We start from the raw sequence: 72,089 nt of genomic DNA, 5'->3' as shown, positions 1-72,089 counted from the left end.
CATTTATAATGGATTTGTAAGGGCCATTGTTCAATTCTGTCAATAAACATCTAAAATATGAGACTGTATAACATTATTTTTCAAAATGACAACCATTAAACTCTAACAATAAAGGTCTAAGGTTTTGAGCTCTGCATGTGCAGTTAGACCCACATAACACTTAAATGCATTCTTTTGTCTCTGAAAGGTCAAACTATACATATATAGGGATGCATTGATGCATTGGACTGAATTATTCCACCAAAATATATGTTTTACATAGACTACCCCGTCGACTGCCTTAAATGTAAGTGAGTGTTACCTACAGTAGATAGAAAGTCTGATGATTTTCCTACAGTAAAATGTGTCAGTATACAGTGTACACTAAAGATGTGATATTTTTAAGGTTTCTTCCTTGGGAGTTTTTTCTTCCGTAGCCTCAGACTTTTGATCATTAGGGACCTAAATCTATATCCATATTTCTGTAAAGCTCATTTGTGACAGTGTTCATTGTTTAAAAGCTCTATATAAATAAAAAAAAATAATAATCGATTTGAATTAAACACCAGCCTAAATTTTCAGGGAACACCATGTCATACATATAACACAAGCCCATATCATATATACAGTACTTATTATATGGCATTTTTTAGATCAACAACTGGGGCTCAATTTGGATGAATTTATTAAATTAAAAACATATTGATAAGCCAAAATAAGCCTTCACCACCAACATTGCAGCACTGCTTAAGATTACATGAAAGCTGTCAGCCACAAACAATGCAGAGCTGATAATAGATGTTTCTGTCTTGCCTAATGTCTGTTCGTGCAGGAACGCCTCCTCTTTTGGTATGAGTGGGGAGCTGGAAGCGTAATACTTATATTTAACATGCTTAGCCGTCAGACCTGGTTTCGATGAATAGGATATGGGTTTGGAAATGGACTTCCTCCACTGGGGAATTTTCACGAGATAGAGAAAAGTGCTATAGAGTCTCAGAGACATACCATTGAAAAAGTAGCAGTAGCACTGAAACAGGCATGCATCATGCTTTCTGAAGCTTCTATAGTGTTGTTATGAGCAGTACAATAGTAAATACTGAATAAATTAGACACAGAAAGGGACACTCAGAAGACACAAGGCCACTAGGACAGAAATCTATTGAGCTGTCTCAACTAGGAGTGCATGTGTATTTATGAAGTATGTTCTAGTCCACTGAGTGCTGTCTAGGATCAGCGTGTAAGGCTTCCTAATACAGCAGTTATCAATGTCAGATATGGGCTATGGACCACTCTTATGGCTTATACAGTAGATGGCTTATTTTAAAGTTGCCCCATATATATTTGTTATATATATATATATTATTATTATCAGTTATGCGAATCAATTTATGCTGATTAGTTAGGTGTCGATTCATTTTCTGTAATAAACAGAGTACTATGATAATATTGACTGTTAACTGGTTGTAATTCAAATCCTAGGTTTAGATTAATGCACTTCTTCTAATATTTCAGTAGTAGCAGCTACTTCACAGGAAATTGTGTCAGATACCGGCATAATCACATAAAGACTTGTAATAAACAGATTAACAATGCAAGCTGTTATTTACCAAAGAAATAATAATCATAACTGTTGATATCATGTTTCTTTCAACATTTATCAGTGCTTTGTTCCAGCCAATACATTTGCATGTTTCAAGATTTAAGTAAGGGGGGCACGGTGGCTTAGTGGTTAGCACGTTCGCCTCACACCTCCAGGGTTGGGGGTTCGATTCCCGCCTCCACCTTGTGTGTGTGGAATTTGCGTGTTCTCCCTGTGCCTCCCCCGGTCCAAAGACATGCATGGTAGGTTGATTGTATAATATATTATATTGGATAATATAAAGTGCAACAGAATGTAAACATACTGAGTAATGTATGAATCACATACTGAGGTATACAGAAAATGTAAAGCTATAGGTTCTGTGTATAAAATGCTGGATCAGTTTGTTATAATCCTTCAGTTTATGTGCATGTACATGGCAAAGTCTTCAGGACAGTGCTCTCCTTTATTTCTGTAACATGACGAGCTGCGGACTATTTTTATATTAACTTCAAGAGAGGGGAAAAAAGAGACAGATTTGAAGGAACAGGTTTTTATAGCAATAGGAACTTATTTTGTTGCTGCTCTATGATGAAAGATATAACTACAAATAGATAAAAATATTTATACATTAATCATTAATTATAATTATAATCATTCATTAATCAGTTAAAAACTGTGATAGTTGGTTAAACACTATAAGAGGAATAAAACACTTTGGGATGTGTTGTTATTGTTGCTGGAAAATACTTTTGTAATAGTAACTGCTTTGTGTCAGGCTGACTCACACCACCCTGTCATTGATTACTTTTCTGTCCTGCCAAGTTTTATTGAGTCTTAAAGTAATCAAAAGCTGATTTGTCATTATGCTGTATTAAGGCGGTTGGGATTGAATGCTGTTTAGCTCAGCAGTCGACAATTTATTTTTGGAAACAAATGCACTGCAAAATAAGTAAAACCTTCAATCAGTATTTGTTGAAATGAATATATCAAACCACACATCTTTAGTTGAGAAGATGGCAGGGAACAATTTAATTCAATATTTGTGTGCAGTTTTGAGTGCAGTTTCTTTAATAGGCAAATTAGTCTGGTCTCTTATTGTTTTATGGCTGAATATTTTTCTTCATTTCCATTCATTTTCATTTCTTTCCTCCTTGAAGCAAAAATGTTAAAGCAAAGCACAAAATGCTCTGACACCATTTTTCATAAAGCGGTTGATGAAATTGTATTTAAAAGAGAAGGAAGTCCATAAAGAAAAGGAGTGAAACAATGCTGCAGCTGCCTTGTCTCAAAGCAAGAAAGTCTTCAATATTAAAAAGCGGGGAGTTTTTATGTTGGGCTACAAAAGCAGACTTGAGAGGAAATATGCTTTATACACTGTTCCTTCTAATTAAACACTTTCAATTAACGGTACTTGAAAGCTTGCAGCAACAAAATAAAACTTGAAAATGACAAACAGCTGTTCACATACATAAACAAGAAAGAGAAAAGATCCTGATAACTTAAGTTCAATGACATGCATCAAAATCTAAATTGCCAGTACGTTTTTGAACACCGTTGCTATTTAAGTATGCTATATATGAATTTAATGCATGAGGTTTATCACATGGTTGAATGTGTATATGCAGAGATGTCAATCACTCAGACCATCAGCTTATTAATTTAAATTCTTTATTACCACTGGCAAAGGCTACTAAGACAGAAATTACTATCCCATCACTGCAGGACTCCTCAACACCCTGAATAACATTAGTCTTCTTTTCAGAGGCTTGTGTGTATCTAGTTAATCTCACCCTGCACCTTTACTGCTGTGTTGATGACTAACTCTTCCTGATAGGGGCCATCACACCTCTCCATGTGGGATTTTAATCACGACCTCACTTGAAATGAAAATGTGTTCTCATTCAACAGGATTTGCACAAAACCTGTTAAGTCTTCAGAGTGAACTGAGGAGTATAGCTTATGTTTAATGTATTAAAATGCATGCTTTTGTTAAGGCACACATTTGTTCTCTGTTTATTTCTTGCTGAGGTTTTTGCTGGCACACTACTCAATTTCTAATTAGCGCCTGACAATTCATAGTTTAAAATAGACAAACTGACAATTACTTGTTCTCGTTAGACTGAAAGTTGATAACAAGGGTGTAACTTTTGCTCTGAAGGTGCTTTGTGTGTATATTCCTTTGTAGATATGAAAGGGCAATTTAATTATAGAGCTTAAACTATCAGCTACTTCCACTTCAATCAGCTACAGTCATAGCTACAGCTACACTAATATTACAAAAGAAAATAGCTAGTGAGTTACTTCATGGGAAACATAATTATCAGATAGAAACTCATTTAATGGAATGTTTAATGGTGCTATCATATTTCAGTTGATCTCAATGAAACAGGTGAAACAGAACAAGTAGGCAAATTACTAGCTTTATTATTACTCAGAATCTCTTTATTGGGGATATTAACTTGCAAAGAGAAGATAAGAATACTGAATGGGTATTACATTTTAGAACATCAACATTGTCAACATTGCAACACATACAGTCCACAGATACTATTTTGTTGTTTAGGCTTGTGGTCAAGTGCACTAGATTTAACATGACGCGGTAAATACAAACTCCAAAGCTTTAATGCAAAATGATTTTTCCCCTAATCTTCAGCTGTCCCTGAGCCCAAATATCCTCAGATTCTTGTTCTTCTCAGACAACAGTGGGACCCAATGAGATCTTCTGCTGTTGGAGCTCATCTACCTCGGCGTTTGATGTTTTGTGCATTCTGAGATGGTTGTAAAGAGTGATTATTTGCAGTGTCTAAACCACCATCTTTCAACACAAACACTTACCTCCTTAACTCCTTAAATCAAAACAAGGAAGTAGCCTTTTTTTGCTGTCAAATCTAATATCACTTTTAATACACGTTGTCAAATTAATAAAACATTGTTCATGTTTTTGTTAATTCAATCCATTCTTCTGTAATAAAAACATGCCAGTGGTTTGGAGTATAAGCTGAATGAGCACTCATCTGCTACTCTCACGCTTCTGCTTTAGGAGTGTAGTTCTTAATTTTATCCATAGAAATTTGCCCTTGAGATAAACAATGTGTCTGATTAAGATCCTCTGTGCAAAAACAAGCTTTTTTGGAATGATGCCATTAATTAATTGTCCTATTTAAGTATTTAATAGTGCCCTCAAATGGCATTGCATAATTATTTCTGAGCACAAACCATATATTCTATTGTCACATAGTGTGGTTACATCAAACTGCCAGCCAGTGCTGCTGCACTTAATACTGTAACTTGCTTGAGCTACTATCATGCAGAATAATGGGGTTAAGCACAAGGCCAGAATTGTGCATAACTGAGACACATGTCTGTTATAGTCAAACTTCAAACCATGTGGATAATTTTTTAACTCTTATCTCTTCATGGTGCTTACATCTGTATGAGGTCTGAATGAGGTGCGAATAAGTTCATTCTTATTGAATTACACACACACACACACACACACACACACACACACACACACACACACACACGCACACACACACTGAGAGAGAGAGAGAGAGAGAGAGAGAGAGAGAAAGAGAGTGATACTGTTCTACCACCTGCTTTCATATACAAATTTTCATATACTTTCTTTTCTTTCCCAACTGCACAGCAAATTCTTAATTGTATAATTGTATCAAAATTCTATTCTTGTTATTTTTTTTACTTGATGATTCTATTTTTATGACATTCTCAGCTGATAAAGCATTTCACTTCTTATTGTAATATGTACGGTCGTGCATGTGACATTGAACAGAATTTGAATTTGACAACATAAACATCAGGCACATCAGTTACATGGTATATATACAAACATATAAGAAGCCTGCCACTGTTTTCACAGCAGATGAAAAGCACATGAAGCAGAGCACAGATTGGAGGGGAATTGTGCAATTAGCCTGTCACACATCATCATGCTCCTGATGCACTGTTTGACATATAATGAGAAAAGCAAAGCAAATGGGAATACCCTCATCAGGATCACTGATATTTAACCAAATCATTTGGATGACAATTGTATTTAGAAGAAGATGCATCATTTTCTTCCTATGACTCAACCCTAATCCCTGCAGATTAGTTTTGAGTGGCAGGTAGCTAGCTGTAATGGTAGTTAGAGCCAGGAAGGACAAATAGTGTCACAACACATTGTCTTCTCAAAGTATCTGGTTGTGCATTAGCTATACCACAATCCCTATATGATTGATCTATAGCAAGCAAATTCTAAGTTAATGACACAGCTAATGGTGTTATAAATACTACTAATGGTCCATATATATGCTGCCATTATCTAAATGTCATCCATGCTCTGATGCATCCATGCATCCGATTGGCTTCCTTGTACACCTGCTTCACAATGTGAAGTCAGTAAGAAAAAAAGCCTCCTCTTGCTTGGTCTGTTCTATGGACAGATGAAATTAAGATGAATCTGTATTGGAGTGGTGGAAAGAAGAATGTAGAGAGCTGTTCATGATTCAAAGCATCCCATATGAGTGGACTGACTCACTCACCTACACCGATAATGTGAATGCCAATGGCAACAGCTTGATGATTTCTGGCGCATCTTAGCTGTTCAGTTCATAGTAAAACTCACTGAATCTTTTAGCAGTATAGTGACCTTAAACACTCCTAGAGCAGTGGAATGGTACTGACTAGACAGGTTAACAAATCCTGCTACATATGAATGTACTTATAGTATAATATGTATGTACCTATGTGGTATAAAGTCCCTGAATGTGAAAGGGCTGCATTACACACCTGCTAGATCATTATCAGAGAAAAAACAACTTTGCTAATGTTTAGCAAAGTTTAATTATTCGTCAACTCCAAAAGAATTTGTAACCAAATACAAACTGGTGAAAATTCCACATAAAAAGTGGTATCTATATACATTATAAATCATAAATACCCTTAATGCTGATTTTCTTCATTGTATTCTTAGAGTAAGAGTTTACATTTAAGTTTGAAAATCAAAACCAAAAATGGACTGTCTAAAAATTACTGTCTAATTACTCAAAGACTGCACTACATTTTCTTCAAAGAATGTCATTATTTCATCCGACTAAAACCAATAATAAACTTTTCAATTTTGACAACAAAGATAAAGTACTCTGATTAAGATTATATGCAAATGAAGTCTAATTATCATTTGGTTGCTTAAAATATTTTCTCATTACATTTAATTCTTTGCAACACCTGCTTTTTTTATTAATACAGAATTTTCCACACCAGGTGTCTCTGCCAATCATTTAAATCAGTTTCTCTGTGTGCATGTTCACCCTGCACAACTGCCTATTTCTCAGAATAGAAACCATATGCTAAGGTAATTTATCATTCTGTCTAAACAAACAGATAAGCTATAACAAAGACGAGGAGCGAAGTGGAGAGCAGAGTTCAAATAGAAAATTGAAGACGGGTGAAGCAGAGCATCATTACAGCTGGATTGTATGTTCTTGAGAAAAAGACACATTTGCTTTGTGATCTCTGATGATGCATGAAGGTAGATTATGTGAAAAATAAGAATGTAAGTACATAGACATAAATAAAGTCGCCTTCTAAGGTTGAGATCACTAGTGAAAATGCTTGTCTTTGGCACCCTTTTCTAATTAAATACAGTAGAATCATTTTCTTTACAAATGATTTTCCTGACACAGCTTGAAAGAAAAATTGGAATCTTTAAAAAAAAATTGTACATGTTTTTCATAGTTTTTTAGTGTTTAGAATGTCCCCTTTCTGCTTTAATAACTGTGCATGAACTCTACAGATTTTAGATCAAATTCAGAATGTCATCAGAAAACACGCTACCCTAGTGAATGGATATTAGGCTACAGTGGACCTGAGCTATTGTACAAAGCATGTTAACATGGTCATTATCATTAACATTTGCTTACATTTAAATAGGGACCTAGAAATAGAATCTTGAATAATAAATCTATTTGTTGTGTTAAATATTTCAAAATTCCTAAACCTTCTTTTTTTTCCAGTTTTAAATGAAAAAAATAAACACAGATTTTTTATTGTGGTCTTAGATTTTTGAACTTTACCATATATGTAAATAAGTTGAAGCAGCTAATTTCTGGTTTAAACTCCAAAGCTGTAGGAAGCTTGGTGTGGTGAATGTGAAGAGACAGACACATTTTCACCGAATTGACTCATGCTTCTCATTTCATTAGAATGCCATGGAGATGATGTTATAAATGGAATGAAGTGCCATTTCATATAAAACATGCATGCACACACCATCGCTTCCTCTCTCTTAAAAGAATACTGCATTATGTTTATGCTTGAACAAGTGTCTGTCGATATGTGCATAGAGTGTGTATAAGACATACTTTAATTATTCTAATTCTGTCCTCTTTGCGCTCCCTGCTGATTTAAACACGTTTGCAATCCTTTAAACGGGCAACACAAAAGCTAAAGTCTTATCCCACTGTGCACAAAGCGTTCCTCTTAATAAATCAAGCACCAAGCTGCATAGACATGGAAAATATGACTAACAAGATTTCCACATCCTATACATAACCGCAGAAAGTCACACACAAATTCGCATACTGGTTGATTGATATTTAGACCCCAAACCCAAAGCTAATGGCTTGTTAGGCATAAACTTAATGTTAGCTCAACATTAATTAAATGTCTTCATTTCCCTAAGAGCCCCGAGTGAAGTATACTGGATCTATCAGTCATCCGAGTTACTCTACCACTCCCTGCTTTCAGCCTCTAATCTGCTCTATCCAGCCATGCATCTCTCTGTCTCCCTGTCTTTCTCTCTCTCTCTCTCTCTCTCTCTCTCTCTCTCTGAGAGTGGTGATTTACAAGGCTTTAAAGCCTTGTTAGCGTAGGCTGGGTTTAATTGGTTTAACCTTGCTGCTGTTACAGTAGCTATTATGCAGGAGTTGGCTGTAGAGAGCACAGGCAGTGGAAATGACAACGCCTGTCACTTCTGCTTAGCTTTGTATGTATTGTCCTGGTACAATTTTAGCCTGTTAACATTTTTCAAAAATCTTGTTTAAGATTAAAAGTGCCATGTTGCTGTCATTAGAGGTCTACACTGACAGGATCAACAACATATCCTCATGGTACTGTAATTATGGTACTGTCCGTGGTGCTGATCATATCATCAACACACTTCCAAATCATGACATGACCATTATAATGTGTTAAATGCATCAGGATTTTTCAATTATGCTTTTGGATAACCCAGTTCAGTATGTGCTTGTGGTAGTTAGGTTATCTGAATGCATATCTGATAATTATATCTGTAATTTTTCACTTGATGCATTTGCTACAGAATAGTATAGCGACAATGACAAGATAGTAGACATTGTACATAGTAGATATTATACATTGACATGCAGCTATTTTAAAAACTGGTATTTTAATCAAGTTCCCTGTAAGAGGATAAATTATTGTATCAGCAGTGTTAATGAGTAGTTTTGATAAATGTTGCATTGTTTTATTCTCATATCATGCACTACAGATATTTTTAATCCGTCAAGTTATGTATTTCTTGTTGTTTGCACAACTGATTTAAGTTAACTCTCAGCTAATGAATCCATTCTCTCTTCCACTGACCAGAAATCCTACACTGATTTTTTTTTTCTTCAGTGAATTTCAAATTTTTCAGCAACCACTTTATCTTGCCAATTGACTCTCTTCTGGGAATACACTTGATGGGATGTCAAAAATCTGTAAAATATAAAATAAATATCAACAGGGCTAAGTACAATTATGGACTTTGTCTTGGATTTGAATTTGATTTCTGTCCATGATTAGATGCCCGTATATTGTCAGTAAACCACTGACATGTTTACTGACAATTTACAGACAATCCATTTTCACATCATAAAATAAAACTAATATTTATGGACATATATCAGTTCATGCCAGACTGTTAGTTCATGACTTTTAACTGATAAAATTTTTAACTGACTCCCTGCTACAGTAGACCTACAGGCTGAAATGTAGCCCATGTACTATTTAGATAAAGTATGAATATTGTATTGCAGTGATTTTGGTAGAAATCCTTGCCTGTGCCACACATGATGCGACAGGAAGATATATATGTCTTGGTGCATGTCTTACATACATGGTAGAAAAAGTCATATTAAAATAATGGTCACATTGGGGTCAAATATATACTGTATGGTAAAAAAAAAAGGCCACTTACCAGAATGGAAGAGGTCATGCTTTACGAAAAAGAAATTTGTTTCCGTCTTGCATATCTGAATTCATCTGGTTGAGCTTTAACACCACAAATCTGCAAAGCTTGTAAGAATGGACCAATAGAAACTATGTATATTGTTGTGCTAATATTTTTCTCTAAGTATTAAAAAAAGAGATGTGAATTTATTTAACAAATAGATTTTTTTTCTGCTATTTAGTCCACATGGCGCTATATTACTTGCAATCAACCAACTAACTTGCTGGCTACAAACCACTATGCTCTCTCCAGATACCTGTCACGCCATGAAATACCAATAATTGCCTACGGCCACTAGCAGCTGAGTGCAGCCTAATTTGAACATAAATGAACACTACATTTGAGTTTTCTAACTACAAAAAATTAACTTGCACCAGCAGTTTCAAGATACTGTTTATTTCCTGTTCATTTAAAACATAGAAATGAAACTACTCTGTAATTCTGTTTAAAAGTGAAGCATTTGCACCTATAAACCCATTTTGTTTTATTTGTAATTTGTTAAGGGAAATTTATCATGTGATTAGTTAAGGTCCATAAACACGTCAATTTTTTTATCAGTCAGTGTACCAAGAAGAGAGCCTAAGCAACAGAACATAACTATTGCATTCCAGCATAAAATATAACACAAATTAGTACATTAAAAAAAATTCAGTTCTCTACAATTAAATATAAGTAAATATACAGTACAGCAGTAGTTTTAAACTACTTGAGTTAAGACTGGCTTTGCACCCTGACTTATGATTATTAGGTTAATTTATATTCAGCTTACTGAATGTAGCTATTGATTTTGGTCCACTGTGGTGAAGAGATCTACCACTCATGATTATTGCTTAATATATTAAGCTATACCGCAGCACCACCTCTGCACCTAGTGGAGTTATTGACTAACTGCAAGGTCATATGTGGGAATCAAATAAAATAACACCAAGCCAAATTAAAACCAACTGTTTTTTTGTATCTGTAGTTTGTTCATGCACTTGTCTAAGCTACTTGTTAACTAGAAGTACCAAAATGTATTACAAAATAACCGATACATGTATAAATAAAACAATAACTATTCAAGCAGGATAAAATAATAGTCCTGTGCACACCTCTAGTTGTGAACTCAAGTGATATAGCTGAACTTGAGCAGTCAGAACAGTCAGAGCCCCAATTTACATACCATGCCAGTTGTGCTTACATTTTTTCCACTAGATCTTATGTGGTGTTTCTGAAGGGATATTGGTAGGGTTCAAATTTGCTTAAAACAAACAAACAAACAAATAAACAAAAAGCCCTTCAGATGTAGACCATACCCACTGTGGGCTTTAACCCAAATTCAGATACAGATTCAAATATTGGCAGCAATATGCCTAGACAAATACAGATTAAGTCTTTGCAATACACCCCAAATGTAGTGTCTCCTGGATTCTGTAAAATGAAGCAGAAATATCTGCGTGAAATTGTCAGTTTTATCTAGGTCTGGGTCAGCAGGATCCTTTCATACCCTGTATAGCTCTGCACTCTGTCATTTCTGGTAGTGTCATCATGTTGGGGAAGCTGAGGAAACATTGTGGCAGCACTTTTTTAAACAGGAGGCAATGTGTGTTTTATGGAAGATAAGTTGATACAATGGTAGATTTTATATAGATAATATAACTAGCTTAGAAAACAACATTTAGAAAGCTACACAACTTTTCAAGCCTCCAAGAAAAAACATGTTGTCAGCATCCAATGCAATAAATGTTTCTGGTCATTCAATACTGAAAGCTGTTTTTAGAAAAAACCCTCCTGAGACAACAGTGCAGATGTAGAACAAAGCAGTGTGATATAGCGTTGATGGTTTCAGTGTTGCTTCAAGCCAACAGCTCCCTCCCCACACACTAATCTCTCCCACACACAGGCTGTTTGATGTCCAATTAATGAGACTTCGAGCTGCAAAGGGTCCCATTCAAGCCTATTATCATACAGAACACTTTCCTACTTTCCTTCATCCTGGCTGTTTGCTAGGTGAGAGAGCAGCCATGTTCTCTCTGCAGGGGTAGGACATTGGTTTAAGTTTCTGTCTTGGGCATTATACAAGATGGTTGGGTGAGAAAGATGAGTGGAATTCTATCATTTTTACTACATTCTACAAACATAAAAATTTTTATGATTGGTTTACAAATAGACTGTAAAGATTATTATGTAATATTTATCACCAAAAATAAACAAAGACTACCGTTACATACAAAATTCAAGGTCAAATCGTGTTATATGGGTTCCTCTGCCATGTCAGCAAAGCCAAAAAATAACTAAGTTAACCGAGTTTTGTGCTCTCATTTGTTGGTGTTATTATTTTGTCATATGTATTATCAGAAGTTCTTCTTCTTCCTCTGCTTCTTCTTTTTCTTCTCCTTCTTCTGAAACAAATTTTGCAATAAAAAGATTGTGCTAAAGTGCAATCATTTACGTTATTGCCCATATATTCGTTCACTCAAAAAGATTTTTTCAAGATATTTCACAAATTTGGTGTCAAACTAGTGGTCAGAATGTAAGTCACATGCAATCTATGTAATCTCAATAACTGAACTGATCTGTACCAAGCACAATACACACACACACACAATCAACTGTATGGACTGCAATGACCTACACCAAATACACACACTTCCAATATACATCCTTGTCTACAGCACCACCATATCAAACTGTTTACATGCTGTTTTGCACACTGTTTTTGCTCTTTGCACATGTTGTCTTTTACATTTCAGTTTTGCGCTTTGCACAATACATTACAATACCTCATATAACTGCTACTATAATACTGTGTTCATTTCAATATTTCTGCACACGCAATATTGATTGCACAAACAATATTTACACTGGTCGCTGTTTTTGTTTATTGTCTTTTGTGCATTGTCTTTTGTGTAATGTTTTGTATTGTTTGTTTGCACTGTCTTTTGTCCTGCACTGTTTGCACCAGGTTGCACAGATGCACTTTATGTATCTAGGACTAACTTACTAAGTCCTTAGCTCTGTCTTTGTTTTATGTAGCACCATGATCCTGGAGAAACATAGTCTCATTTCACTGTGTACTGCAACAGCTATATATGGTTGAAATGACAATAAAAGCTTCTTGACTTGACTTGACTTGACTCTTGACTTGGTACATTGTTATATATATGGGGCGGGGCTAAGTGCATCTAAGTCTGGATTTTTGATGATGATTTGCCTGCTTAACTTTTGGCTGCCATCAGCCAATCGGATTCAAGCATACGTTTCACAGGGTTAACTTTGAACTATTGTCACAAAATTGAATGGTATGGAATAGTTCAGATACAGACTACCTACTATCTGATGCAATCTCTCTCATATTATCCACCGGGTGGCACTATTTGTGTTTGTGCACACACAACCTAGCATATCTCCTGGAAAATAAGGAGTACTGTGACATTTCTTTTTTAGTTTGATTTTTTGCACAAATTTGTGATCATTTGCATAATATGTGAATCCTAATTTTGCAAACTAGTTCTAGGATTTTCTTTTTTTTTTTGCCAATCTTCACAAGTGTGGTGGCACTTAACTACTCTGGTGAGTGAGAGTTAAAAAAACATGTTAAGATTTGTAAACAATATGGCAGGCACATGTCAATCAAATTTAAGTACCCAGAGTCAGTTCCTCAAAATAACTGTAATTCATTATTGGTCACATGGATTTGAACCAAATTTGAAGGACATGTTCAGTACAAGGTTCTTGGGATGTCTGCGATGGTTGGGGTGTAGTCAATAAGTGGTGGAGTTAAATTCAGTAGATATTTCTGAGGTCCTCAAAGTCTGGTTGGGATGTCCTCAAAGTCTGGTGGGGATTTGGTAGCCTAGTGGTTAAGGTGCTGGACTGAAAATCGGAAGGTTGTGAGTTCAATTCTTACATCCACCAGGCTGCCGCTGCTGGGCCCTTGAGCAAGGCCCTTAACCCGCAATTGCTCAGTTGTATAAATTAAAAAAAAATAGAAAAATGTAAGTCGCTCTGGATAAGGGTGTCTGCTAAATGATGTAAATGGCTGAATTGAAGTTTGGTGTGCTGCACCTGTAACAAGATTTTTAATAATCACCCAATTACTTCAAAAGCACGGCCATCTACAGCCAGTCAGCATTCGGTGGCAATTTGACAGAGCTAGCATTGAGCAGTCATCACAAAACTTACCTTAGTCTATGATCTCTTTATTATTCAATAGAAATTGGCAAAAAGCATTGGGTTATTATAGATTTTTTGCTTACTGTAAATTGGCATTCTAGCATAGTTTTCCTTGCAGTAGTACATCTTTAGTGTAAACATTTGCATTAACTGGATTGGGCTTGTGTAAGTAGACAAGGCTTTCTTGACACTAAGGACACATTTTCACTTTTCAAGTATGATTTCATATAAAGTTCCACTTTAAAGTAAGCATACAGATTCTGTGGATGGTGATGGAAGCATTTGCTTCCTCTAAAAACCTTGAAGCCAGTTGAGAGATCTTTCAAATTAGAGTGTCACACAGAAGCTGAACACACCTAGTAGACCCGCCTTTTCTGTATTCCAGGATTGGTCAGTGTTGCTGTAATCCAGGATTGGCTAATGTCGATGTAACACCATCTTTTCCACCCAGAGAACATGGCCAATTATACTGTCTTGGACTCCTTGGCCATGGACGGCTGTAGAATTATCGGATTATCACTTTTCTGTCATGCCACTCAGAACCTCGGACAGCTTGGTTTAAATCTATCTGATTTTTGCTGGGCTGGGATGTTACAATAAAAATATGGTAGAGGAATTATCTAAAAGCTACATAAGTCAAAACTACACAAATGTATCATACAGGTATTGACGCCTTCGCACTATCTATCCTGTTAGAGATTTGAACATCAACTGTAGCAAGTGGAGTTACATATGGTCACATTATTAACACCATTAGGTATATTTCATTCATGCTAAGTATATGGTAAGTATATTACTTTTCTAAGGAAAGTGTCCTACATTGGACAACGATTATACACTGCTCTACATTAGAGAAAGGCTTTTAGGAATGATGCACAGTGGTTTCTGATGGCTGTAAACTGTAATTAGCTTGTGGTGTGTATAACTGTTCCAGCAGTGGCTCTAATAACATTAAGGTGCTATGATTTTTGAGGTCAGTGTTACAAAAATACTGGCATTATTCCTAGGGCCCTGGAGAAAGTGTTCACTGACTTGAAACTTAATAATATTTTCTGAAAAATCATCATTTTTAACTTAAAGACATGCTTACGAGATGCTCTAATAAAAATCATAACTAAGTTCTGTCAGTGGTCTTGGAAATCCTATAAATAGAGCTTTGTTAAGACTACTTGCAGTTATTGTGATTATGTTAATATTTTTTGTATGTACTGTATGTGGTCCACCTGTGTGTTGTACATGTGATTAGACAAGTATGCTGTTTTTTCTGAATCTGTTATCTTGCCTTTTTCAAACAGTACATCTATCTGAGGTTAAATTGATCATAAATACAATACCTATTATTATTTTCCTGGTTTTATTTATGTATGTTTTTGGAAAACAACAGAAATTTAAAATGCTATGATCATGTATGGATCTTATCACCTTTTTGAAGGAGAACATGAAACCTTTTGTTTATGGGTTTTAAGTAAATCAAAATAAATATTAAAAAAAACATTATTTTGCTAAATAATAATAATAATAATAATTATAATAATGGTTGTTGTTGTTATTGTTATTATTATAGTATTTGTATATAGTATTATATACAAATACAATAATAATAACAATAATAATAATTGTAAACCATTATATATGTATATATAACAATTTGTTATCATTCGTACATGTACAGCATTTTCTTCACTAGCCCGCCACACATGAGCAAATAAAAAGGAAATCTCAGTGAAGCATAACCTAGATTCAACCCTAATTGATTTGCTTTTGTAAGTAACTCTGACTAAGCAAAAGCAGTGGATTGTACAGATCACCTTTTTATAGCTTTATTTGTGGTGATATTAAAGCTTTTTTAGAAATCAGAGTCCAAAAAATTCACTGGCAGTTCCAGAGAGAGGAGGCGGTGTCTCATGAAGGGCTCCTCAATGCTGAATTTGGACAATCTCTTTGCACACTGTCTATAACATGGATCTCCTCGAGGATCATGTACATCTCCTGGTGTGGACCAGCAAGCACAGAAGAAAAATGAGGCCTAAGTCTCTCAGCCTACTTATGTGAATCTTTTTCTTTCTTTCTCACTAAGATGAGACAGTAGTGAGGTAGATAGGGCTGAATGTCACTGGTAATAAGGCCCATTGGGAGTGGTGGAGTACTGCGGCTCAGATAGAAGACTGCAGGAGAACATGTAGTGTGTGCGTGTGTGCGTAGAGAGAGAGAGAGAGAGAGAGAGAGAGAGAGAGAGAGAGAGAGAGAGAGAGAGAGAGAGAGAGAGAGAGAGAGAGAGAGAGAGAGAGAGAGAGACTGAGCGAAAAAAGAAGATTAACCATTAGTTACTGTGATACAAAGCAAAGTGTGACATCTACTTAGCATAACAACATGACTGTTGTCAAACTAAAAAAAAAAGAGGTCTTAGTGGAATGAATAGATAGGGGTTTATATAAAACAGGCAAGATCTTGTAAAGTTTGCATAATAGAGTGTCTTACTAGAATATGATTAAAGTAAAAACAGTTCTTATCCATGGAAGATGTAAAAGGAGATCAGGAACTGGCTGAGAGAGACTAGCACTTTTGTACAAATCATAAGTCATGTGGCTCCCAAACCAACCTCCTGAGCACTCAGGGAACATACAGATACATAAAAACACCATACAAGCTGGCACCATCCTCTGATCATTTACTTAACCCTTGGCTATGATGAAACCCCCCTGGGTCCTGGAGGTCTGGCTGGGGGTCCCAGGCGGTCACGCTCCAGTAGCACACACATGCTGTGGTGTGCCTGGGATAATTTCACCCTCCAGTGGTCTCTAGAGCTCAGCCTTAAATAAGAGGCAGACTCATCCAGCCCTCCTCTGCTCCATGCTCGCCTGAACCGATAACTCCAAGATTTACAAGAGTATAACTTATGCTACTCTGTGTGTGTGTCTGTCTGTCTGAAGAAAAAAATATAGAATTTGCACTCACAGGTATGCATATTATTGCTTCACAAATTACAACGCAGAGCCACAACAGAAAAAGTAGCATTTAATGTAGCATTTAAACACTTTTCAACCCAAAGGTTGAAAAGGTAATAAGATCTAAGATTTATCCATCTGTTTGTACGTTCTTTATTTTCTTCTTCTATCTAGAATAAAGTGTGTGCAGGTAGCTGTGGGAGGAGACATGCACGCAGTGCGCATAAGGCTGCATGTGTGTGTCTGTAGATAAAGTGTAAATGTCAGATGTAGGTTTACTTGCATAGATAAAAAGCAGGAGTGATATCATGAGGCTCCTGTGATGATCAGGTGAGGCTGATAATAGTCCAACACTGTGATAGCAGCTGTCAATCAAATGACACTTTCGCCTTAGCTGACACATGAGCAAGATGATAGAGATTCTAGTTTCTCTCTCTCTCTCTCTCTCTCTCTCTCTCTTTCACGCTCTCTCTCTATTTATCTTCTATCTATCTATCTTTCTCTCCCCCTGTCTTTCTCTTCTCCATTTCAATGATTGTCACATTTCATATTGGCACAGGGTAGACAGCTTGGGAATACTTATTGAATTAGACCTCCATATCATCACATTGCTATTAATCTGATAGCTTTCCTGTGGGTATGTACCACATTTTTTGATGTCAGGGGTCTGGGATGAGTCCACAAGATATCGATATCTACATAATCCTGGGGAAAAGAGAAAGAGTCACTTTCAGATCATATAAAAGCCTTTGTTTCTATTAACATTATTTAACATTCCATCAAGGATCCAGAAACTTTTGACAGTCAATAAAATTCATTTTAATTCAATTCCATTTTCTGTGCCGCTTATCCTACCCTCACAGAGATACCCTGGAGGGCACAATCGCCCTTACACTCACACATTACTCCTTCACACACATTAGAGATGCCAATGAGCCAACAACTCATGTCTTTGGACTGTAGGAGGATACCATTGCACCCTGAGGAAACCCTGAAAGGAAGGGAGAACATGCAAACCCCACACACATGGAGCAGAGATGTGAATCAATCGTTCAACCCTGGAGGTGTAAAGCCAATGTTTCTAACCAATAAGCCACAATACGTACCAGTTTGATTCACCTCAGTGAATTCAGTTCAGTTCAAATCAATTCATTTTAAATTCAAATCAAAGAGAAAAGTGTGTAAGGGTGGGCCTTCGGTGTAAACTGTGTAAAACTTTAGAGGATCCATGTGGGACCATCCACAACAGCACAATGTGAATTACTTAAACTAAAGACAGCTCAGTGCAGAACGAGTGGATCTGGCATTGAATTGGTGAAATAATATAGTATACAATTTTCATCAATCAATGTCTTGACACAGCGTTTGATTAATAATAAGTACACAATTATGAATTTTTAATAAATTACTCTTAGATGTTTGATCAATATCTTCATATCTTCTGCTTCCAGACATTAGTTTTCTAATTATCCTTATTATCCCACATTATGCTAGGTTGTTTGCTCCTACTGTCTAAAAACATGCAAATTGGCCAGGCTAAATTGCCCCTAGGTGTGAGAGTATGCGAGTTGTGTGCATTGTGAACTGTGATGGACTGGCATAACATCTGGGGTGAATTCTCCTAATAGTGTTCCTGGGATTGTCTCTGGATTCACCAAAGCCCTGTACAGTATAGAGGGGCTGCTGACTGAAGATGAGTAAAATTAATAAATAATCCATGTGTCCATTTTCTCTACAGCTTTTCCAACATAGAATCAGGGGACCTGAAGTCTTACCAAAGGAACTCAGGGCAACCCATCACAGGACACAATCACACACAATTTAAAGATGCAACTCAGCCATTAATGTATATCTTTGAACTGTGGAGGAAACCAGAGTACCTAAAGGAAACCCCTGAACGGATGGAGACAACATGCAAATTCTGCACCACAGGGTGGAGGTGGGAATCTAAACAACAACCAAGGAGGTGTGCGGCAAACATGTTAACCATTAGACCACCTTGACTATCTTCGTCAATGATTTATAATTTCCGGACTATTGAGCGCACCTGGATATAAGCCGCACCCACTGAATTTTAAAAAAATTATTATTTTGAACATAAATAAGCCGCACATGTCTATAAGCCGCAGGTGCCTACAGGTACATTGAAACAAATTAACTTTACACAGGCTTTAACGGAACACGGCTTGTAACATAAATAAATAGGCTTTAACGAAACACGGCTTCGTACCAGGAAAGTCATTGGTCACCATCTTCCTCCTCCTGTGCACTGAAACCACTGAAGGCATCTCTTTCGGTGTCGGAGTTAAAGGTAGGGTCTCCGATGTTTAAAGGTGCCCTTCCACACAAAACCGTTTTTACTTGGATTTTTTGATGTGTGTTAGGTCCATATGTGTTTGTGTTGTGTCGTGAATTTGAAAACGAACTGCTACCTCCCCGGTCAGTTCTAGCCACTTAAAAGAAATAAGGGGAGAATTGTGAAGAAGCCATTCTGCCGCAATTCAAGGTGATTGTAAACAAAGTTCCTCTAGCCTAGGCTACTTATTGCGCTGGGTGAATGAATAGTTATGTTCTCATATCCTAGCGGTTAGCCAATGGGAGCCAAGCAGCATAGCTCATTTGAATATTCATGAGAACTGGCGCAAATCGAGGCGAGTCTTCCTACCGGCTTTCTATACCACACTAAAATGGCTTGAAAGGTAACCAAGGCATTTTTTCCACAAAAAAAAAAAAAGTTACAGAGTCCATGGTAAACTTCAGACATTACAACAAAAGTAATGAAATACGTGTGGCAGGGCACCTTTAAGAAATGCTTCAGAAAACTGAGTAGGACCTGTTAAAGGACCTGTTAATATAGGATCAGCTTTCCAACGCTGGAGAGAACTGAAGGAGCGGGAAGTTGGCCGCATATTCACAGATTGGAGTTTCCCGAGTAAATAACTCCTGAGCTAAACGCTGTTACTACACAAATAACACCTCTTTTCTATCGTAGTAATGTAGAGAGGCAGCTACAACCGCGTTTTGCTAGTAACAGCGTTTAACTCAGGAGTTATTGACTCGGGAAACTCCAATCTGTGAATATGCGCCAACTTTCCGCTCCTTCGGTTCTCTCCAGCGCTGGAAAGCTGATCCTATATTAACACGTCCTACTTCTTGCCTTATCATAAGCCTTTCTTCGCTTTCTTTCTTTGTTTTTATCCTCCTTGTCAATGTTAAAACCGCTTCCTGCTAATGTCACACATGCGCACTGAACACTCTCTCCGCCGCATATTGACAAGACCCGCCCCTTTCTGCTCATTGGCTACACGTTTGTTTTGAATTTTGTTTTGATTTTTAGTTTGTGGTCCCGACTCAGTTTTCTGAAAGCATTTCCCAAACATCGGAGAATCTACCTTTAACCCGTTCGGCAATTTCATTGGTCTAATGAAAGCTTCATGCTGCCAAAAAACTGAGCACGCCACAGAATGTGTTTTTTTTTTGGAAAAAAAAATAAATAAATAAATAAAAATTTGAAAGCTGTAAAAATCCATATATTAGCCGCGTCATTGTTTAAGACGGAAGGTTCAAAGCGTGGGAAAAAAGTTGCGGCTTATAGTCCGGAAAGTAAATACTAAGTAATAAACGTAACAGAGCACTTTCTTTTGGCTAAAGATTTTAAGGCAGTCTGAGACCCGCAGCAAGAAAAGAGTGCCAAAATCTGCAGAAGTTTTCTAAGTTGCTCAGACAAACATGTCACCCAACTTTGTTAGAAAACTGCAGTGCAGTTACCTTTTTTAACAAATGGATGCAGATTTTAAAAAAAATAAAAGACCAAAGATTAGTCATACCAAATATTTCCTCGGTTTAACATTTACTGCTGATTTCTTTCAAATGCTTGGATATTTAAAAAAAAAAACTTTCATTTCATTATTCTTGAAAGCATTATCACTTTACTGTATAATTTATTCCTATGTGCCATTTGATCAATACTACATGAACTAATGTGTAGAATATACTGTGTGGTATGCAGAGAAATATTAAAAGCACGCATCATTCAGTACATGCAGTACACACTTCACAGCTCTCAGGATTCTGTGGCTGTAGATGTTCTTGTAGCCACCCACACAGCTTTACACTACCAAAGGGCAGGTACACCTCTGGCCCTGTGCTCTACGTATACATACATTTCCCTGTAATGCACCCAATCAAACAAACCTTACCATCAGTGTGTTGCTATATTTTATTCTTATCATTCGACACGTTTATGGAGTGATCAGCTGTTCTGCCTTTGATCTCTCAATCAGAGCTACTTTTTTCTTTGCTTGCATCACCAAGCTCACACTTACACAGGTGTGAAATTCTCTCACTCAGACTATGTGTGCTCAGTGTACAAAGAGCCTTTCTGTTCTGCTTGTAATGGCGGAGAATAGGCCCCCACCACCACCCCAAACACACACACACACACACACACACACACACACACACACACACACACACACACACAGCCATACATTCTCTCTCTCTTTCACACACCCATGGAAACTGAACCATTCTGGTGTTTTTCTTTTATTTCTTTTCTAACCTGCAGTAAGTGCAGTGCATCTTCAAAAGAAAGGAACGACATGACATTTCGCGTATACACTGCACACACACGGAAAATAAAAAACTGCTCTTAAAGTGTTGCACATCATGTTATTTGAGTGACAAGGTCTACTCTTATGTTGCAGTACACGGTGTACAAAAATTATTGTCACAACGGTGCATTAAACTCAGTCTCTGTGTGTGCTTGTGTGTGTGTGTGTGTGTGTGTTTGTGTGTGTGTGAGAGAGAGAGAGAGAGAGAGAGAGAGAGAGGTGTTCACAGTGTTGCCCTGGGGTTATTTGACATTTCTTTAACTTTCATCATATTGGCTCATCTTTTATTCCTGTATGTACTATGAATGAACTTATTTACTTATTTATTCAGACACCCAGATCTTTTATTCATGCACTTGTCATTTAGGTTTTGTATATATAAAAAAATTAATCACATACACAGATACAAAGATACATAAAAAAAACAAAAAAAAAAACAATGAAAACAGTGTCATTTTCCAACAGAGAATAACAAGAAAAGGTTATTTAGTCCCTGACCATATAACAACCCAACTCTCTTGGGGACCAGCCACACACGCAGACACACACTTATTCTGTTGTCCTTGTGAAGACCTTCCCTTGACAGGGTTATTAATGTACCTAATTAATAGTACAGTATGCCTACACTTAAACCTAAACCTAACCTTAACCCCAGGAACCAGAAGGAAACCTTTGGGCTGTTTTTGTTTTTTAAATAAAAGCTGTAACAACAAAAAAAGCAGCTTTTCCAAATGGGGACCAGCCAAATGTATCCACAAGGTCAAAGGTATCAGATATTCCTGTCCTTGTGTGGACCTGTAGTACACACACACACACACACACACACAGTGTAGCGACTCCTGAAATTATAGACAACATGCAGTAAATATGCACATTATCTAGTATGTGTATGCTGCAGGTGAGCTGGTCTTAGTAGCAGAAAATATCACGACAAATCATTCTAGCTGAACCAAAGCAGGAATTTAGGGAAACAAGAAGAGGAGAGAGGGAAGAATACTTTGTTCTTTCCTGTTTTGCTTTCCATATTATATCCTGAATTGTGTTACTGTAGAAAACCACATTAGTTGGGAGACAATGAATAAGCAGTGAGACAATAAATAATCTCAATTAGACTCAATCCTCTAAAAACCCAACCTTCGAAAATTAGACAAAGAGCTTCCAGCTTTTCTGAACAGAGAATTGTCAGATACATTGAAATTGAAATTTAAACATAGTTGTGAATCGACTCTACCTTAACAACAAGCATGGGTACATGCTGCGTATTCTATTCATCTTGAATTAAAAGCTACTGGAATGATACAATGTGAACAACGTTAATGGTCTGGTAGGCTTTCTGGTAGCTAGTCTCTGTCTCTGGTGCTGACACATTTGAAACCATTTCACATCTCTCTCTCTCTCTCTCTCTCTCTCTCTGCCTCCTGCTTTTAATTATCAGCTTGTCCCTAAAAGCAACAGTGCGCTGGGGGGTGGAGGTGCAAGAAAAAGAAGCAACTGGAAATTTCAGCACAGCTCTTGGGTTCCATGGCAACGGTTAGGCTTTAATTCTGTGTCCTTTGTTGTGCGTCAGGGTGAATAGTAGCTGGAAATATGGCATTGAAAAGGCCTGTGACGGCAATAAGAGATGAATTTTAATAACCGTATACACACCCCAAGTTTTTGTTCCCTGTCCCAATGCTGTTCTCTCTCTCTCTCTCTCTCTCTCTCTCTCTCTATCTATCTTTGATTAGAAAGGGAGGTATGAAAAAATCATTCTGTAAGTGGTTACATTAGCTGGACATTCAGTGATTTTTGAAAAGAGAAGGTGAGAGGTGGATAATTCTAATGGAGCTCTTTCTTTAAAGAAAATGGCAGGTTGTTTAAGCAGAGTCGAACTTCGGCACCTCAGAAATAATAGAGCAGCTAGATTTCTGTGGCTTTTGTTTTGATAATGCAGAGCACCATGATATACGGATTGTGAGAGACGGAAGATGAGCCGGGTGTAAGAAAGCTGGTTAAGTGCACTCAATAGCCCCAGGAAAACGAAGCGGACACGGAACTATCAAATATTTTAACACGTCATGACTACTACTGGATCCTAAATACATTGATAGCTTTTGATGGAATCTGTCTGTATATTTATCTTTAACCTAAAAATGCAAGACATATAATATAGTCAAGTGGATTTAGCCATAGCTTCACTAGCAAAAAAATCTTTTTCTTTGTTTATCTGGGGTTTTTTTTGTTGTTGTTGTTTTTTTGTACATGGACTAAAACAACATTTGGTTAAATAAAGTGCTTCTGAAACTAAAACGAGAGAGGGGCAATCTTAAAATGCATTTTAATATTCGAAGCTGTTTCTATGTATGAGATTAATTTGTAGATGTTGAGCTTGGGAGTGATTAGAAATTTTGCATGGAACAAGCTCTCTCTCTCTTCCTCTTTCTCACTCACACACACACACACACACACACACACACACACACACACACACACAGAAATACCTTAGGCAAAAATAATCAATTAAAATATTCATGGCAAGGCTGACTACACCATGTAAATGATTTGATACAAATTAGCCTTCACTAATTAAACAGTTTCATTTACAAAAATCAGTGTGTCAGAGTGTGTGTAGCTCCACCAGATCTATCACACCCTCCACGATACACCGCCTCGGGTCCTGTAAGTCTGTGAGTGATAAAAATGCCACTAAATCTGTGCATTTTTAAACGACTAGTTACAGACCGGTTTGTGGGTGGAGACAATAAACTGTGTAATATATTGTTCCTTCAGGTTGAAATAATGTGTAAATATAGTCATTTCAGTCAGATATAGATTTGTGTGCAGCAAAAGGTCTGTAATAGTGGCAGACTTCTATTAAAAGAAAATATGTAAAATGAAAACGTTTGCACTGATTAGTAGCCTAGTTCTTTGTGTCAGATTATATTGCTTTATGCCTTGTTGTTGGATGTACTGACAGGGAAACTAGCCTTACATATCCTTACTTACACCCAGTATGGCCTGGTTGCAGACACAACATTTTTACTTTTACAAACAGACAAAAAACAAAGAAATAGAACATCAATAATAAAGAAATGTAAGCCATGATCTCAGGTCAAGTGTATTAAATGAATGTGTGCCTTATGCCTTATACAAGGGCCCAGCAGTGGCAGCTTGGTGTACATGGATTTCAAGCTCACAATCTTCCAATGAGTAGTCCAACCTACTACATCCCTAAAAATAAGGATTTAACTCGACTGAAACATTTACAGCATTTAGCAAACATCACCATCCAAAGAAACATCGATTTGATCTCAATATATATAATTGAGCAGTTGAGATTTCTGGGCCTTGTTCATTGGCACAGCAGTGGCAGTTGGTGTACCTGGGATTCAGGAACACAACCTTCCAGTCAGTAGTCCAACACCATAACCACTAAGCTACCACATCAATGTTACAGTTCATTCATTTTTAGAAACTCTCCCAATGCCCTTCACTACCCCACAATCTCAGTCTGCTCAAAATTAAAAATATGGCTGAGGTGGGAAAATCCCTTGTCCAGCCAGATAATACTCGAAGCAAAAAATCACACTGTGCTTAAAAAAAGTAATGACAAGGAAAGCAATAAAACCAGATGAACCATTGGCAGACCTTTTACAACATGGAGTAATTTATTACTGGCGAAGGGGGTGAAGCTAGATGCAGAATTAGCTTAACATTTCTATTTGATTAATTATGTAAAGCAGGCTATTCACAAACAGTTTAAAGTGTTACACAGAATTCATTTACATACCAGTTCAGTGGTTCATTCTGTGTCAAGCTTTTCCTTAATTACAAAGCAAAAAAAAAAGGAGGACGGCATTATTGACCGTTCTCCTAAATCAATATGAGACGGATTGTGCCTGTGCATTATAGTGTTATGATTTGGCTTTCAAACAACTAAATGATCTATAGGGTAGCTTAAAATGCTAACGATGCAAACATGTTGACACCAGGGTGTTAAGCTTATAATACATCATTAAAAAAAAGGAAAACAGTGTAGGATTTCTCATAAATCAGTGAGAGATGAATTTTGCATGTTTATAGCATTGTAACTTGGTTATTAAGCAGCTGAATGGTCAATCATGTAGATTAAAATGCTAACATGCTTAGATCAATGCTTTTAGGCTCATGAGACCAATTTACAATCAAAAACAGAACAGTGATTGCATTCATGCCCATTCTCATAAATCATTACAAGCTGAATTTAGTGTGTTTATAGTATTGAAGAAGCTGTCATGGCAGTCTTGTTCTAAACATTGTTTATTTTTTTCTTCAGAAATTTGATTGAGACCAGAACTGTGACTCAAGCCCGGTGTCCCACAGAATACAAAAACAAAATTATTTCATACTTTTATCCTTTATACTCACTAAGGGTGCATTAGAAAGTTCTCAGGACAAAGACAATGTTCATTTATGAATAGCAGGCACTTGATGCTATTTTTTCCTGATGTCACTGGTTTGTTCCCGTAGCTTGACATAAACAATGCCTTACTGAGCCCCAAAATAAACCCATGAAAATGCTCCCAATAGCCCACACGCTGTGCACAGGGATGCCTCTCTCTGCTGCGGTCTCCAAAAAAAGAATCATTTAAAAACAAGATTAAAGGCATTAGAAAAGATTAGGCAAAATTTGCTCAGATTATGTCTAAACCAGTTAAGTAGGTCAGTTCAATATTTATTATTATTATTATTATTATTATTATTATTATTATTATTATTATTATTATTATTATTATATAAACTCATTGAGACTATATATTATTATTATTATTATTATTATTATTATTATTATTATTATTATTATTATTATTATTATTATTATTATATAAACTCATTTTCCTTCTATATTGGCACCATTACATATTAATGCAACATGATATTCATATACTGTATATTTGAAATATATGTCAAATATAAGATATTTTCATGGTGTAAAAATTTATTACATACATAATTATGACCAAAACGACATGTGGAAATTCTTGATTAATCAAAAATCAAAGCTTTTAAAGATTAAGGATGCCAAAAAATTTTTTATTAGAAGACAACATATCAGAGACCTCTGCAGACGATCTGAATTAACAGTTGTAAGTCATCCTTTTATACAGTATCAAAATGGCAGCCTTGTTCTTCTTTCTTTTGACCACACCTTGACCTCTCGCCACAATAATTTTCCCATGTTCTCATCTTATTGTCATTTGTGTCAGGAGCCCAGTCTGCTTTTTTTTAAACTATTATTTTATAAAACGCTGAATACAACATAATTCTGTTTTAGTCAAGCTTGACAAATTCAGTCACGCAATGCTGATTTTACACAATGAACAACAGCATCGCCTCATTAGGTTTCGGACACCTGCAAACCTCTTTATCACTCACATGGTTGTTTTCCAGCTCAAAAGTTACAAACCTCTTGCATGCTTAAGGTCATTGTTGGGACTAGTTTTGATTGAAAACACACTGGTTATATTTAAATATCTATCGCATAATTAATTAGAATACTAATATTATGACATAACAATGCGGTGCATTTACGACATGTAAACTGAACATGCAGTATCAAAAATAACGTGATGTTACAAAAAATTGTCTATATGACAAGCTCTGAAAATGATCTCCTTTATAATAAACCTTTCATTTAGTAAAGAAACTGTATTATCTGCTGTGTTGAAAGTTCTCTCATCTTTTAAACTCGGCAATCAGATTGATCCCCAAGTTTCCCTGTCATAATTCCAAATTATGAATCTCATTCACATGCACTTTACCTAACTAGCATGGCACTAACTGTGCTTGACAGGAGATCCTTTCACAGCTAAGATATGAATGTCACATGAGAATAGGAAGGCTATTTTATATATATATATATATATATATATATATATATATATATATATATATATATATATATATATATATATATAATTTGTTAAATTTGCTTATATCTGACCATTACATTTCACTTATCTTGGTTGAATTATTGTCTTAAACAAGTAAAGCATTCTGCTTGTAACAGCGCTGAGCCTTTGGAGTCTCTGGTGTCCCACATGAGAGGGTTGGCTGATGTTAGCATTTTAGCATTTATTTTTGGCCCACTCAACCATTTTATACAAACTCAGCTTAGTCATACAAACAATACAAATAGGCAAAATTTGGCCCATATTGATTTATGGTTATGGTCAAGGGTACATTTTCTGTGCTTTTTCTCTTTGTAATGAGCTGTCAGTGAGTTTTCATCTGACCTATTCTATAATATTGTTAGCACAACTGCCATGGTTAGTTAGTATTACATACATTTCTATGAAGGTGGCTTATCCAAATAAAGCCATATTTACCTATTCCTTATGTACATCCAGCCATCCAGACAAAGTTATATACAGATTTTATCTTGTCCAGGAGCAACATCACTATTTCTGCATCACGTTTCATCTCCTTCACCAGTACAAAATTATTCCACTAGAGAAAAATGCTGCCAATGTTTATTCAGGTTTTACTGCGTTAGTTGTCCTTAAATTTTTCAAAGCACAGCATTTTATTTATTTATTTATTACTCTGTATTTGGCTGCAGTGTTCTCTCTGAACAAACTGAGTTGGGGCAGATTGCAGGGTTTTAGAGGCATGTTCACAAAAAGAGGTCTAAATAATGGCTTTCCAAACCCTTATAAACTACTTTTCTATAAGATTAGTAAAATATTAAAAAGACTATTTATAATAAACATATTGCATTTAAAGAACTTTCACAAATTTCACAATTTTGTCATAGTCATAGTAGCATCTAACAAACTTTTCTATTAGTTTTGTGGAGTTATTCTGAAGTCATTCTGATATTAACTGGTGTATAACTGGTTAACTGGTTAACTGATTAACTGGTTCATATTGTCATCTGATTTGGGAAAAATGTAAGAATTGCACAGAAAAAGATTGAAGGCTGATAATATACCGGGCCTAGTGAGGAACTATTGGGCATATAAGTAATACCCAGTTTCCTGTAGTGCACACAGAGCAAAACCCCCACTGGTGAGTTCTTACACCAAGTCCAGTGGGGATTTGATTTTTTTATCAGCTGGGGCTGTCCTGGATAGTGTTCATTCTTATGTGTTGTCACATCTTTAAGGAATTCTGTTGCATCTTCTATCCTCAAAAGGCAAGTGTGTACTGAGAAATCTAGGTTATCTTCGTCTGCTTTCCCACTGTGCTTCCAACACACCAACCCTACGTAACCCTGACTAATGCCCAGAGGTATTCACAGCAGGACCAACAAAAGCTTATATCAACAGTAGTGCTCTCTACCCACCAAAAGAATGTGACAAGGATTATGTTTCTAATACATCAAGAGAAATCATTTATTGATATTAGCTTCAACTCCAGTAACTTGAACGTGTCTAATGGAATTGGGCATTTCCAGCTCTATACTGGCAAAGGGTGAAAGTTCAACTCAGTCAATTCTTTTTTGAACAATTACAGAGAGAAGTCTGTTTTGTGCACTGGGACCTGGCGATTCTTCCTACACAGCTCAAGGGTCTACTGACTATAACCCTACTGGTGTACTATACAGCACATCAGTGACTAATTTGCTGATGATGGCATAGCTATTGGGCTAATTAACAACAATGGTGTGGCGGAAGTGTGGTGCCACAACAACCTGGCTCTGAGTATCAACAAAGTGAAAGCTTGTTATTGGCTTCAGGAGGCACAGAGGGAGTCACACACTGATCAGTGTTGATGAGGCACGCATTGAAACTGATTGCTGCTTTAGATTCCAACAGGGCTCACAATTCTGCTCCCAAAACACTGAAGACAATGCAATAGTAGCATCACTTCCTGACAAGAAAGACACAAATAAACAGATACCACTGAGCAGCCATCATAACTCAACACTGGGTGCTGGATGCAGTAAGCTGTTTGTTCCAATTTGAATGTGTAATTAGGCTGCATTCTGCCCAGACAATGTGCACATTATGAATGAAACTGCCGTTCAGGCCTAAATGTGGAGGCCATTTATGTAGCAACATGGAAAGTATGGTTCTATTCCTCACACATGTGCATTTGATTGAGGATAGCACAAATAATGGGGAATGGGAAGTATAGCTGATATTTGCTAAGAGTGGCTCATGACAGGGCAATATAGCATTAAATAATGACAAACATACAGAAGAAAACTAAGCTGAAAGGCAAACACTCTTGACTTATGCTTTAACAGCTCACTCGTAGTATCTAATGAATAGTTAGAATTAACCATAATAGGTAGTTGATTGTCAACAACATATGAATGAACTTGAACAATCTGTCTACATACTGTAAACCAATTTTCAGTGAGTGAACAGAAAGATACCTGATCCAGAATCCAGCAACTTCAGCACAGACAAATAACCGAAGAAAAAGTCAAAAACATATAGTTTACTCTGTGGGTGGAATTGAAAAGCTCTTACATAATACTGTCACCTTCCTGTTTAATTTGCATAATTTGTAAACAAACTTTTCAGATGCACAAATATTTTTCAATCACTGTTTATTTCAATCAGATCACATTATTAAAATGCTAATCACATCCTTTCTAATCAGGGAAACAACTAAAAACATGGTTAATTTTCATAATTTGTGTTCTTTTTTTAATTTGTTCAACTCTGTTTCATACAAAAGATGTAATATCCTAAGAGTCCTAAACAACATGCTCATAGGGCAATATGGGGAAGTTTGTTTCCTGCCAGAATAGGGGTGGGAACTTCTCAATATAATGCCAGTTTTTAACCACACTTACAGTACTATACTTTACCTGGGGTTAACAATTAATCCTGGGGGTTTATAATATGAGGTTTCACACTGTGCAGTGTGAAATCCTAGCTTTATGTTCATATTAATAGATAAATAGAACTGTATAATGGTCGGTGTTGTTCTGTTTACACTGTTGTTCTGTATTGTAGTGTATAGTACAATATCGTAGTGTCGCCTGTCTTGCACTGTTTGCACAAATGCACTTTATATGAAGCTGTGATAATTTACTTAGTCCTTAGTTATGTGGCTCTGTATATTATATAGCACCATAGTCCAGGAGGAGTGTTGTTTCAATTGTCTATATATATATATATGTATATATATATATATATATATATATATACACATATATATATACACATATATATATATATATATATATATAATGTATGTATGTGTGTGTGTGTGTGTGTGTGTGTGCACGTTATATCATTAAGAATAAAATCCCTGTAAGCAACTGGTGTGCAGATGGTACAAGGACACTAACAAGACTGTGTCTGACCCTTAGAAATGTCCCAGTATGGGGTCATATCTGGGGGCATTAATCCATGTCTGGAACAGTAGGAGTGGTTTAATTTGCAGCAGGTAAGAAGACTCAACATTATTCTTATTAACAAGCACAACCATGGTCTGTTTATCAAGAATGGAGCTAACACCAATGCTGTTTGCATAGTTTGAGCATGCTGCAGTGTCACCTGTAGCAGTGATAATGGTGTGAAGGTATATATCTGTTTATTTGGCCTACTATTCACAATTGCATTCTTGTTCAAAGCTCCTGTTTCTGCTTTGTCATTTGAATTTTTGTCCTCTGTTTTTGTAAACAGTTCAACCTCCATTTTGCCAAAGATATTCCAAATCATTTGAACCACCTTTTTGTGGACTTCCAATACCTAGTTCACTAAGTACTGAGTCTGATTACACTGACCCAGTAGTTACACTGCTGTCCGACACATGAGCACTTTCAGAGCTTGTTTTCCCATCTCTACATTGAGATATTGTGACCCGAGTACTGGATGTAGAAAACTCATTCTGGTGTTGCACTCCATACTAGTGCATGTGGTCCTATTAGGATATCCTGACCATTTTTGCAGTCCTATCCACACAGCTTTCATTTAAATTAGGCTGATATGCTGACATTGAGCTTCGTTTAAAAAAAAAATTTCACCTTCAGGTTTTTCCATCCTTGCTGGGAGGCATCTGTAGATACTGTTTCCCTCTTTACATGGAGAAGACCTAAGGGCATACTTTGAAGGAGAAAACATGCTCTGGATGAATGCCTCAGGGTGTGTATACATGCTCTTGTCGCCAATACATACACAGGCTTTTGCAATATCGTTGAAATTCCTTGCGGATTCATTCAGCTCTGAAATTTGTTGAATTGCAACATTCCTAGTTTTATCACTGAGGTTGCTTCTTTTAATATAGCATTATGATCAAGACACCTTATCATAAAGGTTTGAATACCCTGTAAGTGTAGCTCCATGCATGTGAACAGTATAGTCTGTGCACATTAAATGACTTTTTTTCCATAATTGTCTTTCTGTCCCAGAGCTTTTACATGTGATCCCATCTGAACCTTGTTTGGTTCATCAAATTATCCTGGGACTGTCCATACAGCAGCCAGTTATCCAGACAGCAGACTACCCAGTCAAAGACCTGATCAGAGAACCAATCAGAGACATGATCAGACAGAACTGATACCTCAGTGGTGATGAATTAATAAATCGAATATTCCATCACCTGTGTTTTGCCTCAATGTACTCTCTCTGACAGTGCACAGTATAACAATAAAAATAAAAGGAATAGAGCGCTGTAGTAATCTCTTCTTCAATTCTTTAACAAGATGAGATTGTGAAAGAAGACCTAATGAGGGTCTTTTATATGCTTTACATGTGAAGATTGCTTAATGGTTTTATGAATTCTTGCAGGTACCAAGATATTATCTGGTTGGCTCTTTTTAATAAATAGTAGGGATGAGCGAGTACAGCATTATCTGTATCTGTATCCGTATCTGTTAACCATATGAATTATCTGTATCTGTATCCGTACTCGGGGTGGGTGGGGCCTAACCCGGAAGTAGGCGGGACTTGTCTTGAAATGGGCGGGGATTTAACAGGTAATAATTAATTTGTAATATTTATAACACTAGCTTACTACCTTTATGTTTTTATGAAATACATCAAAAACGTGTCAGACACTCAGTGTCTGGTTACTGGTTAGAGACAGCTGAAGGTTTAAAAAAGAAAAAAAATCTCCGACAGGCAGAGACGCAATGCGAGTTCTACCAAGCAAGCACCACGTCTGAACGAACCCACGTTTACCTGAACTCTACTGTTTAGTAAGTACGTATTATTAACGTTACAACCCGAAGTAAAAAGCTGAAGAAACCCTAAACGTTAACGGAAAAGACCCGCGAACCCGAGTGACTGAGGGAGAGACAGAGAGCTGTTCTGTGTGTGACTGTGAGTGAGCAGAGCGAGACACAGCAACACAATACATCTGTATGTGTGTAGGGGAGGGGCGCTGTGACTAGCCTATCACAGAACGCTGACACAATCAGCTACCCAATGATGATTTTCATTCAATCCGAGCACAGATATTGACTCGTATTACTCGTATAATACTCGTACTCGGCAGAAGTGCTTTATCCGTACCGTACCATACTCGTTTCAGCCGAGTATCCGGCTCATCTCTAATAAATAGTGTCAAGAATTCTGGAGTTGACTATAAGGTTGTGTTAAAATTTTATGTATAGTCATAATGATTTATTGTTCAATGATATAGCACATAATAAAGTGGTAATTTCCAGCTTGAATTTGTGGTTATGTCTTTCATTTTGAAAAACTGAGCCGTTTTTATATATAATCCTTCCAGGTTAGGGGTTCAAAAGTAATTGTATAAGTATGCTGATCTGTGTCCGGAGTCTACTCTCTGATAACATATGTAATAAAGTATCAGTGCAAGTAAACTGTCAGGATGGTAAAACATTAGAATATATCGTGCAACATTCAGCAATATTGACAAAGCATTTTAGCCTCTGATCAATTGTTTGGTAAGTTGAATCAAGAAAGCTGAGCGTGCTAGTGACAGATTAGATGGCATGCTTGACTAAATCTTGTGCATGAGGGCAGCAACAGGACACATTTTGAAATTTATAAAAGCATAATAAATGGTCCAGCTAAATGCTTTAAAACTCAGTAAATGGAACTTCATCTTGTAGCAGGACAATGAATTGAATCATAAGGCTACAGAAACTATATAGTGTTCCAAGGCCAAAAAGTGGAATCTTCTTGACTTTCATTTTCATCAGTTATACTGTTAGACAGACTAACTGTTATGCTGTTATAATGCATGCTGTTATTCAGTGTAATTGGATTTTAGTGTGTGCTTGCGAATGCTTTTGGCTATGAGAATAGCTGGAGAAAAAAAGCGGATATAATTCCTTCTGAGTAGATCCCCAGTGGCCAGACACTCTATGCTTTGAACACTAATTCAGTGTGTGCCTTATTTCTACATCCATTCTTTTTATTATAGCCCTTCACTTTCTCTGTCCATTTATCTCCCCCCTTCCCCTCCCCTCTGACGCTATTGATTTTCAGGATCTTTGAACTTCAAACTTGGCAGCACTCCTCCATATCCCCTGCTATGCTCACAAGCATTTCTCTCCCTCTTTCTGTCTCTCTTTCCTCTCATATCTCTGATGATGATGCATACAGAGAGCATGGCTCGGTATGAAATACACCATGTGAAGAACAAAGGAGTAGAGGGAGGCCAATAGTCACGGAGTAATAAATATAGGCTTGACTAAAAGCCATATGTCACCTTGAATTCAATCATGCTTATTATGCATGCATGGTTCACATGTACTAAATTCAGTTATAGTTACAGTGAAAATAATACAGAGGAAATGAGGCTTTCAACAGCATTTAAGGATGTCTGTAAATTTAGTTTGTTCCCTACTTGAAAACATAATGTAATTTTAAGGTCCTTTTCCTTAAGACCACTTCACAGCATTCTGTTATATACTTCAGAGGCTTCAAATTAAGTCATTTTCCCAGTATAATTCTTTCTGCAACAACACAATAGTATTTTAAATGATACAATACAAAGGCCAGGAAATACACTAGGGTTTGAACACAAGACCATCACACTGTTGTGCTTGTTGGACATCCCATTCCAGATTTAGTCGCCATTTGCTATTATAATAACCTCCACTCTTCTGAGAATGCTTTGACTAGATTTTGAAGCATGGCTGTGTGAATTTGCTCATTCAGCCACAAGAGCATTAGTAAGGTCAGGCACTAATTTTGAGTCAGTTGGCCTGGGGTTGCTTGCAGCGTTCCAATTCATCCCAAAGGTATTCAGTAGGGTTGAGGTCAGGCTCTGTGCAGAACTCTTGAGTTCTTCCACATAAACTTTGGCAAACCATGTCTTCATTGAGTTTTCTTAGTGCACAGGGGCATTGATAGGCTGGAACAAGTTCCGGCATCTTAGTTCCAGTGAAGTGAAATCCAATGCTACAGCATGGAAGTCATTCTATACAACTTTGCACTTCTATATTTGTGGTACCCATTTGGAGAAGGCCTACATATCAGTGTAATGTTCAGTGTTCCAAACATTTGGCCATATATTGTACTTTTAAATGCACTGGTTCTTACATCTCATGTTTTGTGGCTAAATCAATATAAATGCTTCATTAGAAAAGAGATTCAGTATTACTCATTATTTTACCATTTTTACCCAGAGAAGATGCAGAATCTTCTTTAGCTGTTTTCAGTGTTTTAGATTTACTCATGAGAAACGTGAATAGATACTGATACAGGTAAAAAAAAAAATATACCAATTTAAATGTCAGCACTGAGCCTTAGTGAGCTTTATTTCCCTTGGGCCATAATCCAGACTGGTTTTTACTTTAGTTAAAGTGGGCAGACCCAGCCCACACATACTAGAAATTTTTTTAGAGCATTATTAAGTTTTCAGAGCCAAAACCTAAAAAATCATATACAGTATCTAACAGTACCAATATAATCATGCTATTTGAACTATAATTTATTTAATTAAATAAAGACATCACTTCATCTATCTTCATCTAGAAATCATTCCATGTTAACAATGAGTGATGAGACCTGAACTAAAAGGGATTCAGAAAAACTACCTGATTCATTAAATAAATTGTGCAGCTATAAAGGTTAGAAAACTGAAATGATCCAATCTCATTTTGGAGACAAAGTATTCAAAACCTGTTCTTTAATGAACCAAGAAATTGGGTTTCTGGACATTTTGTTGATGGTCACACACCAGTTTCCAGTAAGAACTGGTGGATTCTCCAGCAAAAGGAACCTTCCTGTTTATCAGGTGGTTAACATGCACATCACTAGTTAAGACATGGATATTGGTGATAGATTTCCATGTAATATATTTTTCTGTAACATCCCACTTAGAAATGCTCTTACCTTAATTGTTCAATATGAGTATTATTCATAGCAAAGTGTACTGTACACAATGCACAGTTTCATTTACACTATTTGCCCTTTCTTCAGAGAAGCAAATCAATTCAAAAAACAAAGACCAGTGCAAATAATCTGCAAGCCTAGTGCAAACCTTACAATTATTTCCCTGCTCCACAATCACGCACCATCTACACCAACTCCAGCATTCATGCACAATTTGTTTATTTATTGGTTATTTTAAATAACAATTAAATAATTAAAGTCAAATATAGTATAAAGTTTAATCTATTATTATTATTATTATTATTATTATTATTATTATTATTATTATTATTATTATTATTATTGGCTGATTTAAATATCATCTTAAAGCCAATACAATATAAATACAATTATGTCATGCAGTGACAAATTCATAGGAACAACTGGTGGTTGTGTTATGCTACACATATGTGTTATGGGATATTTATTTGAGATGGCTTTGGTCCACTTGTCCTCTCAGATATAAAGATAACTACAAATCAATATAATGTTCTGTCAGATCACCTTCACATGGTGCAACATTTCTATCCTGATGGGAGTGGACTCTTTCAAGAGGACAATACCTCAATCCACAGAGCATGAGAGATCACTGGATGCTTTGATGAGTACGAAAATTAAACTATGATAAATATACAATGTCTGGTAAAATTTAAAAAATAGTTACACTTAACCAATAATTAAAAAAAAATCTAAATAAGTAAGTCTGAAAAAAAAGGCAAGATTTTACACAAAATACAGTACTTGAATCACTTGTTGAACATCCTAAGAGAATTAGCAACCCAACAATCATTAAAGCATGTGTGATGTGTTAGAACCCTCTCCATCTGAGAGAATGTAAATGAGGACAAAACAGACAGTTGGTTCAGTTAGGATGTCTACCATCATCCCCGCTTGTGTCTCCAACCACTCTGGCTTCAACTAAAAAGATGTGCAATAGGCTATTATCTCACTAATGTATGACTTTGTGGTTGCCATAGTGCCACCACTTCTCACGTCCCTGCAAAGTGCTTTCATGGACCTAATTGGAGAAGCATTCCAATTTACGCTCAGCAGCCCAGCAAGGCAATAGGGAAGATTAAAAATATATCTCTAGTGACGATTATTTTCCTCCCCAGAGTGTCCAAGAGAAAAATGGGAGAGAGAAAAGGAGACTTTTATTAGTCAGGACTGAGTGTGACAATAAGTGCTTTCTGCATCAGCAGCTCTGGTTTCTGATGGCATCAGTGCAGATGCGACAATATTACTTACAAGGACTCATTTCTAGTCATGGTCCACAAATATCAATACAAGATGAAGTGATGATGTGTCACAAACACACACTCACAGACAAAATAAAAAACAAGCAATAAACAAATTGAAAATTCAACCTAGTCTTACAGTTTTAAATCAGAACCGGAGAACAGCAACTAAAATGAAATATACTGAACTTTGGTTACACTTTTATTCATAAGATATAAAGCTCTGTTTAAAAAAGAAATACTAAAAATATTACTACTTCATCAGCAATTAATATGTGGAATAAGAAAAGACAGAAGATATAGAATATGGTAGCTCTTAGTTGTTCTCTACTGGACAAACATAAAAAACTTAACATAATATAGGACACCAAATATAGCAGCGCCTCACAGTTCCAGGGTCTCCAGTTTAATTCTAAGCTTGGGATACTGTCTCCGTGGAATTTTACACAGTCTACAGTTTTTATGTAGGTTTGAGTGTGAATGAGGGGGTGAATGTGTGAACGTGTTTGTGTGTGTGTGTGTGTGTGTGTGTGGTCTGCAATTGAATGATGTTCCAGCTGATGTATATTCCTGCCTCATTCCCTGTACTCTGATGCTCTGATGTTCTCTGATGAATGACTGACTGAAGGAATGAATGTTGGACAATTCACACAGAGTAGTCATATGCACACTTTTACACCAGTCTCTGAGTTTCCTAAGTCACAGAAAATTTTAATTGTTTCAAAATGTAAATGAGTAGACATAATTATAGTAAACAGTGTTCATGTAAACATTACACACAGTAAATGTTATATATAACTTCTCAATTTATGATGAAAAATGATATCCATTTTGTTGCTGGTTCTGAGGGTTCAGGGAATCAGTAATAGATGTTTTTCCACAGTTTGCTCATCTTGGCTGTGTTGCATGTCTGGCTGGGAGACATGCAGAGAGCTCATTATTCACAGGCCTGTTTGAACAGCTGGCCTTGCACACAGTACAATCACACACACCCATATTCATGTGTATTATGTCAGCCTGTTGCGGCTTTGCATCCTTCTGGCACCTACACAAGGGGAGAAAAATGATTATATACATTATGTACATGCACGTGCACATGTAACCGCAAACTCTCATAGACACAAACACGAGGGGGTCTAATTACCTAAAATTAACTCAATTACCTCACCTCTTACCATCCCAGGCTCTCGTTTGCCAGGTATTAAACACAGGTGCATTACTCACAAGCCTGTGGGACCCTTTGCTTATCCGGCTGCTGTGGGAACAGATTGGTGGTCCAATGGGGAAACAGCTTGAAAATGTTGTGGCCAAATGCATTGTGGGGTATTTGCTTTGGCGGGGCTGGATAGGAGGAATCTCCACTCGTCAAGGATTGAAGCCCAGTGTGTTAACTAAGGAAATAGAAATTAAACATTTTTGAACTTAAAGGCTAATCTAATTAACAATTTTAACATCCCACTATTTCCTATCACCCACTGAACAATTGATTAAGCCCCAATTAATTTTTCTAACTGATGGGCAGATTAGTCCCATCAGTATTGTTTAGACCTGCTTCATTTTAATAGACATTATATGTATTTTAACTGAAATAACTGTGATTTGTTTAGTGTGATGTTTTTCTTCTATTACTTCAGGCCAGCTCACTGTCCAGACATTTACATTCTGAATGTGATTTCATACAAAAACTGAGGGAATCTTTTCAACTTTATACTTGCACTTCTGACCTTGTGCAAATTGTTGAAAATTTGAAATTGAGATAGCTTTTTTATTTTGATGGACCCACACAATAAACAAAAAAGCCACTACAACAGCAGTAGGTATTCTGAAGCTTGCTGCAAAGGACATAATATATATATATATATATATATATATATATATATATATATATATATATATATATAGTGTGTGTGTGTATATATATATATATATATATATATATATATATATATATATATATATATATATATATAAAAGACTGAGCAACAGTTCAGTGGGTGGAAACAAGTGGCCTGGTTGATCAGAGAGGTCACAGGAAAATTGCCATTTTTGCTTTTTTTTCTTTTGCATTTTTCGCCAAATTGCTGCCAGGAAGGATATAATCTTCAGAATTCATATAAACACTTTTTATGACCATAGTAAGAAAAAAAAAGCATCTCGGCATGCACAAAACGTGGAACATTGAGGTGGATGGGCTACAACAGCAGAAGACTGTAATGGGTTCTATTCCTGTCAGCCATGAACAGGAATCTGAGACTATCACCAAAACTGCACAGTTGAACATTAGAAAAAAATCACCTGGTCTTTTTCCAGTCTTTAACTGTGCATTTTCACTGAGTCTGTGCCTATGATACTCCCAGATCCTTGTTTTTGGCTGATAGGAGTAGATCCTGATATGATCTTCTGCTGTTGTAGCTCATCCTCGTCAGGGTTATGTGAGTTAATGTAGACTTTCTGTCAGCTCATACCAGTACATTCATTCTGCTCTGATTTCTCAACAACAAGGTGTTTCATTCAGCAGACCCTCCACTCACAGGATTTTTTGTTTTTCACACATTTCTGTGTAATCTCTAGAGACTGTTGTGTGTGAAAAGCCCAGTAGATCAGCAGTTTCTGAAATATTCAAATCAGCCCATTTGGTACCAATATTCATGCCATGGTTAAAGTTACAGAGATCAGACTTTTTCCACCTTTCTTATGTTTGATGTTAATAACTGTAGGTGTACATATGTTCTTAATAAAGTGGATGGTGAGTTTATGTGTATTTATTTATTTATTTATTTATTGAGGGGTGCCAGTAAGAAATCTGGGTCCTGAGACAGTTTAATGTACTGCCCACAAATCTGACCAACACCATTTTAGAGCCCATCCTGGGAACACAAGATGGGAACACATTAACATTTACAGCTTTTGGCAGACATCCTTATACCGAAGAGCATCTTAGTCTCCATGAAATACATATCCTCATGCTAGTACAAGTAGGTCAGGGTCTATGACGACTATGAAGCTAAACCCTGTAAGAGATGAGTTTGTACAGCATGGGATGCCTGGGAGAAATGGACTGCAGGGTTAAGCTTCTCTGTCTTTCAAAGGTAAAAATGCATCAATATAAGATTTCTGGTGTTCACCCCAGACTATTTGCTGTTAACAAAAGTTGTAAGGCAATAACATGGAACAAGCAAGCAGTACCACAAAGTAGAACTTTTATCCTAGACTGTAGATTTATGCATCCATAGAACATCAGTAGTGATTGCAGTGATTGAGAAGCTGCATGATAAATACTTATACTCTATTACAATTTTTCACTAGAATGCATTTAAACGAGAAACTAAAAGGAAAAGAAACTGAAAAACAGACTAAACGCCATCCAAATACAAATGATATTGAAATGTATAATTATAATTGTATTATACATATTCATTTATCAAAATAAAAATTATAAAACGAACAGATGAGAAAATGGAAAATCATTTAGTGTTTTGTGTTAAAGAAAAGGCTTATAACAGTTTTTTGCTTTGTTTGGTATTCAGCAGAACCCTCCATGAAATTGCAGACTTAAAACAATTTAAAGAAATAAGAAATCCTTAAAGCAGTTGTCTATCTGTCTTTCAGTGTGTATGTAATAGGTTTCTTTATGTCATTCTTATTATGCCTTTGACCACTTGATATAATACATTGCACAGCATTAATAGTTTCATTGTGGAGCTATTGAAAGATATTAGCTTTTAGGTTTCAAATCTAATACAGCTCCTTGGTACAGAAACCCAAACAATACAATGGAAGTATTTTAGTGCTCATTTTCAGTGCTTCAGGTCTCTTTATTTGAAGACATTCAGTGACTCAGCTGTTTGGACAGTCAAGGGAAGCTCATTGTACCACCGGAGTGCCAGTACAGTGAAGTTTCCATGCTTGTCTTTCTCATACCGTGAAGGAAGGTGGGTCAAGTTGAGTTGTGCTGGAGACTTTAAGGGGCGGTGGAGCACAGAGCGATGCAATAAGTGCCTTCAGGTATTTGGAAAAAAGCAAGCCATTTTGTAGTTGAGAAAAGATGCTAGCACAATTGCACAAGCATTAAGCATAGCTAATACAACAATTTGGAACATCCTGAAAAAGAAAAGTACTGGTGTAACATCCAGACTTCAAACAGGTCAGCCAAGGAAAACAACAGCATATGATGACAGAAAAATTGTGAGAACTGTGAAGAAAAAATACAAAACAACAATCAGTGACATCACCGACCACCTCCACAGGGCAGGGTGAAGGTATAACAATTCATTGTTTGAAGAAGACATTGAGAGCAGAAATATAGATGGCATAGCACATGAAATAAACCAATCATCAGAATCTGAAAGTCAGATTGGAAATCACAAGAAAATACAAATACATGAGCCACAAAAGCTTGTTTTGAGCCAAGATTAACCTCTATGGAAAGTGATGAATAACGAAAGAATCTGCTCTTGACCAAAGACATAAAAGCTAACCCATCAATCATGGTGTACTGTAGGTAGTGACATGGCTTAAGCTTGTATTGAAACAGGTTCAGTAATCAGTGGATTTCAGTGGATTGCTAGCTTGATGCAGTTATATGCAATCAAATATTAAGTGTTATTTTATTTAAGCCTATCTCTCTTTATTTTTGCTCACCTAAAAATTGGATGATCCATCATTTCATATTTTCATTTATTCTCATCCATCATACATCATATCTTCAAACAAAAATATCTTCAGAACAAAAAAAAACAGCATTGGCCTTGAGGTTTCAATATTTTTGGAGGGGACTGTAGATATGGTACAGATAACTTTACTCTTTATATAATCTCTGTTTTTTTTTTTTTAAATATTAATGTATCATCAGTATATAAAGCTGCATAGGATGTTGAAGGATTCTGTCATGTTCAGAAACTAAGCTGAACATTTTCAGGTCAAATATATCAAACATTTACAAAAACGAGTTAGAGCAACTGTGTTGAGATAATAAAATTAACAAATATTAATTTATTTGGTTTGATGCATAACAAACACCAAAAACAGCAATCTAGGATAAAGGCTCTCAAAAAATCTTCAAATATGAGCCTTCCTCCCACTGAATGCATTAATGTCTAATCATTTTTTTTCTCAGAATAACCAATATAAAATGAAATATTTCCTCCATTGATCTATTTGCAATGCCCTGTGAGTAGACAGAGGCAGTGGTTTAGAAATAAAGAGCAACTGAGTGGGAGATGGAGAGAGTAAATGTGAGATGAAAAAGTGAAAGAAAAAAAACAGCATTAGTTCCTCTTTAATGCTCTCTAAGCCTGTGAAGGCAGGATTCAGCCTCATTTTGGACTAATTAGCTGCAGCTTAAAGAGAATACATGCTGGGCTCCTCTTTTTCTGCCCTGGCCTGCTATGGAAAGGTTGGCATAGACTGGCATCAGTTGGAAAAGCTTGGTGTTGGTTGGCATGCTTTGTTAGGGGTGGCAGGAGTTGCAGGGGATGGCATGGCCTCGAATGGTTTGGCAAAGATTGGCATGGCTCATTCTGGATTGGCATTATGGAGAAAGAGCTGCGTGGCATGTGCCCCATCTGTACACTCCCTGCCCCACATCCATGTTTAATTAGAGTGTTGGTTGACACTTTCTGGGAGGCACAAACGGACTGGCACCATGACATCCAAGGAGAGATAATACACATACACACACACCACCACTTCAACCATAAACCAGCCTAGATATACCAGCATCAATAGAGCAAAAATATATCCATCTTAATCGCTTCCAAGAACCATTTTAGGTTAGGTTTTTTAAATGTTCTGGTTCTCATTATATTCAGAATGTCAGGTTTTCTGCACAAACACATATATATCTGTAAGTATGTATGTGTATATATATATATATATATATATATATATATATATATATATATATATATATACGTGTGTGTGTGTGTGTGTGTGTGTGTGTGTGTGAGAGAGAGAGAGAGATAACATTACCATTTTAATTCAGCACATTAAATACGGTACTGCAACAGATTTGTAACAGGAAATAAAATGCATAAAATTTCATAGAACAAGTCATTCCATTTGAAATCATGCATAATGTGAAATATAAATATTTTAATCATGTTGCGCAACATCGATATAACATTTTATTTACATATTTTGCTTACACATACCTTATGAGTCTGCAGTCTACAGTTTCTGCTCACTCTCTGTGTGCTCCAGGAAGCTTCAGCATTCATTCATTAGTGCACAAACAACAAACCGTGCTGTGGAGCTCTTTATGACACACACACACACACACACACACACACACACACACACAGAGCAGAAAGAAAGAGAGAGTGAGAGACTGATGCAGAGCTCTAATGAGGCTGTTTGCATGGTCCAATGTGGTTGTTATTATAAAATGAGGATAAAAACCTGGTGTAATATTGGCCAGTTCCGGTTATCACAGCATCATTAAGAGAATACTAGTTAGCAGAAAACATGTCATTAGTGGGAGGCAGAGAGAAAGAGAGAAAACGAGAGAGAGCATGAGAGAGAGAGAGAGAGAGAGAGAGAGAGAGAGAGAGAAACTCCTAATGAGCAGAGGATGGACAGATAGAAATGGGTAAACAACAGTGCTGAGCCATGCAGAGAGAGAAGACTTTCTTATGACACACACACACACACACACACACACACACACACACACACACACAAGCACAATGTGTCACTGACAGAAAAGGCATAGAGGTAACTTATGGGCATGTTTGCTCATTACTGCATAGACAACAATGAAGAAAAACAACATGCAAACTCTCACATGCTCTGAGAGAGGTGCAACCTTAACACCATTTTCCAAAGTAATGCTTGTTAACATAAGAAGTGGGATTTCACACGCAAGCTAGTTGATGAGTAAATGGGTTGCTTTCATAGTATAGAAGGCTGTCTTTGCAAGGATGATTATATGTAAGCTGTACTGCTGCTGGGTGACCAATCAAATATGATTGACTTTTAGGAATGAATACTGAATGTTTGGAATCCTGCATGTTAAAACAAATGTTATCTTATCTACTGTGTGTCCCTGTATCACTACAACAGCAGGTAATCAACTATCTACCTCACTGTGAATTTATTTATTTATTTATTTATTTATTTTAAAAACAAATCATTAAGTGTGTACCTATCCCTGCAATTTGTGCAAAATAAATGAAACAAGAAATTGGGAAAAGGGAAATAAATTGAAAAGAAACAAAGGAGGAGAAATGAGCAAATTAAAGAACAATAGGGACAATAAAAGGCAACCAACGGCGAGAAAAACTGGAACAAATGAGCAGAGTAACAATGCCAGAGAACAGAAGGCCAGTGTGAGTCATTGTGCCTGTAAGAATCACACCATCTCCCCACCAGAAACATGATCTGACAATCTATAGAAAATCATCTTATTCATCTCCATCTCTTCGTCCCTCTTTTGCTCACACTCTCTCACTTCTCATTGGGATCTGGTCAGCACATTTTCTCTACTTTTGCACCAACTGTCCCTGGCAAAATGGCTACCACCACACTGCATTAATGAGAGAGTGGTGTTTCTTACTGCTGCCTGCCAATCCACACCATTTGTTCTTCACAGGAACCATTTCCAAAGCAGGGCATTCATGTGCCATGTGCAAAGAGAGATGACAAACAAAGCATGATGGGTGTATTTAGCTTTAACGGCGCTCAATCAGGTAGAATGTGCTTCACATTTGCTGTTAAGTATCGACACATGGCCAGTCTGTGCATAGCATTGCTAATCTTTTTCTCGCCTTCAAATAAGCCTGTTGTGATGTGACAATCATCAATTACTTTACATGAGGTATCCAATGTATAAAAAATTAAAATGTGGTTTGTCCATGTTACATATATTAATTTTCACTTTGAATAGTATAAAAACGTATACACAATATGGGATATTTAATTTATTAATTTAAGCTTCAAAACAACAAATAGTAAAATACCTTCTACTTTGCATGCTAATGTATATTTCATATATATTCTGTGGGTTAAAATGAATAAACAGTCTTGAATCAATCTTGAATGACCCAGATGCATATCAAGGTAAATTAAAGATGGCTGTTTTTTCCTGAAGTGCTACTAATATGGAGGATGATATGACAGCTGAATCAGCAGTTGCTGGAATTTTAGGATATATTTGATTGTATCTTTTATGAAAATAAAGCTCCATAGTACACGTCTTAACCAAAGAACAGTATGTAGTATAGCCTACTTGTACAGTTAAATCCAAAGTTTTACATACATCTAGTTTATCGACATTCAAAATCATATTTTCAGACTCCTCACATTTCATATTACCAAACATTTCCTGGCTTAAGTCAGTAAGCATATCTATTTAATTACAAAATGAAAAGCCACAAGTTTTACAAGATTCTCACAATTCCTTTGGACCAGATTTTTTGCTCATTAACTGGTATAACCCAGTCAGGTTTGTGGGCTTCCTTTCTCTTGGTTGTCTTTAAGTCATTTAGTTACAGTATAACTTGGGATGAATGTTTAGAACTGTTGTCCTGTTAGCATTTACAGTTGCGACCAAATTTTAATGTTCTGTCTTGATGTGTTGCTTCAGTATTTCTAAATAAATCTCTTTCATTATGATGTGGATTTTTTGGGATTTTTGATGATGATTATGATAAACTAGTCTCTTTTCTAGCAAAACCCACCAACCAATGCCACTTCCATGCTACAAAGTTTGTATGGTATTCTTCAGATTAAAAGCCTTACATTTTTTCCTCCTTACATAGCAGTGATCCTTATGGACAAGCAATTAAATGTTTTTCCCCTAAAAGGCTTCGACTGACTATGCAAATTTCAGTCTGGCTTTTTTTTATTTTGGGGCTTGTCCCCTGTTAATAGTGAATGCATATACAATATTTAATTCCTTAAGTAGTTCCTTTGGTGTTGTGTTGCCGTTCAGATGAACTGTTAAGACCAAAGGATGTTCATACCTCTGAGGTAAACTGTGCCTCCTTTCTGATTGACGTAGAGTCTGTGTGGTGCCAAATCTTTTATATTTGCATACAATTGTTTTTACAGATCTTTATGGCGCATTGTAATACCTTGACATTGGAGCTGGATTTGTGGAGTTTCACATGTTTTTTTGCTGAAATGTTTTGCTGAATCTAAAGGTAGGTCCCTTTTAGAGTCACAAATGCATTCCCAATTAACTTCTAAACTAATTAAAACTAACCAATCAGAAGCTTTTAAAAGTCATTACATTTATTTTTGGATTCTAAAGAGACAGACAACCTATTATATATAAAATATACACAATAAAAGTTTGATCCTGGTAAAAATTTAAAAAATAGTCAATTAAACCTGGAGTAAATCAGTGTCTAAATGAATATTTAAAAACAATCTGTAATATGAACATAAACCCAGACACTGAATGGTTTACTCTCAGTGCTGGTCCAAAGCTAAGATTAAAACCTGTGCCATATTAAATATACAGATATGCTGTATATATGTTTCCAATTCCAATTTTGGTGTTTTTTTCTGTATGCTAAAATAACTACAACAAAAAAATATTATTATTTTTTATTTTTAATTTTTTACAATTTTTAATAAAAAAAAACACTGCACTGTACACAGACCAAGCTTCCGTGTCTGTAAGCACTTCTCCACCGATTCCATAAATCAAAGGTTTCATTCTGTCTTAATTTAAATCTTTGTTTTATTGTATTTGTTATATACTATATCATGGCTTAGACAAAAACATTTGTTCACAAAATCACATATCTGCATTTCAAAGCTCTTCACTGCTGCCCTGCCAAAAGCAATTTGTCATCTAGTTTCTTTAATGATTGTCATTTCCTTGTTGATTATTGAACTAAGCATGCTGAACTTGTCTATGTGTTTATCTCACATCCATCAGGAGAGAACTTATTCATATTTACAATTACAAGGATCTTGGTTTTTATGTTAAAGTGAACTCAGAAACTGTCTTTATTAAATACACATTTCATGCTATCTTAACTTTTATCCAGCGATATCATCAGTATAGAGCAAGTGATGAAATTTCAGCAAATTTTTAGACCTGAGTTCCCTTCTGATGTAGTTCTATTTTAATAACAGACAAAAAATGCAGATTTTTTGCACCTTTGCTAACGCTTTTAAATATAATATGTGTATAAATGTGAGCTTTAGGTTTCTAGTACAATGTCATTGAACACTTCATAAATGTGCAGTAATAGTAGCAGGATGGTCACCATATAAGACATTACAGTACCATTGAGGAGATGTGGGTCCACTGGCCTCGGCTTTGTTTTTGTTTTTTCACACACCTCTCTCTCTCTCTCTCTCTCTCTCTCTCTCTCTCTCTCTCTCTCTCTCTCTCTTTCGCTCTCTTCCTGTCTCTCAGTCATCTGTCGTTCCTTTCCTCTCTCAGCAGGGTGTCATATTAGCTTCACCTGTCAGATTAGGCGACAGGTTCATGAATAACTGGACTTTCTCTCCCACTCTCTTCAGATTGTTAGGCTAAGGCATTGAAAAGGAAATAAATCTCCATGGTGACAGGCATCGATAAAGCTCACACACACACACACACACACACACACACACACACACACACACACACACACACACACACACACACACATTTGTCTTACTATTCTTGTGAGGAACTTTCTCTGACATGATTGTTAATGTAGACAATTGATAATTTAAACTTATACCAACACCTATTTAACAGATAATAGCTACAGTTTTTGCGAAAGAAAAGCAGTTTTCTAAGCAGTTAAGACTGGTAGATATTTCTTTTCTTTGCGGGAAGATTTGCTCCAAACCATGATATACTGTAAAAACTTGCACACACAAACACACACACACAAATATGACTCTCGCCGTATGATTTTCAGATTATTATTCAGGCATTCAGAGAAATGCAGAAATACATTGTATATACATTTAATGCATAATTTCTTTATAATATCTGCAAAGTTATATGAACAATAATTTTAATAATAAATATATTTACAGTAACCAACTTGTTGCCTTGTCAAAAAAATGATCTAATAATGTAAGACTTAAAAATCTATTAAATTCTCATTGAGATGATAATTGTTGAATTTTCCCAATGTCTCTCTCTCTCTCTCTCTCTCTCTCTCTCTCTCTCTCTCTCTCTCTCTCTCTCTCTCTCTCTCTGAGCACAGGCAGAGAGTGAAAGTGATAAATTAGGGTGAAGGACAGAAAGATATAGATTTCATTCCTTGTGAAGTGATCAAAGGCTTCAAATTCTCAGATGTGCTCTTCCTTCCGCATGACCTTTAACTGTCAAAGTTATCTCTCTCACACACACATACACACACACACACACACCTACAGTGTTGTACTCATAAAATCCTATAAGTATAATGTCTCAAGTGTTTTTTCAAGGCAGTATATAAACTCAAAATAGACTGAAATAGATAGATTTGCACTACTTGAGTAACTAAACACGTATTTAAAAAAGAAAGAAAGAATCAGTTTCAGTAATAATTGAAATTATAGGTTTAAATATTCTTAGATAAAGCTTATACTTTGCTGCAATGAATGTGGTCTTCAGTATAAATAGTAAAGAATATAGTAAAGAAAACTCAAGGAAGGTGCAATATTGTCCTGGAGAAACAGAGGCATAGTAATGAAATCACTCCTTCATTTGGGTCAAATTCATTCCAGCCATTTCGTCAAAGGGACTGAAAAGTGACAAGACTCGACTTCATCAAAATGAACATGTAGATGATCAGATAGAAACATCTCAGCAACACAGCTGAATTGTCCTGAATCCAGGCGTGATTGCGAAAATCATGACTAGAGCATGTAAACCTGGAATCATTCACTAAACTTCAGTGCTGGACTAAAAAACAGGAGTCTGTGGATCACATTGGTTCAGTGTTCACAGAGAAGTCAGGAACAGTAAAGCCTGCAGATCTGTTGACTTTAAAAACACTGCTGAATGGGACTTGAAGAGGATTGTGAGCTTCCCTGCAATAAAATTCCTTCCTGCTGTAACATTGGTTGTGTTTAGATCGATTCTGTTTTGCTGTACATTTATAAGCACTTCTTTAAATCTTAAGTAAAAGTAAGACTTAGGAAAAAAATGCATTTTCTAGTCAAAGACGAAGCAACGATTGGTGAGGAGAAGCAGTGAGAACAAGAGTGCTGTTTTATCCCTTTGCACATATTTATAGCTACTTACAAACACATTAGTTTTGCATGGCTACCTGCCCGATTACTGTCATCAATCTCATACAAACACCCCAGAAAACCCTCACATGCTTGCTTCTTGATCCTCTCATCACAAACACTTTGCTGAAGTCTACACTCTGCAGATGGTCCAGTGTCTGTGAATTCACAGCGAAAGTTTTAACAATCCTTTATTATTAGCATTGAATAGCCCAGAAACATCTTTATCAAACACAGCTTGTTTCTCACACTTCAGTGTTAGGACAAAAATGATGCCAATATTTCCAAAGTTGCTCTTGTCCACATTATATAACCTCTCTGCCTTTTGGAACAGCTCCTCATTATATTAAATTGCTTTGAAATAATATTGACTTTTTCATTTTCTTTTCACAATATAGAACATCAAAAAAAATAAAAAATTAAAATATCTCAGCAAAGAAAGTAAAAAAAGGGATCTTATAACAGCAAAAGAAAAGAAATCAATCGCGCTGTCTGTCATTCCCTTTGCAAAGCAAACGATTTCTCTTTCTTTTACCTGCCACTCAGGTTTCTCTTTTCATGCAGCCCACTTACAAATGAGTCACTGAGACTGGCTGAATGCATGTGAATTCCTAAATCCTAAGTCATTGCTGTCATTCAATGTCTGTAAATCACCATTTTCATTTTTGTTTGGTTGTTTTTTCCACCACACTGGACTGAAAAAAATGCCTTAAAAGAGAAGAATGTCAGATTTAAGGAGACTCCATATGTTCATATTGAGTGCGTTTCTGTATATACCTTTATAAGTTTGCTCTTTTTCTATACACTGACCTTCCTTTGGTCAGCTGTTTTGTGTTGGTCACATATGTCTCTACAGGATGTTTCTACATAAGGACTAGTTGCTGAGGCTTATAATCATTTCTGGTTACACAATTCCAATTCTGCCCAATCCAGTGTCACTTAGATGAGGATGGGATCCCTTTTGCGTCTTGTTCTTGTCAAGGTTTCTTCCTCATATCATTTTTTTACAGGGAATTTCTCCTTGCCACCGTCACCTTGGGCTTATTAGTTATGGAAAAATAGAAATGTATTTTACATTTTTTTATTTATATATTTATTTGAGATCATGCTCACTGTTAAAAATGCTATACAAATAAAATTGAATTGAATAACAAAATAAATCAGAATATATTTGATCTCTAGATTTGTCCTATAGACAAGAGATACAAAGATGCATGGACAGAGTGCAAAGATGTAAAGAAGAAAGTATAAAGAGTTAAAAGATTCACCACTGATTCAACGTATCTCATTTTATCTGAGGAACTTAGTGGCCTGGACAAGTATGAACATCAGCGGGACTGATCATTTCTGTTCTGTTCTGTTCTGTTCATTTGTCTTTATTAATGATGTGTCTGCAGAAAGAAGACTTCTGAAGTGTATGGAAACAAATTATCGACACAACTGTCAGAGCAAGAACAGGCAATATCCTTCAGTCGCTCTCTTCTAAGTACCACTGCTGTTCTTCAATCATTTATATATAATAATCACACCATATATAAACACATGAAACCCATACCGCAAAGTCATGCTAACTATTTAGTGTGTGTAAGTTGATCCTTGTTGCTTTCTTGTCTATCTAGTTCATTATTAAGATGGTGGATTTCATTTTGACACTGATTTTTTTTTGTGTATTTACCATTTCCTGCCTGACTACATCGACCCTGTGGATAATTCGGTTAATAAACCTCATTCACATTGATCATAACTATCGTTTTTGCTCAAATGCCTTTAAAATCAATGGGCCGTGCTTTATTTTTCAAGCAGGATGATAATGCAAGACATATAGATTTTCAAAGCTAAAACTATATATTGTTTATGGTTCAATTTCCTGGATTTAATTCTTTCGTCCTGCATTTCTTATACTGGAAAATTTGATTACGCTGAGAATTTAAAATTCATTTATTCAAATTACTCTCGAAAAACTGCGAGGACACTGGGGTTGAACTTCAAGGAAACATTATTTTTGTTTTCAGAATGTATCTGAAGGTACACTGGTGGACACCTGGCCAGTGAACGTTCCGAATCCATGGTCATTATTATTGACTGGATCCTCTTTTACTGCTATTCATTCATGGCATTTGACAGACACCATTATCCAGAGCAACATACAATTGCATCTCATTTAATACAACTGAGCAATTGATGGTTAAAGGCCTTGCTTTAGGTCCCAGTAGTGGTGGACCTGGGGTTTGAACTCCATCCAAACTGTAGTCCAATGCCTTAACTACTGAGCTACCACATCCCACTATTTCAGCCTCTACTTGTCTGGGAAGGCTTTCCACTAGGTTTTGAAGCATGGCTGTGGGGATTTGTGCTCTTTTAGGACCAAGAGAAGGCCTGGTGTGCAGCTAGCAGTCCAGTTTATGCTAAAAGTGTTCAGTGGAGTTGAGGTCAAGGCTCTCTACATTTGAGTTCTTCCACTCCAAGTTTGATTAATTATGTCTTCATGGAGCTCACCTTGTGCACAGGGGCATAGTCATGCTGGAACAGGTTAAGGCCTCTTTGTTACAGTGACAGAAATTCTATAGATTTATTTGCTTCCAACTTTTTGGCAACAGTTTGGAAAAGACTTATTTATGGGTGTGATGGTCAGGTGTCCACATAATAATGTACATCACTGAACCTTCAGCACTGTTGTACAATTCATTATTTTTTATTGTAAATATTTAAAGGTGCACAATTGGCAAATCTATTCATAAAATATACACACCATAGCATGATTAAGTAATATTTTATGCTGACTTTTTGTGGATAGTTTCCTCTAGGCAGAGTTGTGCCATATTCTTTCTTTTTTTTTTTTTTAAATAATGAGTTTAATGTTGCAAGGGATGTTCAAAGTAAGGCATATATATTTTCTTTATTACCAAAGCCTGCTTGATATATTTCCATAACTTTTTCCCCCAGACTTGTTTTAATAGCTTCGAGGTCCTAGTCGTAATGGTGCTGTTTATTTGGATATGTTCTCTAACAATCTCTGGGGTCTACCAGGAACAGTGAATGTATTTATAGTGAGATCACATGAAATTTTAATAGTATGCAACAGATTATATGACTTTTGATGCCTGTTTGCACTTGAACTAATTTAAATGTCCCACAGTTTTGCTGTGTCTCAATGTTTTGCATTTATAAATAATTTTACATGTTGATAACTATTGATTTTTCCCTCATTTTTAATTTCAAGGGTTATTTATTTATTTTTTATATACATAAATGCCCATTTAAGCCAAATTCATTTACCGTTCAAAGGGGATGAATATTTATGCAAAGTTCTGCAAGCCAAAAGTACAAACTATGTATCTTTAAGATAACCACCCATTTCTTCAACCATTTTATTTCTTCATGTGTCCTGGTCCATTCCAGTGGGGAACTTTGTATAAATGGGATATTTTCCCAGACTTTATTCTTCCAAAGCCAGCTCAACAGATATAATTTCTCCTTTCACCAGGTTAATGAGTTTACTTTTTGTTGTTGTGTATATGCTATGGATGCTGTAGCGAGAAGGTATGGATGCTGTAAGAGTTGTTATTGTTATGAATAAAAACTAATGTTGAATAGCTGAACAGCTTTACAGACTGAAAATGTTAGCACTCCCCTGCCATCCCCCTCTCTTTCTCTCAGTCTGTTTGCTCTTCCTTTTCTTCTGCATGCACCCTGCTCTTGATAACTAATGCATTGCACCCTGGGATGCCTGAGAGAGTTGTGGGTATGAAAAATGTATATTTATTTCTCTATTTTTTATCACAGGTGTGATAGACAGCTTAGCTGACCAGCATCTCATTATTATAAAATAAAATGCACAATATAACCTATAATGCTTTCATTTGAGATATAATGTGTATTTATATGTATATGTAGTATGTTTGTCTACACCGAGATGCAGAGGGATGATGGTGAAAAGGTGAAGGTTTTTATTTTCAACAGTCATATATATTCATATTCAGAGAAAACATCTCTATGTCTTGCTGTTTAAAATTGGAGAAATATTACAACTTCAGCAGAACATCCTCAAGGCTGGATTAAGTCCTGTTCACACTTTCTCTCTCTCTCTCTCTATCACTATCACTCTCTCTCTCTCTCTCTCTCTCTCTCTCTCTCTCTCTCACACTATCACTATCACTCTCTCTCGCTCTCTCTCTCACTATCACTATCTCTCTCTCTCTCTCTCTCTCTCTCACACGCACGCACGCACGCACGCACACACCTTATGAACATACAATCTACTAAATCTATCTGCAGTGGTCAAGCCAATCCAGCCTGTCATTTCACACATACTGACAGATTTCACACACAATCTCCAACCTCAGCAAGACACATGCGCGCACACACACACACACACAGGAAATAAAATAAAGAAATAAATTTAAGTGCACTGATCTCTGTCTTTTACTGTATACGCAACTAGATTTCCATCGATGATCAGTCATGTGTCTGTGTTTAAAATCAGACGCAAACTGGCTTCATGACAATATTTTAAATGAACTTTTTCTGAATGCATACACACACACACAGGCACACAGTCCTCTCTTCTCCATACTTTTCCATCTCTCTCTGAACCGATTTCATTCCAGCCACTTCAATGTTTATTACTCTTGTTGCTTTTCTCGTAAAAAAAGAAACAACAAACATCTTTTCGTTGTCTATCACTTCATGACAAACATCTCTGCAGCTCCCCAGACACGAGCAGCACAATGGACTGTGTTATTAGCCGTGTCTGGAGAGCTGAGAGTGGAATTAGACACTACAAAGGGCCAGACAGAAGCTCAGTACCACACAGATGATATCTACCTGTCCATCCGCCCAAGCTCTCTCTCTCTCTCTTTCTCTCTTCTTCCATTGCTTGCGAAGGAGTAGGGAGGGAGGGTGCAGACAGGCGCTCCTGGCTAAAGTCTCTTATCAGGCTTTGATGAGCCCACAGGATTAAGGCTACAGACTTGTTTTTGCGATAAACATCTTTGGGAACAGAACTTGTAAACAAAAAATCCATAAATTAAGAAGAAAGCTCAAAGACCTTGATCAAAGCAGGGACACACTGCAGGCCAGTAAAAGGAAAGATTTTGACTTGTACCATTAAATATTTTGGGCTTAGGAGCTTAACATGAGGGATCACTGAAAGGTTTGATGAGGACAAAAATGATGAAATCATATGCTATGGCCTTAATAATCACCAGACGTCAAACCTCTTGAATACCTTTGAGAAACTGCAGGCCGAGTTGTCAGCGAGTGCTCTCATCACCCTCATCAAAGCATCCACTGAAGGAATATCTTTTGTAAGAGTACGGCTCATTCTTCCAGTACACATCCAGAACAGGATGTAATGTAGTGTACTCCAGATATTTGTATATGTAACATCTTGCATATACAACTTTTTTTGGATCTAATCTTAAATAGACACCCGTTCTTATAAGCGTTTTTGAAAAAAGAAAAAGAAAAAAGAAATGAAATAGTGTGCCTCCTATTTATCTGTATTTGTATCCATTTACAACACTTTATGTGTTCAAGCTGAATAATGTATTATCAGGTAGCAGCAGAGACAGATACCTGGGCAGCCTATTTATTTGCTCTCAGGTTAATAAAACAAAGTCAAAACCAGATCCACAAAATCAACAAAACAAGAATTAGGAGAACAAACAACATAGAAAAGGTAAGAGAGATTCAGCAATGACCGTTAGATTGTGTGTATTATTTAGGTGTAAGTGTGATGGGAAACAGGTGTGTGTCATCAGATGTAATGAGGCCATGGCTGTTGTAGTTGTGGTTCATCTTGTGAGGCTGTGATGAGCTCTGTTACGTTCTTATTCCCTAGACATGTTCTCTACACTTTCCCGAGAAAGCTTATGTTGTGTTTTCTTTTGTTCCCTATCTGTATGTATACTGGCTGTTTTTTATGGGTAGTGACATTGTGTGTGTGTGCGTGTGCACGGAGTGCTACTGCTAGCCAATGCATTTAACCCAAGGTTAAGAACTTGGGCTGAGCTCATTTGGAGTTCACAGTGGGCTGTGCAGGACCATAACACACTCTGTAGGGGTTCATTTAACACCATCGCTTTCTCTGAGGACTATTGAGAGATATCACGGTTTACACAGGAAAGGTTAAGGACTTATTGAACTTGTCGCATGTTTACTGTGGATATTTGAGGAGTATGCACAGGTGCACACAGACACACTCTACACACACACCAAATGTTTTTCCCTCACAAAACTGTTATGACTCTGCCAATTTATTTGTATGCTGATACCCGAATAACCATAACACTGGTGTTTATAACTAAACCAGAAATGGGATTTTTTTAAACGAAAGCTGCATTTTCATTCTAAAAGTCCATATCAGATTTTTCTCCATCCTCTTCATCCTTTTTGAATCTCGTTTTCCTTAGGACCATTGTTGTTCTGTCTCACTCTTTCTCTAGAGGTCTCAACGGTCCAAGGTCCAGTGTGAACCATGAATAAATCATTATTACAAAAAAACACACACGCACATGCACACACGCACGCACACACACACACACACACACACACACACACACACACACACATACATACATGCACCGGTACACCCGGACCCCGATCAGCCCCCTGTGTCTGTGATCATTGCAAAGCTGTTCCAAAAGCTGTTGCCCAAGAAAAATGAGGTCTTCTACCCCACAGTGCATGCATAATTAGCATAATTATAAATAAATTAATCATCAAAATCATATATAGAGATATATTATTTATTTTATAAGTACAAATAAATAAATCATCAGAGAGTGCGGGTGATCCTCTAGTCCCTATGCTGATGAAATATTTGTCAACCAGAATGTTCCAGGCTGACTGGCTTTGCTCTCCATTAGCTGCTTTACTGATGAAACTGATGTCTAATAAAAGTTTTCACTTGAATGTCACATATTTTGGAAATGCCACAATACACTGTAAGAACATATCTAGTTGTTATACTTGAGTGTGTGTTCCCAAAATGCAATGCATCCATACATCGAATTTAACATGACTGTAAACACTGAGTAATGTCGTTTATCTCCCTCTGGTATCACAAATATGTAAGTATGTATGTAATTAAGATTTAAAACATTTTAAACATTCATAAAAAAACAACCCTTACAGAACATTCTTGCCTGACCGACAATATTCCTTTACTCTGTTACCTGCACACATCCAACCCTATACAATATTTGGAATAGGCAACAACAACACATCACATGCTACACAAAAGACCCTGATAGAATATATAGTTTTATCTTTTGCATTAGTGTCTTTGTTTTAGGTCAATTTTTAGGCATTTTTACTCATCACTTACTGCTTGCTGAGTTGAGCTAGAATGCTTTTGTTTGTACATGCCTTTGACATCATCAGAGGATGTGACTGGGTGTTTTTGTTATATATCAGTGCATCAAGAAGCAACAAGAAGTGTGGTGCTCCACATTTATTCGGTTATTACATACTGTGAGTCACTGATGGAAAAGCACTCACTCACACACACACACACAAACACACACACACACACACACACACACACACACAAAATGAATTCTTCTCTTTGCTAAGTTTAATGCCATTACTTCTCTTCCACCAAAACTGGCCTTAAATGGTGTTCTGGAATAAAGAGTAAAATCTGTACCAGAGCCTACAGTCCACCGACTCCATCCACAACTTCCTGACGATCATGAGAAGAAGGAAAGTAAGTTCTCTTACTCATTTTTCTTTGTTTCCTTGATATTGTGATATTGACTGATGAAGTACAACCCCGTGACACTAATAATAGGTACTTAAAACATAATTTAAACAATCATTGGCTCCCTTAATGTTCTCATATGATTAGCATGGGGGCTAGTTAACCACATTCTGTGTATTTGTTAATTCTATGCTAAAAGAATAAATCACTAATCAAATACTGACTCTTATTCCTTGTTATTTACAATCTTGTTATTCCTTTAATAGCAAAATGCAGCAGTTGTCAGCAAAGAAACCTGTTAAAACTACCATATTGTGATCTGAGATTATTAGCATTTTTCTTGAATAGGTAAAGTTACAGTATATGTTTTCTTGGTACGACTATAAAATGGTTGCCTTCTTGCCCAAGAGACCGTGAGGCCTCAATTGCTCAATTACTCAGACAAAGATGTTAAATGATAACAAGGGCATAAATGATACTTGTTATGATAAAGGAAGGAGGAAGGACATTCACTCTATCACATGTCAGTCACAGCAATACCAGCCAATGGTGGGCATCTGTGAGCTCATGCATGTGGAAAAATGGCAGACAGTGCTTTCCTCTGAGTGTTTTACGCAGCCCTGTGTTACATGAGCTGGGGATTGAAAAGGTAAATTTGGGTACTCAAAAGATGAAGCTGGAACCTCTGGTCAGTAGCTGTTGTGTGATAGGGGACAGCTGGCTGGTGGCTGGAAATTGGATATGACAGGAGAAAGAACTTTCTTTATTCAAATGATAAAATTCTATTTAAAAATTTGATTTATTTTTACTTTTATATTTTATTTGTGAGGGCGGTCATGAAATAAGCCTTTTTATGTTTTCTCTTCAAGTGTTGCTTATTACAACAGATAAAAACAGATAAAAAAAAAAAACAGACTCAGATAAAAACAGTGTCGTTTGGGATACGCCCCAGATATGACAGCAGGCACAAAGGCAGGAAGCATCATTTGAATTGATGCTGTTAGATTTGCATGTTCGTGGTGGGCCTCTTTTCTCTTTGAGCCAAGACTGCCAATGCTGGGGCTGTGTGAAAGCTATGTAGCACACAAAAGGAAAACATGTTACGCAGCAGACGGGCAGCAATTCTGCAGGCATATAAGTAGAGCTACTCCCCCATCCTGTTTTAACCACTTTCTATCTCACCCACCACACCAGGGATGTTTTCTTGCTCTCTCTCTCTCTCTCTCTCTCTCTCTCTCTCTCTCTCTCTCTCTCTCTCATCCTCTCTCTCTGAAGCAGAGAAATTGCCTGTTATCCCAGGTCGATTTTTCATGTGCTTGTAAATTGGCTGGTATTGACGAGTTTGTGAGCAAGGGCTAAGTCTGTGTGAACCCAACCAACACAGCGCAGCAAGAGACTGAACTTAGTTCCACTCTCATAGGGGGGGATGGCACGGATGACTGGTGGATGTTAGTAAAGGATGAAGTTTGAAGTTGTTTCATGAGACGTGATGTAAGACCCCTATTCCATAAAATCTGTATCTGAATTGAATCTTTCAATGCCATCTTATCAAGTAAAAAATATTTCACATAGTTTATCAATTATTTCTCAATGTGAGATTATTATAAAACAGGATTAATTAAGATTATTAAGCACATTTCTTCAAGCTCTAATTGACATTGTTCTAATGGCAGATAATCTTGCTTTGAAATAAAATGTGAAATAAGTATCTGCCAATAAAACACGGTAATTTCAAGCTTTAACTTGGTGACTGTGTAGAAATAGGCTATCAGTATACATGTTATTTTCCTGTGTTTATATATTATTATTTTGCAGTGTGTTATTTTATGTGTTACATGAAATTGTCTGGAGGTTTTCTATGGTATATGAAGCACACATTATACACAGTTATCGACAATCACGTCTCCGCCTGAGGTAAACCTGGGGTTTTATGACCTTAAGCACTGTTTTATAAATGAACTTTCATTCTAATTATTATTTGTGTTGCATGTTCATAATGATATGTAAATTAGGACATCGCCATGGCAGTAAAATCACCACCTCCTCTGGGTCTTCTAGAGATGCTATTCAATCTCGCTGCTAGAATAGAGGGATCTGTGGAAAGATGGAGAGACTCTGAACAGAATCTCTATCAACTCTACACTCCTGTGCCTTCTGTCTCTCTAACCCCTGTTATCTCTTCTTGTTTTCTGCCTTTTGTTTCTGTCGTGTCCCCACTCTTCTTTCAGTATTTCACCATCCCACATTCTCCTCCTATCCCCCCTGTGATCTCTGTTTGTCTGCTGCAACTGTTGCCTGCCATTCCATTCGCTTCTTTCACAGACTGAAGACAATTTTGTTCCTGAATTTTAAAGAAGGCAGCAGCAGACACGATGGTCATAGAGAACACTGAACATTCATGCTTGTGTGTGTGTGTGTGTGTGTGTGTGTGTGTATGTGTGTGTGTGTATGCATGTGCTCCCTAGTGCACACTTCACACAAAAGCTCATCTGCTGCTGAGGCACACACAGATCCCAATCTCGTGTTTTCATTCACACACTCCATCTTCAGAGACACTTCTCGCTTATTTGCTTTCGAACACAACATGCATAAGCACACTTGGGGGTAATAAATGTAAGTCCTGTCTGTCCTAAATTGTCCCGTCACTATACTCCAAAATGCTGATTTGCACTCCTTTTTGTCCTGAAATGTTCCTTCTCTGCACATCTCAGCATCTGATCTGCATGTGTCCTCTCGGGCGTGTCAGTTCACTCTGCATTTCCTGTAACTCTGTCTCGGATGAGTTGATAGTGTACCCTAGAAAATAGTTTTAGTCTTCCCCTAAAAGTCAGGGAGTGATCAAGAGCGACTGACCTCAAAGCTTCTTCTTTCATTGCTGCTTCTCTGTTCTTAGAATCAAACAACTCACTCTTCCAATAATAAAAAAAAAAAAAAAAAAAAAAAAGCATTTAGTCCTAGCGGGGTTGGGCCATGCCTGTGATTAAATTGTGAATTTATTGAAATGTCACAATCACTAGCTGGGTTAAAGTTCACACTGTCAGCTTTCATGTAAAAGCATTTGTAGCCGATTTGGATTCCTACGCCTACAAAGAAAAAAGCTCCATAATGTATTTCATCACAAAACACACTACACCTTCATCATACAACATCAAAAAAAATTAACTGGCAAATGGATCTTTACATGAATCATTACATGTAGCTATGAGCAGAAACACACACAGCAACAGCACAGAGTGAGTCATTTACCTTTAAATTCATTCAACGCTTTTATCAGGAGCCATCACTAGCAGCTTGGCAGTCATGAAATATAGACTCACAACCTTCTGATTATTTGTTCAAAGCCTTAACTACTGAGGCAATCACATTCAACCTGCCAAGGCATGATTTGGTCAAAAATCAAGGATTTCTACTCCTCACTAAACATGACAGAAGGTGAATTGGATATATTCAAATTGCCCCTAAGTGTGAATGAGTCTGTGACTGTGTCTGTGTGCATTGTGCTTCTCACTGGACTGGCATCAAAAGTAGGAAGAATTCTCAGTTCACATCCAGTGTTAGGATGTTCACACCTGGGATAGGCTTCAGATCCACAATGAAGCGATTGCTGAACGAAGGAATAAATAAAGAAATGAAGGAAGATGATTGCATATTAGCCAGAATGTCCACAGACACAACATCCAGCTCGTGATGTTTTTCTGTTTAACTATTACAGACTTTACAATAGCATTGATGCACAACAGACGTCATTCTAGACGTCAAACATGAAAACAATATTTCTTTGTTTAGATTGCTGTTCTGAAATAAATTTTACTTAGAGTGAATGTGCATGAGTCCTGAATGGCTCGAAATGGACCTCTTAGGGATGAAATGCTTTTAAAGGCAGTCGCAAGTTCAACCATTACTGCCATCATTTTGACTCTAAAGTGCTGTAGTGCAGAGAAAAGACAGTGAAACTTCTTTCTAAACCATATTATATCTTTAGAAACAGACTTGTTATGTGACATCAGCCTTGCATTTGTAATTGTATTAGGATCGTTTTAGGCCTCGTACATCGCTGGCAGGTCATTTACACATTAAAGGTGGATTCAGTCGAGTTCCTATTCAATCGTCATCAAATAAGAAACACAAATCACTTCTAAACTAATTTATTCCTAATTTTAATTATTAGGATATTTAACCTATCTCTGTTACATTTATATAAATGTATTTAATCTTTGAATTTAAATCATATCTATTCATGTTTAGTGTTTGTTTGACTCATTGTTGTTTTTCTTATCTTTTATTTATTGTTTGTCGATTTATTTCCTAGTTCACTTGGAAAAAATATCCTGCAATAGTTCAAGTAGTGTTAACAGTAATAGTATTAAGTGATATTCGATGGCTAAGTGGTATAATTGGCAATGAATTACGGTCCTTTCATATTTGGAATATATTATGTAAAGTATAAATAGCTGATTAATTTCAACTCGTCATACAAATTTATTGACATCTTCTGAAATGCTCTCATTCCATATGAAGTCAAGACACCACAGGGGAAAAGAACATTTACTCTAACATTTATATAAAGGTTTTTTCTAATTAAATATGCATCCACATGCACAATAAATCAAACCTTAAATCAAGTTATTTCTTAATGATTTATTGATTGACGAGGATTAAAAATCATTTTCACTGTGAACACACTCTCCAGAGTATAAATCTTTACAGAAATATCTTAACTGTCTAACCAAACAAATAGTTTTAGTGGAATTATGTTAGTATAAATCTAGCAGAACTCCAACATTCATCAACATTATGGGAAATCTCCCTGTAATTATCGTCTAATTAGGATTGTGAATCTAAAATTTCAACTTCTGAGCATGATTTTAAGAGAAACTTAACACTGATTGAAATTCAGTATGGTTTAAGATGCTTCCACAGTGTTGATAAGGATTATAAAGAAAATGAATATTTATATCAGAAACAGTTCAGTGCCAAAGGGGGCGGAGCTTAAGCCCCAAAGTTACAGATAATGTGACACTGAAATTAACACTGATATATTACTGATACATTTTGTTATGTTTCTTCAGCTCTTTGTGAGTTGTTTTCTGATCTAAATATAAATCATCATCCATGCCAGGATTATGCTTGGTGATTTATAGGCAATTGTCATTTATCATCATTCTCATGTGAGTAGAAAGAAAAGTAGTGTTACTGAATCTTTGGGGAATCGGCTGTATTTTTTTGGTTCAGAGTGGCCTATGAAAACATTTCATGTCACTTTATTATAATATATATGTAAAGATATTTGAACATCGATGCGTCACTGTATATAGCTACAGAAATTGAATACAAAAATGACTAGCATGAATGTTTTCGTATGGGTTATGATCTTGAAGAGAAATGGTCTGCTTGCTGTTTTTTTTTTTTTTTTTTGCCAACATGTTGCACCAATCCATCTATCATGTTTCTTCATCTGTACATTTTCATCTTCTCTCTTTTTCTTCTCCTCCCCCTCTTTCCTCTGAGAGTCAGGAGCAGAACTCTTTAAAACACCTCTGACAAGTGCATGTCAATGTGCAGGCCTGATTGAAAAGAAAAAGAAGAAGAAGAACTTTCTAGAATGAGGACAGGAAGAGAAACAAGAGCTGCTGTCAAAACATAGGAGAGAGAAAAAAATATTACAGAGAGTTTGGAGTTTGGATAGTTTTTAGACACAGCTAGAATAGTAATCCTGCACTTGAGGAAGTAAATAAGAAAGCTGGAGTGGGTTTGAGAAATGAGAGATATCGCACCTGGGTAGAAAAACAAGTCAATTAGGCGGCATCAAACCTCTCTCTCATTTCTCTCGTAATCTCTGAAATATGACGTCTTTTCCCATCTCTCCTTTTAAGATATTTTGTCCCGTCTTCCTCTTGGCTCGGCTCATGTTGTCACTGTTCATTTTATGATTGTTAGTGCGGTGCACCACAGCTGTGCTAACAGCTCCAGCTAATGATCACCTTGAAGCGGCTAATTACTTCACTCACTTGAAGTTTCACCGCCTAAGTGCTGCCTGAATGCTAATAAAGCAGGCTAATGCTATAGAGAGACAGAGTTATCCATAATGCAAATTCTTTACATTAATTCTACACTTAAAATGTGTTTTATACTTTATTTTTTCCACCAGATGATTTTTCGTGTATTAGAAATAAGTAAAAGCAAGTATCTGAGAGTAAAGGTTAGCTGTTTTAATATATGATGCTTGCCAAAGGAACTAAACCCATATGACAAGGAAGAGATTTTTTGGTTTTATTATTATAGTGCAGATTTATATGAAGAATACAGCAATGCAGATAGACACTAGATCACTTTCTCGGAATAGCTTTATAATAAACTATATCGCACTCTAAATGGAAATCCTACATGAGAACCACTAAAGAGAAACTGTAAAAATGTTTTGTTTTTCTTGAACGTCTGTGTCTTTTAGACTGCCATCCAGTTCAGAATACAGGGTGTACTCCTGCCTCCCTCCACATAGCACACATAGTACACATAGTACACAGCCTCCAGTTTCACCTTGACCAGGATAAAGCAGATCCTTAAGATGATTCATTAAACAAATATAATAGACATTCAAAATATTAAATATGCCCATGACCATTATGATTGATATGGTTGATATTCATCTGTGTTTTCCCTCTCAAAAAATAGTCATAAATCATAAGAAAACTAAACAAAGGCAATTTATATAATAAATCTGGTCATACAGCAATGTGTTAGTTTAGCTGGTTACTGAATACTGAAGCACTACATGACTGTATGTGGGAAAGACGCCTGCATTAGTATGAAAAATGTAGCTAGTATGACCATGTATCATGCAACAGCTAATCATAAGACAGAAGCTAATCCTAGCTCAGATAGCAGTGTTGTTTTCAGCCTTGACATCTTAATCATGTTAGCTGACACTCTGTGGTTCACTGAGTAATACATGCTGAAGGGTCAGAGGACATTTATTCGTTTTCAGGAACTGCTTAATTCTGCTCAGAGTCACAGTGGGTCCAGAGTCTGTACCGGTTACGTGGGGAGAAATGTGAGAGAATTCACTGTGGATGGGACATCAGGTTATTGCAGGGCATCCTGCACACACACAAACACACACACACACACACACACACATTCACACTAAGGTGCAAGTAATGTAGACAATCCACCTTCTTACACGTTTCTGGAAACAAGAGAACCTGGATGAAAGTCTCAGGAACACAGAAACGACACATAGACAGTAACCTGAGTTCAGGATGTCACTCTGAATTCTACCCGACTAATAAACATCATGTAAAGTGTAGGCCGAATTTTAAGGCTTATAATAATTACTGTAACTTTCTGTGCAGGTCACAACACAGGATACCACACAAGACTATACAGAATATTACAGACGGCAGACAGATACCTTTAACACATCTGGCTTTCTCTGTCTTGTTTATTGCTAGGGAGCAGAAATTCATTTCTAAAACACCGAAAGTGACTAAAGCAAAAAAGATTTTAATCTGGATTCTAACATTTTTCATAGTACATGTCATCTTCTGATTCAATTTCTTCTATCTATAAATTTGCAAGAATCCGAGATTAGGATTAGAGCTGAGGTCCATCTCAACACAGCTGGAAAAGCAGCACAGTGATCTGTTCACATGTCATTTACGGTTCTCACATTTTAACAAACAAACAGCCAAGCATATAAGTGGTGAGTTTAATTAAAAATAATAATCTAAAATTGGTGATTTTGTTGCAAGTCAAGTTCAATTCTGATACTGCAACATCTTTTTCCTTAATAACCAAGAGCTTGATATTCACTTCTACATTTTAGTGGAGAAAAACCTGCTGATGCAAATTATTGCTTTATATCTGGTAAGAAATGTTTGGTCAATTTCTTCACCCTTCTGGCAACAACATGCCATTTGCTGAACAACTCAATCTAGTATTTTCTCCAGAGGAAAACGTGTAAATGATGTGGAAATGTGAGCCTTCATGCCAAGACTGTAAATATGGCATGAAGGATAAAAGCAGAACACATAAATGAATTCAAAGTCAATACAACATCCACAGGAAGTTAATGAAAGAAATAATAAAAGAAGAAACAAAAACAGTGAAATGTGGTTACAAGCTTTTGTTATGAGGCAACTATTTTCTTTCTTAGAATTCATCCACTTATGATATATTTTGTCTAGTTGACTACATGCATCATTTTTGACTTTTTTACTTGGAACAATAAATCACACAAATCGACTTCTGCAGTCACAGTGCACAAATATTCAACGTCACTTTCCACTATGAGGTGTGAATACGCGCGTGCTTGTGTGTGTGTGTGTGTGTGTGTGTGTGTGTGTGTGTGTGTGTGTGTGTATGAATACCGTTCAGATGATGAGTTGTTTGCTACTAAATGGTCAGCCAGAGCCTGCAGCTATTCCTGCCCTCTCTGCCTCTGTGTGCAGCATGTCCTCACGGGAATACTCTACTTCATACATTTAATAATGGCATTGCTCTAAATGCCAATGCTTCTCAATCAAATCTCAGATCAGGGGCTTTCAACAGGGGTTTTCATCAAAACTTTGAAGGTCCAGCTAAAAACATTCCTGTCTTACAAAGATCTGGATTAGGGCTGTGTGTGCATGTAAAAACAGGCCTGAATGACAGCAGCAGTTACTTTTTAATGTTTAATCATTCCTCATTATTTTATGGCTATAAATAAGACAATTCAAACTTTGTGTCACATCGATTTATTACTTTTGACTGACATCATGGACTCTGAACAGATAACTCAGAGCTGTTTTTGGAGTTTGACACAGGGAGAATAAATTTGTCTATTCATCCTTAAGCATCATGTCACAGTCACTTTCTTTTTTTATCAAGGCATATCTTTAGTTTATTAATCAGAGTAGTGATAGTAAATAAAATAAAAAAGTCTGTGAAAATCTCCTTTTCTAGCCCTGTAGCTAGTCCCAGGTCTGATAAGCTGCTTTCAGCTAAATTAGGTGAACTTTAATAAAGGATCTGTTATCTGTTGATTCTGTTGCTCAGCTCCTACTTGTTTAAGAAATAAGTCAATGAAGTACGACTAGTTTGTTTTCATACGTTTATCAGCTTCTCTACAGTATTTTTATTGGTTGCTTGGTTTTTCACAATGAAATATTAGCATGTGTCTGCATCCAGACCATAGTCCAGCACTTGGTGATCCCTGACCTAAACGCTGCCTGTTCACTTCGTATTGGATTCGATGGATTAACTTTATTATTTTTCTTCTGGTCAGTTTGTTTACATTTAGAATTGCCAACTTGCCCATAACAACATCAGGGAGTCTTGTTTTTTAGCAACACAGTAGTCTAGATGCAGACTAGAAGGCTAAATAAAGTTACAAAGAAAACGCTAGTAAAAAGCGTTAATTATTCACATGTAATGTTAGTGCTGGGCTTCAGTGAGGCAGCTAAAATAAGGCTGAAATAAAAAAGGCAGGCACCACAGACAATACAGCTGGTTAAGTGTTCAGTGAGTCATAGGACATGTTGGTTGAACAATGAACCCTTATGACAGACTTTAAAACAGAATCTTTTCGAATGATATCTAAAAGAATGGAGGAATAAAAACCCATCGGTGGTTATGGTTAAACATTGAACTTTCGCTCTGACAGAAATAAAAGAGGATCAGCGCCCGTATGGAGAAGTCATTTATTACTATTACTGTCAGGACTGAAGAGTGCACAATCTCCTTTTTTGCCAATGTTAAATCTACAATTATTTGAATTAACTAATTCAAATCATCTCAAACTGTCTTTTGCAAAATTAAGACTAAGTGTGTAATTTATGAGCTACACACACAATCAGAAAAGTTTTCCATAAAGCCATGATGATATTTACAGAACGCGGAAAACCTTTTTACCTGTAATGCTGATGAATGATCCGCTCCATGGAAAAAAACACCTTTGTGTCCTTTCAACAAATGGACGTAGGCATAGGAAAGCCGCCTATTCTCACCACAGCCGAGGGGTCAGAGATGTGGGAGGCAGGATAATAGAGCGTATGATGGAGCTATAGATCATTATATACGCCACAGTCATCTCAGCTGAAGCTCCTACTGGATATTGTGTGTTAGTAAAAAATCAGTACAGGGGTGTCGGACACATTATGTGGAATGAATATCAGGTTGGGTCAGAAGGGTTTGGTTAAGGTTTTGTAATTTTATCACCCTCACTCACTCTCTCACATGACAAATCTCTGGTCTGGAATTGCTGAGGAAATTCCACATTATAGACTATTATGTAACTTCTCAATTCTATCATATTTTTATGAACAACAGCTATTTTAATTCATCTCCACTTGGATTCTGCCTCATGAAGATTTTGGACATTTAAAGAGGAGATGACATTTACATGTGGACAACCTTCTAATCAATAAACAAATGACTGACTGTATATGACTGTAGAAAGGACATTATTCATAATAAAATTCTCTGGTGTTTATAATGAATTATAATCACACCCTCCAGCCTCACCCAAATGAGGATGAGGTTCCCTTGAGTCTGGTTCCTCTCAAGGTTTCTTCCTCTTCCATCTAAGGGAGTATTTTCTTGCCACAGTCACCTTAGGCTTGCTTATTGGGGATAAATACAAACACGTTTATATATAAGTCTAATATTAATCTTGAACTTTTTATACTATATTTGTTCTGTAACTCTGCTTTAAGTCACTGTTCATTGTTAAACGCGTTATACAAAAAAAATCGAATTGAATTGAATTAGTTCTGGCATTGAGTGATACTGATGAGACAAGAGATGTGCCGGACAATGTACAAAATATTTTAGACATCTTTAATCTATGTGTCATGGCATGCTATGAATGATTCATGTATAGTTTGTGTAGGTTTCTCCAAACCGCTTCTGAAACTATGTCTATGCCGTTTCTACATCCACTCTCTTTGAGTTCTATTATTGATCGCAGCACATTTTTACCTTAATGTGAATCCTTGGTCTCAAAAGTCTCTTACATCACTTTTTAGCTGAAGGGATTTCAGTGAGATCTGAAAGATATATGGAAGTTTCATTTCATTTTACCTTTTGGCTAAATCCCATGTAGGCCTGGGACCATTAATAGTTTCTTTCTTTATAAATTGTGAAAATAAATAAATAAATAAAATGGCGGATGGCGGGTTTAATGGCAGAGACCCCCAACTGAGGTTCATACTGAGCTTCAATCTGACACCTTTTAATGTCTAATGTGTGCAAGTGTGAATGTGTGTGTGTGTGTGTGTGTGTGTGTGTGTGTGGGTGGGTGTGTGTGTGTGTGTGTGTGTGTGAGAGAGAGAGAAAGCGAGCGAGAGAGAGAGAAAGAGAAGAATGTGATCTCTGAATGCCTCAGATACATTATTTACACAATTTGCAACCAATTTGACAGAGAAGCAAAACACAATCTCAAAGTTTCTCTCTGTGCAAAATTGATTAAACACCATTAGATGATGTGTGTGTGTGTGTGTGTGTGTGTGTGTGAGAGAGAGAGAGACAGAGAGAGAGAGAGAGAGAGAGAGAGACAAAGAGAGAGAGAGAGAGAGACAGAGAGAGAGAGAGAGAGAGAGAGAGAGAGAGAGAGAGAGAGAGAGAGAGAGAGAGAGAGAGAGAGAGAGAGAGAGAGAGAGAGAGAGAGAGAGAGAGAGAAAGAATTTAGGGATGTGCTTGAGGTTTATGTAAAGTGATGTGTATGTCGTTCTTCTGTGTGTATGTTCCAAATATCTTTGTGCATTACAAGATTAAATGAATCTTCTCACAGAGAGAAAGCAGAAAGAAAAAAACAAAAAGTAATACACCTGCATATCAGCAAATTCCATCATCAGTGCATTTTGCATCTGCATCTCTTCGTGTTTTACGTTTCTCATTAAGTACGATCACATGCATCCATTTTAATCAAACAAATGAACTCAATCAGACTGCATGTCTTAAAAGCACTGACAATTTACCTTAAACACGGGCTTCCAATTCAAATATTTACAGTTATGGCATTTAACCAGAAGCTGGGGCAGTGGTGGCTCAAGTGGTTAAGGCTCTGGGTTGAGGATCGGGGTTCAAGGCCCAGCACTGCCAAGCTGCCACTGTTGGGCCCTTGAGCAAGGCCCTCAACCCCCTGCTCCAGGGGTGCTGTATCATAGCTGCCCTTGCACTCTGAGTTCAACCTCCAATTAAGGATTAAACGCCTTGCTCAGTTGCCCAGAAGTTACAGCTTGGTTTCTCTGGGATTCAAACTCATGACCTCCAACAACTAACTACCACATAATTTTCCTGCAAGTTCAGAGTCTCATGAACTCATGAATGCATTTTTAAATCCAATTGAGAAAATTGTTTGATTCATCCGTTTACATGGGTCATTTTTTCTGTTTATCAGAAAAGAATGGCGTATTTCAGAACCATGCCATGCCATTGACTGATTGAGGAGTTGTGTGCATGTTGTTCATGTTGATGTGCAACAGATTCTGTTCTTTAAATCATGTATTATTGTCTTTAACTTTAATAAACTTGTGTCTCATTTGAAAAATCTTATTCATGCTAAATCCTGAAACAATTCAATCAAGCTGCCATAGAGTTTCCACTCTGATGGTTACACAGTCTACCAACAGGTTTAACACGAGCTGACCTGGTAGCACATCAGAAGCACATCAGAAGCACATCAGAACCTAATACAGAGACCTAGAAACGAAAAATAAAAAGAGAGATGAGCTGCAACTGACTGTTGGATTGTTTTTCTATTTTTCCTTTACGTGTTGTTAGATACATAATTCAAACTTATGAGAGTTCAGTTTAATGCAGGAGTCTTAGTTCACTCATGATGTACCCAAGTCTGTGGGTACATACATGAACAAGTATGTTTTAGTCCTTGTTCATGTTTTCCTGGTTTTCTTTTACTGTAGCCTTGGGCATTATATTTATGATCTAGAGTGTCCTTTGCACATAAACATCAGTATAAAGCTTGCTGTGTCCATGTCTTGTGTAGACCACTGTAGAGAATGCTTAGGTTGTCTTAACGCATGTATCCCATCAACCATTTCTTTCTTTTTACTCTGGCTCTTGGTTGCCTGATTCTTCAGTAATCTTATTTCTGATCAAATGGCAAAATGTTTTTGGTCACCCATAAAAATCTACAACTAACATGGCCAATGTGCCCATTGTCTTATGCAGTCAGAGTGACAGAGCAACAGAGACCTGTCTCATTGACATGATGCTGGTGCTTAATCGAAATGCAGTAAATACCTTATTTATATGACTGCAAATAAGAAATAAATACTGTGGAATTTCTTTGAATTTTAAATATTGCAATTTTGAATCAGTGATCCAAGGAACAATCATTTTGCTGGCAATCACCAGAGAACTAAACAGCAGCGACATTTTTACAGTTGTGCCACGTTCAGCATGCAATGCACTTGCCTTTGTAATAACAGACCCATATTTCATGTGGATTTGTCTGCTCTCTCAGAATATCCAGCTAAAAGCAGCATTTTGTGCTTCGTTGTCCATAATATCATCTTTGTGCTATGTATAGATGGATTTGATTTTGGATGATAAAGTAGAATTTCCATGGCAAAAGTACAACTTGTAATATCCTTCACAATTGTTATTGTTTTTACACCAATACTCCCAAAACTAATTTCATAATGACTTGGCTCTTATTTGGTAGATATGTGGGCCGCAAAAACAAAAAAAATCACCAGCTCCAACACCAGCACTGTGTTGTTTTTTTGTTTAAAAACAAAGAGGGGGCACTAAAAGAGAAGGAGAGAGAGATCTAACTTTAAGCTTTGACTGCAAGATCACTGTGATGGAGAGATAGCAGGAGAGAAAAAAAAAGGTACAGTCCCCATTTGCTCCCTTCCTCCTGAACACCTGGGCCCAGATCGTTCATTTACTTACACACACACACACACACACACACACACACGTACAGCATTAAGTTCTATGTCTGCACCAGACCTTGACAAATGGGCTCCTGCAGAGTGGAGGGGCGGAGTGAAGAGGTGGAGATGAAGGGGGAAGAGAAAGAGAGAGAGAGAGAGAGAGAGAGAGAGAGAGAGAGAGAGAGAGAGAGAGAGAGACGGATGACGGGTGAACAGAAATTACTTCATAATGAGAGATGAAGCACTGGATGTCCATTCTCTCTATTAAGCAGTGAAGCATGACATCTAGACAAAAGAGTGAAAATGACATCACACCATCACTTATGTGCAACATTACATCATGTGAGCAATTTAAACCAAACCTACCGGATTTAAAATGATGGGATCAATAGATAATACATGTTTCACCTCCACACTATGGTGCACTATAGGGCCATGATGACCAAAACATGATGAACAACCTGCTTCACGTCATGACTTCAAACCACATTAAAGCAAGTTAATCTCAATTACGTCAGACTAAAATAATAAAATCAAAATTGAGATTTCTGAAAAACTGTCACTCTCTCTCTCTCACACACACACACACACACACACACACACACACACACACACTTTTGGCAGCAAATCCTGATTCCATAAGCAGCCCTTGGAACTGTTTCCTCAGTCACTCTTCAGTAAATAAGTAAATAGCGCATCAGGCAACCAATTTCTTTTTGCTGGATTGTAAAGTAGTGTGCATTCTTATAACGATGCTCTGCTGTGATAGGAGAAAGCGGTTACCATGGACACCAGCCCTGAACCACACTTCATGCAGCAGTGAGTCTGCTCTGTCCTCACCTTCATCCTCACCCTCTCTTGCTCTCTCTCCGAATCAAAATCACAGCCGAGTGTGTGCTGATAGAAAGAATGAGAGAGGAGGAGAGATTGTAAGAAAGAGAAGGAGTACACGCAACACGGTTGATGAAAAATTCATGGTCAGTTCAGTTTGAGACCAGAGAAGACGTCCAGAGTGTGCTCACAACCTTGACTTTTCGGTTTCTAAAGGGAAAATAAAGAAGCACAACTTGCTCTCTCTCTCTCTCTCTCTCTCTCTCTCTCTCTCTCTCTCACACACACACACATACACACACACACCTCCATTTATATATACACAACATGTACACTTTTCATTAATTTCATTTATTTATTTTACTAGATTTAATCACATATAAGGAATATAGGCACTTCATGCATAGCTGTACCCTATATACTATAAAAGAAATAAAAATTACATAATGGTTTTTAGAGTGTGTTATTT

The sequence above is a fragment of the Tachysurus vachellii genome, chromosome 4, assembly GCF_030014155.1.
Source record: "Tachysurus vachellii isolate PV-2020 chromosome 4, HZAU_Pvac_v1, whole genome shotgun sequence".
Taxonomy (NCBI): Eukaryota; Metazoa; Chordata; class Actinopteri; order Siluriformes; family Bagridae; genus Tachysurus; species Tachysurus vachellii.
Note: the sequence above shows the minus strand (reverse complement) of the source record.